This window comes from Hoplias malabaricus, chromosome 4 (genome assembly GCF_029633855.1).
Source record: "Hoplias malabaricus isolate fHopMal1 chromosome 4, fHopMal1.hap1, whole genome shotgun sequence".
NCBI classification, from domain to species: domain Eukaryota; kingdom Metazoa; phylum Chordata; class Actinopteri; order Characiformes; family Erythrinidae; genus Hoplias; species Hoplias malabaricus.
Window position 1 is genome coordinate 3,622,754 of NC_089803.1, and position 72,089 is coordinate 3,694,842.

The following is a 72,089-nucleotide window of genomic DNA, read 5'->3' on the forward strand; positions in this document are numbered from 1 at the left end:
TAAAGACAGAGGTTTTCCAAATTAAAGTCTGAATGAAGCCAGAGGGAGAAGCAGAGTGACCACTGCTGGAGCTGGTGAGTGTCGTCTTACATGTGAGAGAGACATGAGGGAGGTGGACTGTGTTTGAAAATGAAGCCCTTTGCTCTTCTCTCTGTGTGACTTAGGGGCTAAGATGGCTGGAAAATGGGAGTGGGGCTTTTTGGGTTAGTTTCTTTTCTTGTCTTTTCCCTGAAAAAAGAATTCTCGTTGTGAATGAACTTTTCTGGTTTCGGAACTTATTTTTGTTGTTTGTTTGGAATGCATCATGGAAGCAAAATTGTTTGTGTTATTACGTCACTTTTTATGAGCTAAAATGCATAAAGCCTACACTGTAAAAAGTGGGACTGGGTAAATTAATATTTAGTTAAAAACTAATAGTAACTTGAACTTAATAAAAAGACTTCATGTAGTTTGAAATAAAATTTAGCTAAATTCAACAAATTTGAACAAAGTATTAATTGCAATTTACACAATTTTGGCTGAATAAAATTAGCTGGGATATGTTGAATAGAATGTATTCTTATTTTATGAGTAACACCAAAGATCCAGAAAATGCAATTGATTTTACTCATTGGGAGGTCTTTAATTTTAATCACACACTTCCACCCAAAGCATTTTGAAACTCGTGGACACCAGCATTGTTGGGTTCTGAACGTCCCCGGACTTCCCAAAGTGAACAGCTTTTAAATTATTAACAGCAAAAGAACAATTTTTATCTAAATCTGTGTATTTTGTTTGAGGCGCTCTTAAATGTGGGGACACGCAGTTCTAAGCTCCGGATTTTTTAAGGTGGATCAGTGTGTTTGAGGGGGGGGACAGTTGTTTGTATGTGGATGAAGTTTAACTTGTGTGTAAGTTTTAAACTCAGTGATTGAATTACCAGAGACACTCATTTGTAACTGGAGGTGTTTAGTTTGTAGCACTGTCGCTAATGCAGTTAGCCGTCTCCGGAGTTTGGAGGCATTTCCACCTTAAGAGATCCGAAACCGCAAAACCATGGAGCCTGAGTAGAGTAAACCTCATTTCTGAGGTCTTCAACGTTTCATTTCGTTGTTTTCAACGTTTGGAGTTCTTTTCTCTGTCTAAAACAACACCAGACGCCTCTGCTATGTGCAGGGAGAGAGAGGCCTAGCGGGTAACTGAGGCGGTTTATTTACTAACACTGGTGCTTCGTAAAGACCGGTTTCGAGCACAGACTGGAGAATTAGCTGATGGAACAACGTTTGATTAAAAAAACAAAGTGTTTTTGTGATTACAATCCTGAATTACGGTTTTAAGAAGCTGATGTTGTGCTTTCTGTAGTTTGCATGTCGTTTCATGTGTCTGTGGACGGTGTAATGAAGCCATGACACAACGCTCAGTCTCTGTCAGAGTCTACTTTCAAACGGTCATTACAGCACTAGCGCACTCTCACTCACACACAGAGCTGCGTTTGAACAGAGTTCAGCAAATTACAGCACACCACGAAATCAGAGGCAATGATTCGTCTGTTTACAAAACATTTAACAGTTTACGTATTATGTTAGCATTCCATTCTCAATATATCAGAATGCATGTTTTCATAATATTGTGAAGGAACACCTATTGTTTTTATTTTTAATCTCTTTGTTTTTCTGTTAAGTTTTGTTTTTAATCAATTTCCCAATAGCATTCTTCGCGCCATATACCCGATGGTTTCTGTTAAAGTAGACCATTCAGATCACTCAGACACTTTTACTGCTGTGTCAGAAATGTGTGATATTCACTGTTAAATTGCACTAATTTTTGTTTCGGGTTTTTGTAGTGTTCGAAAAAAGGCTGTAGCCGAAAAACTTTTTTACTGTGAATCTGAATCGTAAAACTAAATTCGAGCGTGACTTGAGGGCACTACTATAAACAATATAATTAGTACTTATTAAAAGCAAGAAAAAATCCAATTCCAATCGTTTCTATACAATTTTATGACCTGTGTTTTCTCACTGTCTACAGTCTGGTTTAAATGATTTAACTAAAGCAAGGTTATGTCTGTTTATATTTTATGTACATAATGAATTTGAAATACAAGAGATCATATTTTGTTAACAATTATACCCAGTCAATCTTATTAGGACCCAGGATGCACCTGAAAATACATGAATAGAAAAGACCAACACTAAAACATTACACTTGCTTATGAAGTTAAAGCTAATATTCATCTACGTGCAGGTGCCTGCTGAATCCTAATTAAACTGATCTGGTATAAGATGAGTGCAGTCTCAAAACATTGTTGAGATTTAAGTGCACCAACAAGTTTTGACCTTGCATCACATTCCAAAATATATTCTGCCTGTGATCCTTGATGTAGTTCAGTTTCAATTTTTGTGTGAATAAATGTTTCAAGAGTTGAATAAATGTTTACCTGGTATTATTTTTATGCACATTGACCTGTTGACACGAACATGGCACAAAAAGGACAAATTAAGTGACACGTGATACTATTGAATAGATGTAAAGTTACTATAATTAGTAAATAGAAACAAGCTTTCTCCAGAAACCTAGTACAGGCTACTCAATTTTTGCCAGATATTTAGTAAATGTAAATTAATACTTGCAAGATATTTAGTAAATATTAATTAAGTTTTCTCAGATAAATAGTCCTTTCCTTGTGAAATTAAGTTGTATTTACTCAATATTTTTGAGCTATATTAATTCATATTTAGGCATGTTATTACTAAATCCAACACATTTTAACTGTGCATTTTATTGACATTTACATAATCTTTTTGCTTAAATTTAGTTAATTTATTCAATGAATGTTACTTAAAAGTTGGAAAATTAGAATCTACTCATTAATATTTTGTGTCACTTTGTTGCCATAATTTTTTTAAGTAACTAATGGGTCACATTTTTTACAGTGTAACGTAAAAGTGCCTTTTAAATGAATGCCTTGGTTTTAGTGATGTAGAACTTAATGTGTCTATAACTAAAACATTTCACCATGAGCCATCGTTACCTTGTCTGTTGCATGGCTGAATTTCTTTTAAATATCTATGAAGGTCCATTACTCATATGACTGAGAGTGTTAATGACTCATGATAATTTGGAAAAAGCTCTGGGGCATTGTGAGAAATGAAGATCCTGATGTGTGTTTGTGTAGTGTGACACATAGTTCCACTCAGTAATCCAGGGTAAAACAGACAGTTTATCACATTGACTTACCTGGGCATTGTGCTCTTCTAGACACAGTGTCTAATCAAACCACACCTGCAATCATTTACACCCTTAGTCTCTAAACAAATATCTGGAATATATTGCTGCACTTACAGCATTCCTAAGGTAATAAAAATGAATGTTGTTATAAAAATAACAATATCAGCAAATACAGATCTTCATCTGACGATTCAACCATTGTGGAAAAACAAATACGGACTATTGCTGAAGACCAAAAGACTGTGTGTCAGATTAAAACTGGATAAACTTTTGAAAGTTTAACATCTTCCACATGAGAGCCAAGGTAATTTACAGTGGTGTGAAAAAGTGTTTGCCCCTTTCATGATTTCTATTTTTTTTTTTTTTGCATGTTTTTCACTCTTAACTGTTTCAGATCATCAAACAAATTTAAACATTAGTCAAAGACAACACAAGTAAACACAAAACGCAGTTTTTAAAAGAAATCCAAACCCACATGGCCCTGGGTGAAAAAGTGTTTTCCTCTTGAACCTAATAACCGGTTGGGCCACCCTTAACAGCAACAATTGCAATCAAGTGTTTGTGGAAACTTACCATGAGTCTTTCACAGTGCTGTGGAGGATCTTTGGCCCACTCATTTTTTTGTGGTCATACCACAGCATCTCAATAGGATTGGATTTTTTTCTCACTTAATAGTAAATACCTTCATTTAAAAACTGCATTTTGTGTTCACTTCTGTTGTCTTTGTATGATATTTAAATTTGTTTGATGATCAGAAACAACTTTAACAAAATTAGTATTTTAACACACTTTGTTAATATATAGCATTAAACAGCTGTTTGACAATAGATTGACTAGCTCTCCTATGTGACCTCATGTGACATCATTAGCATGACACAAAATTAGCATAAATTGACTGTGTGTAAATGGTAAGCTAGATCTCATATGAATTACAGTCTATGCCTGAGGAAATGCTTTTTGTCCCACTCCAGGTGACTGTCTGTGAGGATTGTGGTGTGTTCTCCCTGTGTCCGCGTGGGTTTTCTCCCGGTGAATGTTCTTTTTGTTTATTGTCTTTTTCACGTTTATATTTACACACACTTTCCCAGCTCCCAGTGACGAAGTATGGGAGAGTTGCAGTAGGAAGGAGGCATGCATAGTTAAACATTCCCAATTTCCCCACACATTGCCTACATGTACCACACCAGTTGATTACAGTCATGGAAAACTGTGTTTATATTTCCACTCACTTACACACACAGCCCTTTTCCACAAAACGAACTCTGGTTCTTGAACTGGTTCCATTCAGGCTTACAAGAACCTTGGAAGCACAGAAAACATTGATCGATTTTTGGTGATGAGAAGACGTGAAAGACTACACTGTGCACTCTTTGTGGGTGTCACCATTGCTCCTTGCTCATGTAACTAGCCACGGCCAAATATGCTATCATGGTTTGTGTTGAAAAACATAATATTCCTCGACTATCTCTGTGAATGAACTTTTTGGGTTTCAGAAATTATACCGGTATGCCATTAATTTTCCTTTATGTGTCTGTTCTTGAAGAAATCAAAACAGAAACCGTTTAAATATATTCAATTTTTGAGCTTGTGTTATCAAAGCCCTTTTTATGAACTATGTTTATTAAAAAATGCCCCTTAAGGGCATTAAGGGCTTGATTTTAGTGAGGTATCATAGCTATGAGCCATCATTACCTTGTCTGTTGCATGGCCTTATTTATTTTAAATATTTATGAAGGTCCATTACTCTGTGAAACAAAAAATTAAACTGGCTCTGACTGAAAGTGTTAATGACCCATAATTTTGAAAAACCTCTGGGGCATTATGGGAAATGTAGTTTCTGTAGTGCATTTGTGTATTGTCCCTTCCTGGATCAGGGCCTTGTCGTGGCGGAAGGGCTTGCGTGGTTTCATGACCTCCAGGGCTATGTCGTTAGCTCCCAGTAGGGTCTCCCATGGAGAACAGGTCTGGAGTGAAGATTCAGACAAACATGATCCAAAAGCATCCCTATGAGTACACCCATTAAAATTCAGTGTACACTGCCTGGGAGAGGGTTACCGGGACCTACCACTGGAGCCAGGCCTGGGGGTAGTGTCCGACGGCGAGCGCCTGGTGGCCGGGCAGCCCCCGTAACCTGGCCGGGCTCAGCCCAAAATGGCAACGTGGGAGGATCATGTGGGCTCACCACCCGCAAGATCCAGAGTAGGGGTGCGGTGCAATGCCCATCGGGCACAGAGCGGGGGCGAAGCGTCCCCTGGCGTCATAGAACTTGTCAGCGGAAACAGGTTCTTGGTACGTGGAACATAACCTCACTGGGCGGTAAGAGCCAGAGCTGGTGCATGAGGTTGAGAGTTACCAGCTAGATATAGTTGGTAGAGGGATATATGGGATATATGGGAAGAGGGATGGTGAGATTGACCGTAGGATAGGTGCATCGTCTGCAGTAATGTGGTCACTGTACCGCACCGTTGTGGTGAAGAGAGAGCTGAGCCATAAAGCAAAGCTCTCAATTTACCGGTCAGTCTACGTCCCCACTCTCACCTATGGTCATGAGCTCTGAGTAATGACCGAAAGAACAAGACCGCGGATACAAGCGGACAAAATGAGCTTTCTCCGACGGGTCGCTGGGCGTACTCTCCGTGATCGGGTGAGGAGCTCAGTGACTAGGGAGGAGCTCGGAGTAGAGTCGCTGCTCCTTCGCATTGAGAGAAGTCAGTTGAGGTGGTTTGGGCATCTGATCAGGATGCCTCCTGGACGCTTCCCACTTTAGGTATACCAGGCACGTCCAACTGGAAGGAGGCCCCGGAGTAGACCCAGGACACGCTGGAGGGATTATATATCCCGGCTGGCCTGGGACCGCCTTGGGATCCCCCAGGAGGAATTGGTGGATGTTGCAAGGGACAGAGACGTCTGGGCTTCTTTGATTTGCCCTGTTGCCATCACGACCCTGAAATGGAAAAGCGGAAAAGAAGATGCATGTATGTATGTATGTATTTGTGTAGTGTGACATGAGGTTCCCCTAAGCAATCCAGGGTAAAACAGATAGTTTATCACCTTGACATTAGTGGGGTAGAGCAACAATTTACTGGGGTATGTGCTCTTTTAGACACTAATCGGACCACACCTGCAAACATTTATATATCTGAGTGGTACATAACTGCATGCCAGAATTTGCAGCAGTCCTGTGTGCATTCTTTCTTTTATTTATTTTGTAAATTAGATCGTAATAAATGGTATCAGTGTGGAGGTGAGACCATCCCTGCAAAGCCTGAAATATTCATATTAATTTTAAAAAGATGTTGCTAAAGTATGTAACAGTAAATCTTTCTAGATATATACTTCTTTATTTACTTATGTCACAACCATAGTCTCTGAAAGAAGATTCAGCTGGGGGAAGAGCTTTTTCTTATACAGCCCCCCACCTGGAATTATCTTGCAGAAAATGTTCGGGACTCAGACACAGTCGCAATCTTCAAATCTAGGCTAAAAACTCATTAGTTTAGTTTATTTTTGGTAGTTAATGCTCCCCCATAGATAAAGGCGGCAGATCCAGGGGGTCCATGGACAAAGGGAATTATAGTAAACTGAGACGCTGGTGTTGTCCCTCTGCTTCACGTGATCACTCAGGTTTGTTGGCGGTGTAGCGGAGGGATGCCAGTGTTTCAGGAAGCTCCCGTGTCTGTGTGTCCTTCTGGTTCTCTCCTTTTAGTTAAAGCTGTCATAATCAGATCTGCCGGAGTCATTAGCCACACTCTGGAAATGTTCACATTATCTGCTTTACATTCACCCAAACAGATCAAAACTAACACCATCCCTCTGCCTTTTCCAAATAAATGACAGCCCACCTGTTCGTCTGGACACTGATGGATGACTGTTGAGGTCCTGCTCCCCACTTCAGACCAGCGGCCAAGCTACCGCCACTTGCCTTAGACTAGCTGCCCAACCTATGTTGGAATTTCCATGGACTCCTAACTATTACTACTGTTACTGTGGCTTGGTGGTTAGGTGATAGAGTAAAACCTGTTTGTCCACAGAATGTCCACATGTGTAACAGTGTGTTTGGTAATGTTTCTTGACTGGTCAGATGTTTTCTTATTTGAGTGGGCGGTTTAAGGTAGTAAGCAGGATGATGGTGATGTTATTCCCCAATGAGGCTTTATTGGTTTAAATAATTAGCTTAATTTAGTCCCCACTCTGCTCTTTAGGAACCAGGTGTATGCATGTACTGAAAAAGAACACGGTTCCAGGTACCACATTTAAAACGTACCTAAATAAAATAAAAAAGCAAAGTAAAGTCGAGGAAGTAGGTACCTTACAGTGAAAAAGCCACATGTCTATCTATGTATCAGCTAGAATTGAAATGAAATGTGAAATAAATGTTCGTAGATAAGGAACACATTTCTCATGAAAATAAATTAAAATATGGGTGGTGGTTCCTATTTTCAAAAAAGGGGACCGGAGAATGTGTGCCAATTATCGTGGCATTACACTTCTCAGCCTCCCGGGGAAAGTCTATGCCAAGGTGCTGGAAAGGAGAATCCGTCTGATAGTCGAACCTAGGATTTTGGAGGAACAATACGGATTTCGTCCTGGCCGTGGAACTATGGACCAACTCTTTACTTTTTCACAGATGATTGAGGGGGCGTGGGAATTTGCTACCCCACTCTACACATGCTTTGTGGATTTGGAGAAGGCATATGACCGTGTTCCCCGAGAGATTCTGTGGGAGGTGCTCCGGGAGTATGGGGTGCCAGGGTTGCTCCGGCGAGCCGTACGGTCCTTGTACTCTCAGAGTTTGAGTTGTGTTCGCATACTTGGTAGTAAGTCAAGCTTGTTCAGTGTGGGCATTGGACTCCGTCAGGGCTGTGCCTTATCTCCACTCCTGTTCCTGATATGCATGGACAGGGTGGCGCGGCATAGCCTGGGGCAGGAGGGCTTCCGTCGTGGAGCTCAGGAGGTGGCATCTCTGCTTTTTGCGGACGATGTTATTCTTCTGGCTTCTTCGCACGGAGGCCTCCGGCGTTCACTTGAGCAGTTTGCAGCCGAGTGTGAAGCGGTCGGTATGCGGATCAGCACCTCCAAATCTGAGGCCATGGTTATCTCCCGGAAACAGATGGCATGCTCCCTTCAGGTAAGGTGTGAGAACCTGCCCCAAGTGAAGGAGTTCAAGTATATCGGGTTCTTGTTCACGAGTGATGGGAAGAGGGATGGTGAGATTGACCATAGGTTAGGAACACATTTCTCATGAAAATAAATTAAATTTTAAATATCTTATGGTCCATTTGGCAGAAAATGCCCTCTAAATGATAAATTCTCTATTGTAAACCTGAATGTATCACTGGCAGTGAAAGACCTGAACATTTACATTTCATTTACATTACAATAAAAGGAAGTAGTGCTGAGATATACAATGGGGTACAGGAGAACGTAGAGCAAACATAACAAATGTAGAAATAACCTTAAAGTAAAAAAAATTGTGGCATTTAAGGAAGCATGAAGCAAATAGATCTATGTTTTGGAAGATCTTAAATTCAGTAACCAGCCAGGAATCTTGCACCAGGAAAGATGATTTTGACAAACACATTCATACCAGTAGCACATAATAAAAAACAAATGTACACATGTTGTTATAAAGCAGCAAAGCTTCTGAAGGCCCTCTATTAAGAAGGGAATGTTATTCAAATCAAATCAAATTTATTTGTATAGCGCCTTTTACAACTGACGTTGTCACAAAGCAGCTTCACAGTTTCAAAACAGAACATTTAAATCAAAGCCCAATGCAAGCAAGCCGAAGGCTACAGTGGCAAGGAAAAACTCCCTCGAGGCTGGAGGAAGAAACCTTGGGAGGAACCAAGACTCACAAAGGGGACCCATCCTCCTCTGATCAAACTATAGATTGAATTTTAAATGATCACTAATGAAGTGTCATTATGCTAAATAATAATAATAATAATAATAAGGTGAGCAGCTGGTCTGGTCTGGTCTGGTCTGCTAACAATCTTCCATCAGTGGGCCACCATTCTCTAAGAAAACAGTAAAACAGTAAATGGAAGCAGTTAGTTTAGTTGAGTGCAGCAGAGAATAAGAGCATGTGAATATTTTCTTTAGTGTAGTGAGGGATCTGACTGTAACAGACTGGGAGTAGGGAAACCAGAAGGAGCTCAGGCAAAGACATCCTTTCATTCCAAGCAAGAGAAATTGTGAGCACATCCAGGTTTACCCTGATTCTCCATGTCCATGAGTTCCTGAAATGACAACCTTAAACTAGACAGAGGTTAGTTGCCAAAGGCTAAACTGAACAAGTGTGTTTTGAGCCTAGACTTAAACATAGTGACTGTGTCTGCGTCCCGAACACTAGCTGGAAGATTGTTCCAGAGCTGAGGGGCTTTGTAGGAGAAGGCTTCCCCTCCCGCTGAAGTCTTATGAATTCTGGGTACTAGTAAGAGGCCGGCGCCCTGAGATCTGAGTAATCTTGGTGGTTCATAGTGCGTGATGAGGACTCGCAAGTATTCAGGGGCGAGACCGTGTAGGGATTTATATGAGTAAAAGAATTTTGTAATCAATACGGAATTTAACTGGAAGCCAGTGAAGGGCCGATAAGACTGGACTGATATGATCAAATTTTCTAGTTTTAGTGAGGACCCTGACTGCAGCATTTTGAATTAACTGGAGTTTACTCAAGTTTCTGCTGGAGCATCCTGATAAAAGTGCATTGCAATAATCTAATCTTGATGTAATAAATGCGTGAACTAATTTTTCAGCATCTGGGAGGGATAAGGAATTTCTTAACTTAGCGAGGTTTCGAAGATGCAGGAAAGCTGTTTTTGTGATGTTACCTATATGCTGATCAAATGATAGATCTGAATCAATTATAACACCCAGATTTTTAGCTGATGAGCTAGGGAGAACGTTATTGGACTGTTCCTTCCCAATGCTGAGGTGCTGCAGGCACTTCAAAAATGTGATTACCCTGACCTTACAAGAAGAACAGAAGCTGAAACAGGAAGGAAGCAAAAACGGAGAAAAACTGTAGAATGATTGGCAGGTATTATTTTACTGCAGATTTTTTACTCTACAGTCATTCACTGAGGTGCACTTGTATGTCCATTATTAATCAAATAATACTAACCTATGTCAAAATACATGTTTTGAGATTGAACAATATTTTTACTGCAATTTCATGAACTTCCCCTTTTTTACATGTTTCACATTCTTCTTATAAGCTATCTTAAATTCCATTCTGCATATTTTTGGATTTTGGAGTGTGATAGGCTGCCAAAGCTATGCCCGTTTTGATGTCACTATTAAAAATAGGTCACAATAAGGCCCCAGAGTAGAGAGTCTGTTCAGGAGGTATTAGAATATTTTTTGACACATGTAACCTGTTAGATTTGTTCACTGGAGCATCATGCACCTTTCCAGAGTGCAGTTTACGATTCCACAGAATGAACATCACAGTCCATTACAGCAGGTAAATATTTATATGTATAACATAAAGAGGTCCTAAACTTGAATGAATATTTAATATAACAGCTGTGTTGCTTTCAGTTTGTTGTCTTTGTCACATTTGCACACACTTTCCCAGCTCCCTGTGAGGAAGTATGGAAGAGTCGCTGTAGGCAGGAGGCATGCATAGTTAAACATTCCCAATTTTCTCACACATTGCCTTTTCTTTATGCCCCAAAACAGTTGATTACAATCATGGAAAACATTGTGTATCACTGACACACACATAGCCCCTTTCCACCAAAAGATCTGTTTCTTGAACTGGTTCTGTTCTGGTTTACAAAAACCTTGGTGCTTTTCAGCGAACCAGTCACGTTTACACCTGTTTTAGTGGAAACTGAGGCTTTGTAACAGAATACGTAATCAACAGGGGGCACTGCACAGCGGCAGTAAACAGAAGTGAGAAGATGGCGGAGCTTGTAGACGATCTGTGAGCGTTTGTGCTGTTGTTACAGACATATGTTTTTCTCCAAAATGATAACAAAGTTCAACTTTTAGAAATTAGAATACATAGAAGACTACACTGCACTCTTCGTGGATGTCGCCATTGCTCCTTGCTCCTGTAACTAGATACACCCAGAGATGTTATCATGGTTCCTGTTGAAAAACACACTACTCTTTGGTTCTCATTGTGAATGAACTTTTCTGGTTTCGGAACATATTTTTGTTGTTTGTTTGGAATGCGTCATGGAAGCAAAATTGTTTGTGTTATCACATCACTTTTTATGAGCTAAAATGCATAAAGCCTAACGTAAAAGTGCCTTTTAAATGAATGCCTTGGTTTTAGTGATGTATAACTTAATATGTGTCTATAACTAAAACATTTCACCATGAGCCATCATTACCTTGTCTGTTGCATGGCTGAATTTCTTTTAAATATCTATGAAGGTCCATTAGTCATATGACTGAGAGTGTTAATGACTCATGATTTGGAAAAAGCTCTGGGGCATTGTGAGAAATGAAGTTCCTGTTGTGTATTTGTGTACACTTACAGCATTCCTAAGGTAATAAAAATGAATGCTGTTATAAAAATAACAATATCAGCAAATACAGATCTTCATCTGACGATTCAACCATTGTGGAAAAACAAATACGGACTATTGCTGAAGAACAAAAGACTGTGTGTCAGATTAAAACTGGATAGACTTTTGAAAGATTAACATCTTCCGCATGAGAGCCAAGGTAATTTACAGTGGTGTGAAAAAGTGTTTGCCTCTTTCATGATTTCTTTTTTTTTTGCATGTTTTTCACTTTTAAATGTTTCAGATCATCAAACAAATTTAAATATTAGTCAAAGACAACACAAGTAAACACAAAACGCAGTTTTTAAAAAAAATCCAAACCTACATGGCCCTGTGTGAAAAAGTGTTTTCCTCTTGAACCTAATAACCGGTTGGGCCACCCTTAACAGCAACAATTGCAATCAAGTGTTTGTGGAAACTTACCGTGAGTCTTTCACAGCGCAGTGGAGGAACTTTGGCCCACTCATTTTTTTGTGGTCATACCACAGCATCTCAATAGGATTTTATTCTCATTTAATAGTAAATACCTTCATTTAAAAACTGCATTTTGTGTTCACTTCTGTTGTCTTTGTATGATATTTAAATTTGTTTGATGATCAGAAACATCTTTAACAAAATTAGTATTTTAACACACTTTGTTTATATATATATAGCATTAAACAGCTGTTTGACAATAGATTGACTAGCTCTCCTATGTGACCTCATGTGACATCATCAGCATGACAGAAAATTAGCATAATGTGTGTGAATGGTAAGCTAGATCTCATGAATTACAGTCTATGCCTGAGGAAATGCTTTTTGTAGCCAATCCCAAGCATGCATAATCCCCTAGTGGAGTACCACAGAGGCAGAACACAATAAAACAAACAATGGAATGAACAGGAAATTGTTACGCTGTGCTGTGTATGTGTGTGTTTTCTCTCTCTCTCACTATCTCTGTAAATGTATAGGTTCTGCAATCTGTTCCAGTCTATGTTTGTTCACCCGTCTAGAGTTCATTCCATGTTCCAGTTCGTGTATTTGTTCATCGTCCTGAGTCCGGTCCGTCATCCAGTCCATGTGTTGTCTGTCAACGTTTCGTATACGTCATCCCGGCGGGAATCATAAATACGCGTCTGTGTACGATGTTAGGAAGCTTTGTTTTGTTGTGTATATTGAATTCTGTTTCCCTGGTTTTGACTTTGATCCATTCCTACTTCGACTACGAGTTTGTGTTTGCCCCTTTTTGAATACTGACGCTAGATCTATCTTTTGTAATTTATTGTAACACTGTATATATATTTCACCAGAGTAGGGTTGGCTGCCGTTTGTTTTGGGAGTGGGTTTTGTGTGTGTTTTTGTGGATAGACAGGGAGGAAGGTAAGGTGTTGTCTTTTGTTTACACTTAGGTAAGTTAGAGCTGTTTGTGGGTCAGTTAGGAGGGGTGTTTGTTTGTTGTTTTTGTCGGCTAAAGGCCATCCTGAAGTTCACTGGTGTTTGGTTTCATTGTAAATATCACATCTACAATATATATTCTATTCATTATACATTCTGTGTTTCCGTTTGTGTGATTTTTTGTTTCACCATTTACATCTCTGTTACAGTTATTCTCTTCACATATATTAATTCAACACACACCTCATTCTGTTACGGCTCAACCCTAGACAGTAACAAAAGCCAGGTGTAAATACACCCAAGACACACTTTGATTGGCATCAGATCACTCACACCACATTCACAATGTAATTTAAGGAATTTCAAAACCCTCATAGTTGCACACAACATGGTGCAGGCTTTACACTGAACACCCTTATTGACATGATTCTCCCATCCCACCAGAGCTTAGGACCCAGGAGCAAACCCTAGCAGCTGGGCAATGGACATTGGAAGCCACGTGGGGTACCATATCAACTGCCTAGTAAACACCTGGGATAAAAAACACAAAAACAAAACACCACCTAGCAATAGCTTAGCAATTCCCTTTGATAACTTCTTAGGAACCCCCTAAAGTAACCTAGCAACACTTTAGCAACCACCTGGGATAGAATAGCAATTGCCATAAAATATTGGCAACAACTTTAAGGTCATAGCAACATCTTAACACCACACCTTTGACAAGCCAACTTCAAAGTTCACAAACTTTTTACGGCTCTAGACACTGTTAGAGAAACAGTTCCTGCTCTTCCAGGAAGACTGTACTCTAGATCCTGGAGCATTGCTGTGAGGTTTTGATGGCAGTATGCCACGTAAATCTGTGTGAGGAATGCTGCTGGTGTTGGGTGATTGGTTCTAAATCACAATCACCAATCCAACTCATGAAGGTAATGAATGATGAAGCTATTTGAATAAACTCTAATTCAGTGTAAACAGGACCAAAGAAAATCAGCTGTGAGCCACATTCAGACTCTCACAGTGGACACAGAGGGAACAAAGGAAAAAGAAGCAGGAGTCTTAGACAAACCAAGTGCCTTTGAATGCTTTATTGGGATCCAGTGAGTTTAAAGATGAGTGTCACTGAGGAACACTTGATGGTGACGGTTAAACATGGATTATTTTAACAGTCAAGGTTTATGCCAATGACAAACATAATGCTTGAGCAGATAATCAAAGAGAGAAAAAGAAAAAAAATATAAGGCATGCAGATGAGTTACAGTCCTAATTACTAAAGATGTTATAATTATAAAAATGAGTTTTAAAGCGTGGTAATTCATAATTGTAATTCTAAATTCAATCATTCTCAGCTCTTTTCACATTTATGGCAACCTTGGTGTCATATTAAAAATATAAAAAAAATCAATTCATTATATTCAACAAATAATAACCTAAAATGTAAGTAGTATGAAAAAAGTGAGCGAAGAATGTATTGGTCGCAGCATTCGTATGGCTTAATGTTCCTAAAATATACAAACACAATGGAGTAAAATCTAGTTCTGTTTTCTAAGTCTCTTAAGAAGGACCCTTGATAGGACCACATCAGTATCTGTGTATTGCCTTTCTCTCTTTCTGAGACCCATAAATAAGTCTGGGTCTTGACCTGACTGTCTCCCTCTCTCTACTAGTCTCTATCTGCCATGTATTAATGAGGTTGGATTCATGTAGTGTTCTTATATTTGTCTTTTCCATTGTAATAACGACAGACTGAATGTGAGCAGCTCCATTGTATCATCCTCTGAACATTAAGGTGTAACTGCTGTTGAGCCCTAAACCAGCAGGACATTGAAGATCTGAAGACTTACCTCAGAGGCTATACGGATTGACTCCCCCTTAAGCTCAGGTTCATCAATGAGATGATCATTTACAAAGGTCTTGTCCTTGATGATATTCAAATAGCTCAGCACTTTTCCCAGAAATCTTTGAGAAAATTTTTTCTATTAATTATACATTCTGTGTTTCTGTTTGTGTCCTTTTTTGTTTCACCATTTACATCTGTTACAGTTATTCCCTTCACATACATTAATTCCAACACACACATCATTCTGTTACGGCTCAACCCTAGACTGGGTCGTACCAGAATTTGGGGGCTCGTCCTATTTTCATTTTCTGGTTGTTTTTTCTGGCTGGTGGTTTTCTTTTTTGTGGGGGGGTGAAGATGACTAGTTTTGATTTGTCCGCGTTTGCTCTTTGCCCCACTTTGGAGGTGTTTGATACGTGTCGTGTTGTCGATCTGCTTTTGATAGCGGATTTCTTTTCCGTAAGTGTCCCTCGCTCTGCTCCAAAACGTGAGATTAAGGAGGCCTTGGAGACCCAGTTAGTTCGCAGGGGAATTTTGCCTGAGAGGTGGGGTTCTCCGGGTGTTGCTTTGAGTCCAGCTCGGAGTACGGACGCGACGGAGGCCGTGGACGACTCTGAGTTTCTGCCGCGCATAGATCCCGGTGTTTCCCTCTCTCCTGGGTTAGATCCGCGCTTGGCCATTCGACTTAAAGAGCTAGAGCTGGAAATAAAGATTCAGGAGCGTGAGGCAGAGTTACTCCGGTTTAAGGCAGTGCAAGTTGAAGCTGAGAAGGAGCTTGCGTTAAAACGAATGAGTCTGGGGGATTATAAGCCTGTCCCTCTCCCTCGCAGTGCGGCCTCTCCCACGGCGCACTCTCCTGCTCCTGATAGCGTTCAGGCACCGGCCACGCCACCGGTTCCCAAGCCCCGCTCTCCAGCTCGCTCACCGGCCGTAAGTACAGCGCGGGATTTTGATGTGAGTCGGCAGATCGGTCTGGTTCCTGCTTTTAGGGAAAATGAGGTGGACGCTTATTTTCCCATTTTTGAGCGGATCGCTACCACTCTTAGTTGACCTAAAGGCTTGTGGTCTCTGCTGCTTCAGTGTGAGTTAGTGGGCAAGGCTCAGGAGGTTTGTTCCTCTCTGTCGCTGGAGCAGAGCCTGGATTATGACGTCGTGAAAAGTACAATTCTGCGGGCGTATGAGTTAGTTCCAGAAGCCTACAGGCAGAATTTTAGACGTCTTACAAAAACCCCCAGCCAGACGTATGTGGAATTTGCCAGAGAAAAGTCTCTGTTGTTTGATCGATGGTGTGCAGCTAGTAATGTCACGACATTCGAGCAGCTGAAGGAGTTGGTGCTCCTGGAGGATTTTAAACACAATCTTCCGGATAAAATAGTGGTGTACATCAATGAACAAAAAGTCACTAATCTGTCTGTTGCAGCTACTTTATCTGATGAATTCATTCTCACACATAAAACAAACTTTGTCCCGAGTTCTCAGCGTGACATGTCTCGCCGCATCATTTCAAAACCTGCTGTTAGCTCCTCTCAGTCTAATGTTTCTGTTTCTGAAAATAGAGAATGTTTCTATTGCCGTGCTGTTGGTCATTTAATTGCTGCTTGTCCCATTTTAAAATGTAAAGAAGCTCGCACTTTAGCCCCAAAGAAAGTTAACGCTGTTAGTTCGTTGCATTAGACCCCTGATACTGACTGCTCGTCTGATCAGCCCTCGGTAGAAGCACTGTTTAAACCGTTTACATTTTCTGGGTTTGTTTCTCTTGGTGATACTGGAGATAAACAGTCTATTCGGATTTTAAGAGACACTGGTGCTGCACAGTCTCTTATATTAGACAGCGTTTTACCTTTTTCTGACTCTAGTTATTGTGGTAGTGACGTTTTAATCCAAGGGATTGAGTTAGGAGTTGTCCGTGTGCCGCTCCACAGAGTTTATTTGGTAACGCCTGAGTTTTCAGGTGTCGTTAAAGTTGCAGTTCGTTCACAACTTCCAGTAAATGGAGTATCGTTTATATTAGGTAATGACCTGGCTGGTGATAAGTTGTTTACACTACCTGAGGTGGTTTCTGAACCCCTCTCTGCTGTGGAGAACTCATCTATTTTTCCATCTTGTGTTCTCACTCGGGCTCAAAAGAGAGAGTTTGAGGATGTAGTGGGGTTATCAGACTCCTTTTTAAGTAAAGATGACCCATTCTCTGATCCTTCTGTTACGACTAGTGGTGATAAAGGGACAGATATTTGTAACATTAATTACACCGATGCGAGAGTTACTCGTACGGAGCTTGCTGCTGCTCAGAAGTCAGATCCCACAATTAAACGCTGTTTAGATTCTGCACTTGATGTATGTCCTGATAAACCCTTTAGTCCCTATATTGTTGACAATGATGTCTTAATGAGAAAATGGTCTCCCCCTTCTTCGTTGGATGGTTGTGCTGATGTGTATCAAATAGTTGTTCCCCAGCCCTTTAGATCTCAAGTTTTGTCCCTAGCTCATGACCACCCCTGTTCTGGACATCTCGGCATTTGTAAAACGTATCAGCGTGTTCTTGGGTAATGTTGTTGCAGATGCTCTGTCTAGGTGTTAATGTTTTGTTCCTACTATGGGTTTGTATTTGTGGGAGGGGGTGTTACGCTGCGCTGTGTATGTGTGTGTTCTCTCTCTCTCTCACTATCTCTGTAAATTTATAGGTTCTGCACTCTGTTCCAGTCCATGTTTGTTCCCCTGTCTAGAGTTCATTCCATGTTCCAGTTCGTGTATTTGTTCGTCGTCCTGAGTCCGGTCCATCATCCAGTCCATGTGTTGTGTCTGTCACCATTTCCGTCTACGTCATCCCGGCGGGAATCATAAATACGTGTCTGTGTACGATGTTAGGAGGCTTTGTTTTGTGCTGTGATTTGTGTTGTGTATATTGAATTTTGTTTACCTGGTTTTGACTTTGATCCATTTCTACTTCGACTACGAGTTTGTTTTTGCCCCTTTTTGAATACTGACGCTAGATCTATCTTTTGTAAATTATTGTAAACACTGTGTATATATTTCACCAGAGTAGGGTTGGCTGCCGTTTGTTTTGGGAGTGGGTGTTGTGTGTGTTTTTGTGGATAGACAGGGAGGAAGGTAAGGTGTTGTCTTTTGTTTACACTTAGGTAAATTAGAGTTGTTTGTGGGTCAGTTAGGAGGGGTGTTTGTTTGTTGTTTTTGTCGGCTAAAGGCCATCCTGAAGTTCACTGGTGTTTGGTTTCATTGTAAATATCACATCTACAATATATATTCTATTAATTATCCATTCTGTGTTTCCGTTTGTGTCCTTTTTGTTTCACCATTTACATCTCTGTTACAGTTATTCCCTTCACATATATTAATTCAACACACACCTCATTCTGTTACGGCTCAACCCTAGACTGGGTCGTAACAAAATTTACAGTGGTCAAAGTGATCTGACATAACCTTACCAGTGGCGATTGCTCTAAGACTGCAAGGGAAGCTCAGCTTCCCCTAAAATGTAAAAAAATAAGTGATCAAATATATTCTGTTGTGTGTACATGTCATTGAATAAATATGCACTACAACGCGCTCAACTTTTGTTCAGAATCAGCTTCTTATCACTGGTAAAGACGCGGCTTTCCTCTCAATCATTCCTGCAGCTTCACAGTGCTTTAAACAGTGAGGACGCTGAGCGTCCACAGAGTTCAATAGCGAAGCAGCGAAGTACAGCGAAACGAGACGAGTCATTGGATAAATGCTGGGCTTTGTCCCGCCCATCGGATGCTCAGCGTCTCTGGGGGTCTATGGGGCAGTGGGCCGGCCTCGGCTGGCCCGGAGGCTCAGCTTCTGCATGATGATTGGATGATCTGTCTGAGGCTGAATCCCTTTTTGATTGACAGCGAAATGAGCGAATCAGCGACCCTTTGGTGTAAAGAGCCGAGGGAGCATTACTTTTTCATTCTGTTCTGCAGACTATCGTAATCCCCTAATCGTAATTCTTTGTTAAAAACGACTAGTGACAAATGGAGCTTCTGTTTCTGGTGGGTTTTTTGTAGCTGCTTGTGTTTGGAGACTGACTTCTATCACTCTTTCTGACTTCTATCACAGTTTCTATCCAGCGGGTGCTGCTGAGCCCCTCCACCGTCACAAAGCACTCACAGGCGGACACACTTCACCTGGGCCAAGGCCGTTTAAGCAGCCTAGCTCTGCTGGACATTGAGAGTACACTAGTCAAGTCCCTGGAAAAGACGCCTTGTTGGTACGACAGGGTACAGATCATTTTCTTGAAAAGGAACAGAGGGTAGAATTTACGTATAAATAAACCGACACATTTTATGATGTAGGCCGAAATTGAGCTTCCCCTCCTTGAAAGACCTGCATCCGCCACTGAACTTTACCCCTCAAACCTGCCCCACCAGGTGTTACCAAATTGTCAGTGTTTGTCATTGTCCCAGAGTGGTTTTAATCTTGTGGTTGATCTGTGTATGTTTCGTGTGTATCACTGCTGTCCTAATACAAATGGATTTTTTTTTTTTATTTCTAAGATTCCCTACACAATTACACCTGATTAAAACATCCTAAAATCCTAAATAAAACTTAAATCCTATAAAATATGATTAAACCCTCAGTAAATGTGGATAAACCTGAGTAATCTTGAATAAATCATATTAAACCTGATTAAAACCCGGTTAACATGTATTTCAACCCAATATTGTGTAATTATATCTTAATTAACCGGGTAAATAAATGACTGGTGGCGGCATGGTTGCGCAGCAGGTAGGTGTCGCAGTCACACAGCTACAGGGACTTGGAAGTTGTGGGTTCAAGTCCCGCTCCAGGTGACTGTCTGTGATGAATGAATAAATGACTGAAACCAAAGAAAAACCTAATTACAGCGTGGACTGAGATCCTTTGGCTAACAGATAATGTAAGAAATATTCTTAATCTTTCCATTAGAGTATTATCTGAGAACAAATGTGACAAAAAATTGTGCTAGAAAATGTGATGTTAAGAAAAGAAAAATGTTTGTGATTTAATCAGTTTATGATTGAACTGTAATTTTTATTTATTTTTAATAGGCTGTGAATTGCCCAAACAGCAACTGAGACACAAAATGTAAGTTATTCATATCAGAAAGTTTTAATACATATAAAATTCATTTTAAGATTCAGGTGGAATCTAAGAATAACTTATTTTTTATTCTTTTCACATTGTGACTTTGTCCACTGACACATTTGTTTTGTGGCACAGGGATTGGTTAAGTTCCAAAACCATCACAGAGTCTCATGTGAAAGTTCTTGAGGTACTACAAAACACATACATATGAATACATCGGACACTGCATGTGTATCATGGTATATATATTACTACTTTAACTTTCATTTACTTACAGAATGCGCAGAAAATTCTATGTCCAAGGATTGTTGGACATGAAGAATCACCTGAAAGCAGATGGCAATTCATACTCTGGGTTAGTAGTGAATTTTTGTAAAAAACATTAATTTTGCAGAATGACATACGTTAATTCACATCAGCTTTTTTAAGTTACACAAAAACTTGTAATATAAGTTGACACTGAACCATCAATGTGACAGCTGTATTTTTTTTATTGTTTGTGAACCATTTTTAATTGTGTTATCAAACAAAATTGCCCCAAAATATTATTGTACAATCCCTGTTTAATACATTTACTAATACCTATTCCAATTCATATACCATTCAATAACTTAATAGGTATTTGATATGCCAGCCAAGGAAATCAGAATTCATGATAACATGAAATAATTCAAAAGTCGGTCATGGACATTCTCAGGTATTCATTTCTCTCATTCTGATATTAAACTCTGCATAAACAAGCATTTTAATTGTATTACTGCACTTTGATTTTTTTTCCAGAGAAGCATCCAGAAAACGGGTTTGATGGCAGGACTATCTCAACTCCACAGCTGTGGACCAAAGACAATGGCCTCAACTGTGGTGTTTTCGTTTGTACTGTAAGTAGATTGCATTTTATCTGATTTTTTTTACATTTATATAATTACCTATAACTTACATTATTTCAAACTTACAGATGTCTGAGATGGAAGCCAAAAATACTCAAATGTATTCAGAAGTACTACAGACTGGGCAGCTTCTCCATCTTCGTATTTACCATGATTCACATACAAGCTGAGGTAAATTTCTGCACATGTCTGACTTTAAACTGAATACTAATTACTTTTCATTCATTCTACTATTTAAACCTGACAACTACTTCCCTCCAGAGGCTGAAATCCTGAGAGAAGAAAAAAACAAGTGCATGGCTCAGGAAATTAAAGCCTGCACCTTTCAAAAATTGGGGGAAATGTGGGTGAACATTCATACTTTTAATGATTTACAGATATTTTTATATAGCAAATCTGCTCAGGGATGTCTTACATTTTTCTGCAGAGCCATGCCTCCACAACTAATACACCTTCAGTGGATTCAGTGACTTTTGTAATAAATGGCTACACACTGAATGTGCTGGTATCGATCCTGCCACAGTAAGCAATGATACTCTACAGCACACTGTCAATCTTACAGAAGGGACTATTGAATACAGCATACTGGAGGATGAAGAAATCATGGTAGAATTAAATGTTACTGCCCAGCATAAATGTACTTTTTATATGTACGAAATGGATTTCCTTAGGAATCAGTTATACAATATTACACTTATTACAGCTGAGCTCATATGTCATGACATGAGTCAGAATACAAGAAAAAAAAAACTTATTCAGAAATCTCAATATTTAAACATACTGTAAGCATTGATAATACTACTTGAATTTAAGTTGAAAATTAATTGAATTCATTTGCAATTCTTGATCCTAATTAACAATATACATATGTTTTATGTTGTAGAAAATATATAGAGACATCACAACAGGCAAACCGAAGTCCTGCAGGATGTATCTACCTATGTACCCTACAATTTCCCATGTTTGAAAAGCCAATTAGCAGAGGGAATCTCGATTTTTGAAGAAAATCAGATAAATATGTTAAAGTTTAGCTAAGTTAAAATCTGGTCAGTGTATCATTTCATTAAATCATTACAATGTCATATAGTGTATTATTTGTGATGTAACAAGCAACATGTTTTTGAAAACAGGCCAAGGCAATAATAGAAAGAAGTCACACAGCTGGACAGAGTTGACCTTAACAGCACATCTTTATCCTCGAGGTTTTAACTCCTGAGGTAAGACATCCAGTGTAAAATTGTTTCACTACATATATACACTGAATAGCCACTAAGATAATAATGTTTGAATTCAATTACTAAAGTGAATTTAGCATTTTTTCTTATATCATGCAGATAACCATCTTGATTCTACAGAAGACAGAGGACTTCAACAAATTCCAGACAGAAATGGCCTTTATTACAAAGGGATATTTAGAATAATGTTTTCCGAACATTCACAACAGTGTAGTATAATAAGTCTCTTCCATTTACACTTGTATTTTTATCACTATTTTACACATACTTTATATTTGATTGGATGTTTTAGATCACTTTTAGAATAATTTTACACTTACTTTATTTACATTTATTTATTTTACATTATTTTGTATTTAATTGGAGGTTTTTAGAAGGAGCTTTCTGTCTCAAAACTGTATTTAAAATATAAATGTTCCCAAAACAGCAATTAATAATTTTATAAACAATCACAAACTCTTTTTTTCTTTATAATTTTACCACAATAAATATAATTAGTTAATTTAAATATATATTTTGTGTTGTTCAAACAATCCCAAAAAAACAAATATAGCAAAAGCACAGAGCATTCTTAGCAGAACTTTCTCATCACACCACGCATCTCTAACAGCTAACAAGGGTTTTCTGTGGACAGGGAGGAAACAAATATCATACACAGAAACATTTCAAAACAAATACAAAAATATTAAAATTAAAATTTAGCTTTGTATTTTTACATTTGAATGGATACAGTTGTCTGATCCAAACCTGCACATGTGTTCTGCAAACCGATACCTAACCCAATGATAATATAATTTTATTAAACAATGTTTTGGAATGTGGCACCAAGATGACTTTATTACCTCAAAATACAGCACCTGGCAACATCTGCAATTTATCTCCTCTCTAAAAGACTTGAAGCAGAACCCTTAATGATGAACACATTAATCTAGTTTTGCAAATTTAATGATCATTACTGTAAGCTCACATATCACTAACTGTCCAAGTTATGTATGAGACGATTGTGAACCAATACGTTTAGGAGAAGGACACTACAACATCCACCTCCCGCTGATGTGTGAGCTCACTCTAAAACTGTGAGGGGAGGAGCCTCCATCTCACCCTCACCCCACTGATGAATGAACTTTCTCTAAAACTTTCAGGAGGACCTCCAGTTCATAATATATAGCTAATACAATTGATTAATTAGCACTAGTTACACATAGCTTGTCCTTAATCAGTTTTCTCCCAGAAGAATAATAACAATGCTCGTGGTAAAGTTTATCTTGATTAATGATGCACTGAAGTTGTGATTAATTCAGAGTTCAGAACCCAGAGACTTATGTCTCAGAAAACCTATACTTTTATAATACAGTATGTATACATTAAACATATTTTATCATACTCAAAAAATAACAAAATAGAATTTAAAAATGTTCTATTGTCTTAACATAACATAAAAAAAAAACAAAAAAAAAAAAAACGCTGATGTGTGAGCTCACTCTAAAACTGTGAAGAGAGGGAGCTCCACAACGACCTACACAAGTTTTAAGTCCAGTTTTTCATAATCAAATAGTTTAAAATACATCCCTACATTATTAATGCCAAATCTGCCACATTCAAAATAGCGGCTGCTTAACTGGAGCCTCATACATACCCCACCGTGGCAATATCCTCACCCTACAGGGGACATCTTACCCACATAAGAAGCTCTGAAAATGGCTGTATTTCCATGTGACAGAAATTAATGTGTGTCCTGTTGGAAACAACACAGATTTTGGTTACAGATTTTAATGCCATTATTTCAAATCCAATGATTAAATTCCTGCTCTAATAACAGACAAACAGAAGGATAATAAATACCTGTACAACTGCACAAAACGTGTTTATCACATGTTTATTTGCTCAATTATAATATCATTAATATAATTATACGTTTTGGCAGACCTGTTAACAAAGTGACTATAAAAGGGCTAACTCTTGATCAAGTGCTGTTTTTCTGCATCAAATAACACAGTTACTATAGGAGAAAAAATGATTAAACTGGCATATGTTTGTGTCTAATCATATTATTTATTTTTATTATTTAACTCTCTCTAGTGGCTGGAATGGGCTTTACTAGCAGACAAAGCCAGGTGACCGGTCAAGAAGGGTGTGGCCAGAACAGGAATTGACAGTCTTTGACCCACGCTTACTCAAATCCAGGCTACCACAGCCACTGCACTATTTTTGTTAATCCTGCGTTATCTTTGCAATCTTTATTTCATTTTTGGCTTGAGTCTTTAAGTACTGTAGCTTGTTATCACACAATAAACAGAGTTACAACTCAGACAAACGTTTGATCTTGAATTATTCTGGAAGCAAAGGGTCAGACATTTTGCTCAGCCACCACAGGTGAAATGATAAGACACAGAATAAGCACTACAGTTACAATAATCCATTAGCTGTGGAAAAGTATTTTTGAGATACAAATTTCAGTGTGTGTATAGATAGATACATAGGTAGAGAGATGGATAAATACACAGATACTTGATTGATCCTGAAGCAAATTTAGCAAAGAGGTGCAAAACAGAAGATAATGAATAAATGCTAATGAATTAAGTGTCCGGATATGAAGTGTCTATATGTGTAACATGTGCAATAAAGTGTTCAGATGTGCAAACTTATTTATATTTGCATACAATATAAGACTTAGTCCTTCTCCATCTTCCAGCCCCATTTGGAAGTGGTAAAGATCCTAACTGCTTTGGAACAATGGGTTTCAAATGTGTCTAGAGCAGCTCTGTGAAAACAACCCACCATTGTTCTTACTCCTCCCTTTCATGATGATATGTGATAACCATCAATATCCATGATGGAGAGCAGTTTTTCCAGTTTGTCCAGTGTCTCAGCCACCTTGACAGCAGGTTCCACGAACAGACAACAGGTTCCATGAACAAAACACATTGTTCTTACTGGAGTCTGCCTACACTGTCTGTCCACCCCCTCAGCTCCACTGACTCCACAAGACACTCTGTAGTTCTACACTTTTTGCAGTATTTGCTCTGCATCTGTTGTAGTCCCCCTTTCACCCCACAGAGCAAAAATCAATACAACTTTAAAATCTACATTTATAATAGGTAATAATAAGGCATGATCATGTTCACCAATTAAAGGTACAGGATATGTTCCCTTGAGGTTTCCATATTGTCAGAGAAACTGTCACTCTGGTTTTACCTTTAACTAGGGATCATAACTGTACCATATTCTCTATTAAAGGTAGTTTTAAAATTGTGTTGATTTCATAATTCCCGTTTCATCTCCAGGACTTGTATTGTGTTCTTTTATTCTCCACAGTTGTATAATGAAAGATTACAGAGATGCCTCTCTCCTTCTGGAGAAGAGAATGTAATGAACCTTGAGGGAACACAACTGGACTCTAACACTACTGCTGTACCTTTAAAGATACACAACACTGTTTGTAACTTTAGTGACTGTACCTTTATTTCTGAGAGTGCACCACAGTGACAGTTTCTCTGAGTATGTTGACTGTTTAACAGGACTCTGTTCAATGTTTAATGTCCTGCCAATAATAAATACATACTTAACCAAATTTAATATATTTCTTCACAGTTGGACTTTGCTTATTAAACTTTTGTTTTGGACACATACCTGATTTTCATTCCCATCCAATTCAATGATGTCACTAAATCCAGATGTAACTGATGTCAAGCCAAATGTTTTATGCCAACCAAGTTTAATCTGTCCAATGTATTGATGTTCAATTGGTAATTTGTGACTTCGGGCATTAGCTAGTAGTAAAATATTCAGTGTCAGTAATTATAAAATAGTGGTCAGAAGTATTGTGCTCACGATCAAGATTTATCATTGTTTTTGTTTTGTTTTGTAAATGGTTAAATTTTTCCCTTTGTCATTTTTATTTATATTTATAAATATACTTTTTGTTTATAGATTTCACACATAAGGAAAAAATGTTTTGAAAAATATCTTAAATCTTTATTATTTTCCAGTATAAATTACTGATTTACCTCACAACTCTAAAACATAAATAGAAAATCCAAACCTGTCTATTTCCTTTATAGTAATGATAAATATCACACACAGCTTTTCTTCACATTCAGAGCAAATAATATTTGCTGCTCAAAAACACACATTAATAACATTTTGCATGTTCATTCATAACAGTATTTAGAAGAACCCCCCATTTATCAGGAAAATCTACACATTGCTGGCTTTATGCAAGGTTAGTAATAACAAAAAAAATATTCAACAGTTTTATCTGTGAAACTACAAAATAATGGGAATTACAGTGATTCTTAAGGCCATCAACAACAAATATTGATAGAATATTACAGAAAGACATGCTTTCCTCAAGTGGACAGTTTACAAGAAACTGTTCATTGACAAAACAAGAGTGGATCAGGTTCATTTGTTGTTCAGAGTCCAGATGTAAATGATCTTAGGGAAGCTCTGGACTGTGGTTAAATAAAAGTAGAATATACATCCTCTGATCAGATGAGATTTCAGCATTAACAGAAACCAAACAGACAAGCTCCACTTGGGTACTTTACCCATCTGTTTCATTCTTTGAAATTTACTCATCAAGAAAATAAATGTGTTTGCAGTGTTGGGTGTGTCCCATTATTTTATAAATTATTGCTTCAAAAATTACATCAGTGCAGTATTTAAATCACAGCATCTAATAACAGCTCAGGTTTTTTGATGGTAAAAAATTGCAGTATCATCCTACTAGTGCCAAATGTCTTGGGACAATACATTAAAAACTTTTAAATAGCAAACTTTTAAGCCAGTAAAAATATGTACATCTTCATTTTGCTAGTGCAGACAATGCCCCTAATATCTGAAACAGGGAAGTGGAATGAAATATTTTTGGGAAGGAATTCAGGGTGGCTAAGGAATGTGTATTACACTGAAACCCCGTTGAAGTGATGAATACAAGAAAAGGAAGGAGATGGGGTGGAGATGGGAACCTGTTGGTCCAAAATGGAATGAAGTGAGTTCGCATGGTGTATATAGGGCTGAGGGGAGGAGTTTAGATATGGTCCTACTACCAAAAACATGTTATTACACAACTTCAATTGTCAACATAACGACTGCAAAAACGTTTAACGTCAAGACATTTTTAGATATTTTTTCTTAACAATTCCACTGTCAATTCAAATGGTATGAAAAAAATAAAAGTATAGATATATGATATTTTGCTTTAATTTTTTAACATCAAGAAAAAACTGGGATCATCCAGTAGATTGGCCACACCTTGTCTAATAAAAAATCCTTTTCAAATACACATCCTGTAAACATCATGTAATGTAAAACATTAGATAATCAAAAGCGATTATTAAGGCTTGTGATCTGAATGTAGACTAGGTTGTTTGAAGAAAAATGTGGTCTAGCTAAAGTACCACTTATTAACATCCTTGACTATTGAGAAACTCCTGAATTTTCGTAAGTGATCACAAATGTAGCAGGCATGCTCTTGACCAAAAACAGAACTTTTTGCAACATAGTCCTTCCTCCAGGAGAAGAAGCGCTCATACATCTCCTGGTTCTGGTCCAGAGCTTTGAGGTGTTCTGCCAGTTCCTGAGGTGTTTGGAAGTCGTCTACATGGATAAAGGAGTCTTTGGGTATAATTTCCTCATAGTTCTCTCGGGGAGGACCGAGAACCACAGGAACAGTGCCAAGCCTCATGGGATTGAAGACCTTCTCTGTGATGTAATATTTGTGGATGGAGTTCTCGAAGGAGAGGTAGAACTTACAACTTGACATCACTTTGTTGTAGTCCTGTGGATCGATTAAACGATTAAAATGTCTTCCATAGCCCTCAACATTTATATGTTTGCTGAACTCATTGAAGAAACCCACTCGTCTGTGGTTGTCATTCCAGTGGCTGACAATCCAGCAGACCAGCTTGTCCTTCTGTGGCATTTGGAAGGGTTCGTCTTCATCTGAGATTTCTACAAGTCGTCCATAGGGAATCCAGATGTCAGAGTCTCTGCGGAAGTTTGACGTCAAGTTGAACAAGTCCTCAGCTCCGATTAGTTTAGGAGAATATGTTGGAGACTCCATATCCATCCACACCCATTTCTGCCTTGGAGGTCTTGACATTGCGAGCAGGCTTGGTAGATCACCGCCTATGTCCCGGATGTGGAACATAACAGCATGAGCTTGGTCGAATTGCCCTCGATCATCGGTCAAACGGCAACTTTTGATCCCATAGATGGATTCGCAGGAATTCAGGTCAAAATGCTCTCCAAATGGCCAGTACCAAATCAAGACCACAATTTCGGGTAGATGGTCTTTGCTAGGCTCCACAGTTGTTACAGCTTGCATCTTTTCCTGGGTGTTTTCTGTTTTGTTGGCAATAACATTGAGACAAGCCTCTGTACAGACATCGGGCTGAGGTTTGTCTGTACAAGGCATCCAGCTCATGCTGGGCTTGTAATAAATGTAGAAAATTGCAGTGAAGCAGGTCACCAGGACACCAGCAATGATAAGATGGCGGAAGTGTCCAGAAGGAGCTTTTGATGTCATTCTGAAACATTTAGGAACAGAGAGAATAATAAGGTACATCTAGATTTCAGCCTTGTCCATTCTATATATTTAGTATTGTGTAACGTGAGGTGTGTCTGTGAGTCAGTTGGTGAGTGTGTGAAGTTGTCCAAAGATGTGTGTGAGTGAACATCTGGGTGATTATGTGATTGTAACTTGTAAATAACAGGCTATTGAGTAACTCGCTATTCAAATAGATTTTACGCTGGATAATTTATTACTAGGGCAGCACAGTGATGCAGCAGGTAGTGTCGCAGTCGCACAGCTCCAGGGACCTAGAGGTTGTGGTTTCGAGCCCTGCTCTGGGTGACTGTCTGTGAGGAGTGTGGTGTGTTCTCCCTGTGTCCGCGTGGGTTTCCTCTGGGTGCTCTAGTTTCCTCCCACACCCCAAAATCACACATTGGTAGGTGGATGGAGGTGTGAATGTGTGAGTGTGTGTTGCCCTGTGAAGGACTGGTGCCCCCTCCAGGGTGTATTCCTGCCTTGCACCCAATGATTTCAGGTAGGCTCTGGACACACCATGACCCTGAACTGGATGAGGGTTACAGATAATAAATGAATGAATGAATTTGTTACTACTAATTGTACTGGTGTAATTATGGTACTCTTGAGTACAGTTAATGGTTACTCTACACCTCTAAAGGGAAATAGTAAAGGAAGAATGTCATGTGCTGTCAAACAAGTTAAAGTACTGCAGTGCGGTCTGAGGGATAGGAGGTCATTCAGTTGTGATTTTCCTGAAGTTTCTGATGATATATGTCTGCTGTTGTTTTTCTTACACCTTACATTCTTATCACCACACATAGCACTGAAACTGCTGGTCACTTCCCCGGGGCAGTTTTCATAACAATGTTTATCCTCATTCAGAAATGACCAGCAGTCTCCTAAACATGGCTTTAATGCACAGCCTCACCTACTATAGACGATTGTCGAGCAGGTCTCAATTTTGGTACAAATTGTCCTGAACTATTTTGAACATGTTTCTGAATTAATCCTGTGTTAATCCTTGATGGACAAAGCTGGAGGTGATGACATTTGAAAGTGTATGCTATTATTATTCTTTTAATTGTTTCTCTTTTTTCTCTTCCTCATTCATCCTCTTTTAAAACTAGTTCCCTATTGAATGGTGGAATGCTAGGTCTCACACTTCCCTCTTCCCCAAACATTTATGATCAGTAAACCTTATTCATTCTGACTAAAACCAATTCAACTGGAATACACCTGATTTAATAAGATTAAAGCCATGATTAAACATTATAAATCTTTGTTGCACAGAATTAGATGTGATAAAACCTAGTAAATTCTGACTTAAATCATATGAAATAGGATGTAATATAACCTTGTTTAGACTTGATAATATACAATATGATCAATTCAGGCAAAATCTAGTTTAAATGAATGAAACCTGGTGAAAACTGGTTAGTCCGACTTAATTCTGAATTAATCTTTTTACACCAGATGTTTATAAAAACATAATTAAACCTGCAGTAATCCTGGTGTACCTGATTGATTCTTGATATCACTGGATAAATAAGACTACAACCTGCTTAAACTGAAATAATTGGTTTCTCAGATAGGGTTTTAGCCTAGTCTTGGACTATACCACATTTTGAATTGTGATTTTCCATTGAAAGAAGGATAGAGTCCAGCACTAAATTTAATCTCTGTCTGGGAAACCAGCCCATAATTACACCTGATTAAAATTGGATCAAAACTTGAATAAAACAAGATGATAACATTTTATTTAGATACGTGTAAATATATAAAAACAGCTGTCTGTTTGTATTGGGTCATTTAAACATGTCCGGGTCCTAAAAACCTGAGCACTGGGAATTTTTTGCAGTTTCCGTGGAGCTGAGGAGGTTTCCTCCTTCTCCTGAAGAGCTCCTGGATGCTCTCTTTTGAACAAAGCTGATAAACATCCTCTAAAACAAACCATGCCTGCTTTATATTTGTTCTTAATCTTGGAATAAACAGACACACTCACCTGGATCTGGGATCTTCAGCACAAACGCACCCTTCAGGCTCTGTGTTTGAATCTTACAGATGTGAGCTCTGTCCAGAGCATCTACGGTTCCTCCCAGATACAGTGTGAGGACACACCTGAGTGAGACACACAGGTGGAAAGCAAATTCTAGATGTCAAAATAGTGACCTTTCTTACAGAAGTGAAACAGGTTGGACCGGCAAGGTTTAGTGTGGCATATAACTTTACTGGACCTCTCATGTGGCAGCAGAGCCTTGGACAGGGAGTGGCCTCCCTCCTTCTTTGTGGTTTGTCTTGATCGAAAAGAGTAGATATGCAAACTGACAACATTCTGCCCATAGGTCTCATCAAAGAAGCCTAAGTGTGACATTGTAATCTGAGTCCACTCTTGTTCAACTTGCCACATATTGTTTGTACTAAAAGAAATCACTGAAGATTTGTTTTGTAAGTGTGAACTTCTTTTTTGAAATTTGAAGTTTTTCTTAAAATATATGTGCCAGAAAACACCTTCACCTAAATCAGAAGCTTTAACATTGTCAAGTTAATAATGTGTCCCTTTTATATGTTCTCCTTACACTCTGCAAGGTGCTTGACCAGCAGGGACGACACGTTCAGCAGCTGTTGGAGAGACAGACTGAGCTCCGGTTGCAGAAAACAAGGCTAGAGGAAGCCCACAACACCTCCTAGGCGGTTGTCATTATCCTAGCTCTAACATTGTAGTGGATGGTCGTCTCTGATCACACACCGGAGCTGGGCTGGAAGTGTCCGCGAGTTTGGGGAAAGCCAAAGTCCACCCCACCACCGCCAAAGCCTGACGTCACCTTCTGCTCACTGGTTTGAAGTCCTCAGTTCACCTTTGTCTGCTCCAGCTCTTAAGACCACACCCCTCAGGACAGAGTTCTCATTATTGGTGAGGCTGTTCAATGGTCAAAGTACAATACGTTTATCGCCAAGTCAAAGCCAGACTGAGAATGTATTACAGTGCATCTCAAACACACACAAACACATCCACTTGTCATTCAAACATGGACGGCCCATGGATACATGCTGTGACCAAACCATGATATACCCCATAAGGTACTCTGAAGATTCTTACAGGAAGGAACCAGTTTAAACAAAAGCTGGATGAGTGTTAGGGATGTGAGTGAATTTTAGACGCCTTTTTCATTGTGTATAGGCAACAGATGGAAGCCAGTCACGCAGTGTGATGTACCATCTCTAGTAATCTCTCTCTCCTGAGCAGTTGTGTTACTGTACCACACACACTTAGGAGAAAGGTAAGTACACTTTCAACAGCAGTTCTGTAAGAGTATAGCATACACTTTCTAGATACTTCAAATTTCATCAGCTGCCTTACAAAGAAGAGCCTCTGACTGAGCTTTTCCCCACAAGACAGAGTACACTCTCAGAAAAAATATACGGTACAGGAACATTACTGTCACTAAAGCTACAATCAGTGTAGTGTATCTTTAAAGGTACAGCAGTGGTGTTAAAGTCCAGTTGTGTTCCCTAAAGGTTCATTAAATTCTCTTCTCCAGAATCTTTCGTTATACAACTGTGGAGAATAAAAGAACACAATAAAAGTCCTGGAGATGAAATCAACACATTTTTAAAATGTCCAATTTAACAAAATAAAATAAAATGATGTTCCTTAATTAGAGATACTGATTAACTTCCCCTGAGGGTACTATCACAGTGGCAGTTTTCTAAGTGTATTATCCCCCCACTTGCATGAGCCACTGACTGTTGTCCCCAGGAACTTAGTCAACCTTAACTACCTCCTTATAATCAATCTCTGGAGGTGGTGGTGCCTTCATGCTTTTCCTGACATCAACCCCTCTTCCTAAGCTTTGAATACAATTTTTTTATGCATTGGGGTTCTGTCTGTATGTTTCAGGACCCACTCACCAATGCATCTGCACCTTGCGTTTTAGTACTGACACTGGGCACTGGGACAGAGGATCTGTCCAACTTCTCACTACATGATTTCATCCCCATTCTACAAACTACAAACTACAGATTACAAACCTAATTTAACTGAAGCCAGATCACAGTATGTTTGGTCCACAAGAAAAAAGAATGCCAGGTTTGTTTTCTGCACTGCATTGCACTGTTAATAAACAAACAAACTCTATAATCCCTCTTGATTTTAACAGCAATTCATTTAAATATTTAACGATAAAATGAGGGCAGCACGGTGGCGCAGCAGGTAGTGTCGCAGTCACACAGCTCCAGGGTTGTGGGTTCGATTCCCGCTCTGGGTGACTGTCTGAGAGTTGGTGTGTTTCCTCCAGGTGACTGTCTGTGTGGTGTGTTCTCTCTGTGTCTGTGTGGGTTTCCTCCGGGTGACTGTCTGTGAGGAGCGTGGTGTGTTCTCCCTGTGTCTGTGTGGGTTTCCTCCGGGTGACTGTCTGTGAGCAGTATGGTGTGTTCTCCCTGTGTCTGCGTGGGTTTCCTCCGGGTGACTGTCTGTGAGGAGTTGGTGTGTTCTCCCTGTGTCTGCGTGGGTTTCCTTCCACAAATTCACATTGATGTATACTGGATCATGTACCAACACGGTTATTGAAACCAATCTTACCTTAAGTAATTGGACTATTGCCTGCTTTAGTCAACCCCTCCCTCACTAAATATGTGCCTAAATCCCAGAAATGAACAGTCATCAAACCAATTATTAATAAATAATAAGTCACATTTACATACAGTCTTTCTAATTCTAAAGGTCACTTTACACAAGGAAACCAAAAAAGAGAGAAAGAGAAGACATTTATATCTGCAGAGGAGTGCAGAAATACTGAGAGAAGAGGTAGGTCTTTAAAAAAATCCAATCCTGACCCTCTTCACCTACCTCCATTCATCTACCTCCAAAACAGTAGTATTCATAAGGTTTTTCAGTCTGGGTTTAGACCGAAATAATAGCCTTTAAATAGCTCTAACAATAGTAACAAACAACTTACTTCTGTCACTTGATAAAGGCTTGATCTTACCGCAGCATTCACTCCCATACACCATGGGATACTACCTGATAGACTGGAAAATCTGGCAGGTATTTAGGATCTGCCCCTTTTCCGGGTAAGATCCAATTTGAATGTCAGTAACAAACATGTTTACATGAATAACAATATTTCCTGCCTGCCATGTTTTAGTGAAATATGATTGTTCCATAAAGTTCAGTACTTGGTCATCTACAATTCACCCTCTATATACTGCCACTGAGTAGAGTAATCTGTAGTCTGTAACCCTTATTCCAATTCAGTGTCATGGTGCGTCCGGAGCGTACCCGGAATCACTGGGTGCAAGACACTCAGACACAGGGAGAATACACCACACTCCTCACAGACAGTCACCCGGAGGAAACCCACGCAGACACAGGGAGAACACACCATACTCCTCACAGACAGTCACCCGGAGGAAACCCACGCAGACACAGGGAGAACACACCATACTCCTCACAGACAGTCACCCGGAGGAAACCCATGCAGACACAGAGAGAACACACCACACTCCTCACAGACAGTCACCCGGAGAAAACCCACGCAGACACAGGGAGAACACACCACAATCCTCACAGACAGTCACCCGGAGGAAACCCACGCAGACACAGAGAGAACACACCACACTCCTCACAGACAGTCACCTGGAGGAAACTCACACAGACACAGGGAGAACACACCACACTTCTCACAGACAGTCACCCGGAGCAGGACTCGAACCCACAACCTCCAGGTCTCTGGAGCTGTGACAGAGAACTACCTACTGCTCCACAGTGACACTCTTCTGTATATATCAGCTAATCCTAATGATGCCATCTGTCTTAATTAATTAATTAATAATTAATACACTATTTTATACACCCTGAAATATAAAGGTGCTGCAAAAAGTTCTTTGAGTAATGCCTTAGAAGAACCACACAGTATCCAAAAAGAACCATTTTTGCTGATATGTTTCAATGGGTAAATAATCTTAAGATCAAGAGACTGATCTTCACAGATGCATTTCTTTAACAAAATTGGTCTTCTGTAGCATTGCTCAAAGAACCTTCTGTAGAACCTTTATTTTTAAGAGTGTAGATAATAAAGATTGGATGTCACACAGCTTTTTCCTACTAAATGCAGATAAAACAATTAATTAATAGTAGAACCTAATTCTGCCATAACCTAGATGATTTCTCAGTTGTACTCAGTACCATGCGTAGTTTTCCACCAAACATTTACATTTGAAAGGCAAATATCCAGTCAAAACCACCTTACTCAATGTTGGCAAACATAGCATAGCAATCCATAGCACAGTTTCCCTTTGCTTTGTATGAACAGGCCTGTCTTTTCTCTGTAAAGCTGCTTTTGACAACATTTATTATATGAGTAAAGCTGAATTATAATTGTTGAAATACACAGTGCAATTGCTTGGTCTTAAGAGTCGATCAAATAGACAATGAGTACAAGGGTGTTTATTGATGTTATGGCTAAGTAGTGTAAACACAGAGACAAAGGAAGGTGGAGAGTGAAACTGAGAGGGTGTGGGGGGGGCAGAGAGAGAGAAGAGAGAGAGAGTGAGTAACATGATCTTGATGCTTGTCATCTTTTAAACAAACAAAAGAAAAAAAGATACAAGCATTCTCAAACAATACTCCTCTGTTTAAGAGTGTATGCAGGAGGACTGGACACAATCCTGTAGAACCGGTCCAGTCCTAGACCAAAACTTTACTGTAGCTTACAGGATCTGTCCAACTTATAGATGGTAAAGATGCTAAAGAAGATAAAATATGGTGAATTTTGGCAATATTGCATAGGTGGAAGAAGGTGGTTTTGACTGTATTGGATATGTGGGTAGCAAATGTGAGTCGAATAAAATGCTACCAATAAAATGTTTCTGAGAAAATGTACCTAATCACAATACCTCCGTTTTATCAGAATTTAACATGAGAAATTTTTGCTTCATCCATTCTTTTATTTTAGTTAGACTTTCTGTTATTTTATATAGACAACATCATTAGGTTTGTCTGATATATACAGTTATATGTCATCAGTGTAACGGATTAGTCTACACAGTGGCAGCATGTAGAGTGTGAACAATAGAGGGCCAATCACTGACCCTTGTGGAACACCATATTTAACTAAAGTATGATTTGAAGGATTTATTATTCAGACAAACAAATCGATAACGGTCAGATAAATAGGATCTGAAGAGAGGGCAGATCCTTATATTCCTATCAGATGTAAGAGGTCTGCCTGGGTCTGGGGCGAGGCTGCCTGCTAAGCCACCCCCAGTCACTAGAGGGAGACATAGGCACTCTTAATTTGGGGCAATTGGTTCCACATAGGCTACTCCTGCATAAGGGAAGCCAACACACACCTCAGTGCTCAGTCTTGGGTTTCTCTAAGTCTGGCTGATAATTTGGTAAAGGCTTTTGAGTTTTCTCCTGGGTTACTCTATCTTCTTCTTCTTCTTCTCCACCAGAGCTTTCCCTCTGGTTTTTCTCTTAAGATTCAATATTTTCTTTTCTTTCCAATTTTTTTGGTATAAATAAATAATTAGAAATAAGTTGTGTTCTATCTTTAATTTATTTTGTCTCATCTTGTCCCTCACTTTTGTTTTGGGAAGCTCTCTTGCCTTTGTTTTATTTTGCTCAATTCTGAGCTGATCAGTTTTTCCCTGACATCTTAAGTTTTCCTCTCGTGTTTCATTTTGTCTCGGTGTTCCTAACTTCCAGAGTTAGGGTTGTTTGTGTGTCTCTGCACTTGAGGCCTATTTCTCTAGTGCTCTGTTGGTGGCTTTCCCTGTTTCAATCCACCCCTGGGCGAGCTGCCACATTATACCAGATTTTCCAGCCTATTAAGAGGTATTAAATGATCTATGGTATCAAGCACTGTGCTAAGGTCAAGCAGCACCAGAATAGAGATACAACCCTTATCATGTGAAAGGAGTAAGTAATTAGTTACTCTTGTTAGAGCTGTTTCTGTGGTGTGATTTGGTCTAAGTCCAGACTGAAAGACATTATGAATGCCATTTTGTATTGGCCTGTAGTTTGCGAGCTAAAGAGGGTCAGATTGGGTTTTTTAATAACTGGTTTGGGACACCATGGTGGCGCAGCAAGTAGTGTCACAGTCACACAGCTCCAGGGCCCTTTCTATAAGGAAAGAGAAATATTATGATTTGGCTTTAGATAAGGCATGTTTGTAGTTGGTGAGGCTGTGCTGCCATGCAATTCAAAAACATTCTAGTTTTTAGATAACAGAGAAACAGTGTCAGAAAAAGCATGACACGAGGCTAATTTCCTTGTATTTTATCATAGAGCTCAGTACAGTTTGTGAAGTAATATGAAGTTTGTGAATAAATATAACCTTGATTCATTTGCTTTAAATAATTACATACCAATTTCAAACTTCATTTTTAAGTTAGATAACTGAAACAATTTCTCCCAACATTATTTTCTAAAAAAGTAAATTTATCTCAGATAAGCATGATATTCTCAGTGGTGTACCACAAGGGTCTGTAATTGGTCCTCTTATGTTCTCATTACGTATGCTGCCAGTGGGTCAAATTCTAAATGATCATAATTATGCAGATAGCACATTCTATATTATTTTTCTTCATTATTTTAAAGCTTTATTAAGATAAGACAGGGGTATTATAATTGGTGAAGCAAAGGAGAGAAAGCTGTGTGAAAGACATGGAAACCTGCTTGAGAGGCTGGTTTGGACTGGGTCTATTTTGTAGTGAGGGGCAGGTTTAGACCGGTCATTCCTGTAAAGATGTCTGGTTCTGGATGAGCTGAAGGGGCTGGTTGGTCTGCAGAGGAACACCAGCTGTGCTGCCGGGTTATGGTTATGACCCGACTCATTCCAAGATCTCAGCATAGATTATTTTGATTAATTTTCAGTTTTATTAATAACTGATTATTATTGTTATTGATTATTCATTGCATTTTTATATTTTTATATCAATTGTTTATCATTTGCTTAAATAGGTCAAATTACTCAATTATTTGTTTTTCAAAATATATAAAAAATATATGTTCAGTTTAATGTTTATGTGCTTTGGCAACATTGTTACTGAAACAGTCATGCTAATAAAGCCAAGCTGAATTGAGAAATTGAATTGACTTGTAGAGTAAGCATTGATCACTTTAGTATTAAATAGCAAACCTAGGTAAATGTCTGCACATATGTTTAGGGGGTTTAAAATGGTGGTCTGTTTAATAGAGATGAAACAACTCAACTGTGAGACATGGGGCTGAGAGAGAGAGATAAATCATTCCTCCAAGTGAACATGAATCTCTACACCACACGGACCTCTGGGGGCCGAATTATCCCACAGTGTTTCAGAAAGGTTAGAAAGATGTAACCATATAATAGCAACATTGGCATTTTCATTATAGGATCTAATAAAGCTTTTAGCATCAAACTGTACTGCACCTCTCTGCTCTTCTGTCTGAATCTGAGTGATTCACATACAGATTATACACAATCTTCAGTAATTGTCTTATTTCACTCCTGTTGTAGTTTGTAAGAGACGTCAGGCACAAGCCCTGTATTCCTCTGTTTCAGTCTTTTCCCCCTGTTTACAGGTAAATAATCTGATCCCGCTGTCCCTGCGCTCTAAGAGTGAACAGATTCTTTTTTTTGTTTTCCTCTTGAATGAATATTTAATTACTATCTGGGTGCAGTGTTATCAGTATATTATCTGTGACATGCATTAGTAAGCATTAACATTGATAACGGTACTAGGAGAACAATCTTTAATGTAGGGTGGGCAGCTAGTCCAAGCCAGTCAGTCATCCATCAGTGTCCAGTCAGAATCTGAAATAAAATAAAGACATAAAATATAGTTATATATAAAAATAAAGTTATATATAAACACAAATGCAATATCTTAAAGCTATTATTGTCATTATCATCATTATTACTGTTATTGTTGTTACTGAAGGTTATTTACAAGGCCTACAAAACTATGTAATATTGTTACCTTAAAATTACATTTAGAAAATCATTGTGACACTCCACTGAGCTGTTACAGGAAAACCAGAGACTCTGTCGTTCCTGCTTTGGGTTCAGTATTGCAGAAATTTCAGTCTGTAATATTTGGAGGAGGGTAGGAAACCCACCCCCCTCTCTCCTCTCCAGTGATACCAGTGCAGTGCTGTAAAAATGAATTACATCAGAGGGAGCCCCAGGAGCAAAAAGAAATAATAATAATAATAATAATAATAATCTTACCAAGTGTTCCTTTAAGTTTAATAGGTTTTGGGAAACATTCAGCAGTTAAAGTGAATCTAAGGCTTTTAAGGGCTTTTATCAGTAATGGATTTTAAAAATGTTCTCCCTGTGTCTGCGTGGGTTTCCTCCGGGTGACTGTCTGTGAGGAGTGTGGTGTGTTCTCTCTGTGTCTGCGTGGGTTTCCTCCAGGTGACTGTCTGTGAGGAGTGTGGTGTGTTCTCCCTGTGTCTGTGTGGGTTTCCTCCAGGTGACCTAGGCCATTTGTGATGAAAGGACTGTTTGACCTGAAGGTGGAAGAGAGAGCAAACATCTCACCTGTAAAGAACAGACAGAGGGCTACACCTGGCATTCTGAATGGTAAAAGTGATCTTTTAAGTCAAAAGACAAAATCTACTTTATTGTCAATACTACAGTATATGCAGAACATTCAGATTACTGTAATTGAGTTAGTCTCACACCCATGGCCAGCAGTAAACATATAACAGTAAATAAGCACAAAAACAGATAACCACAAAAACAAAGATAGACCCATGCCTTCGCACTCCCCTCCTTTCTGATGGACTAAAGCCTCAGAGTCTATAGTACATTTGTAATTTTACAGTTTTGGGTAACACTCTAAATTAAAGCCCACTAATTATGGACTAAGTAAATGGTAGGATAATAGATGCTCTTGCATTGTACTTTACAAACATTTTACAATAAAGCATGTAAACAGTTAAGTAGAGAGCAGTATAAAATAAGTAAAGCGTAAGTAAAGTGTAGGATAATTGATTTATGATGTTCTTGCCAGGTACCTTACAAGCAAGAAACATTTATTACAAATATTACTTATAGCACGAGCATTATAGGATTGCAATATAGGATCATCAACCCCTTAGAATGACTTACAATGCATATTTTCATTACAGGCACTAGCAGATGCTGTGCACATATGGATATTTAAAAATATTCAGGAGATATGAACGACCATTTTAATAATCTATTGTATCCTTATCTAAAATTCTAATCTGCCCCCTTGGGTACAACAGGGAACATACATCAGATTTCCTTCCTCTTTTTCCTTGTTCCTCAGCTCATCAGCCTTAACTTGATCATCCTTATCAAGATACACCATTCCATTTTACTTATTTAAGAGGATTTCACCAACTCAGAAAATGTGTGCTTTATAGACACTAATCTCCAGCTGAGAACATCACACCAGTGTGTTCATAAAGGTTACAAATGACCATGTTTTATGTTTGAAATGTAGCTTAGTGTTAATTATGGTGTAGGTAACCTGTAGGTTACCTCTCAAGTACCTTGCAATATAGGCAGTATGGACTGTGATTTAAGTGTAGTTTTGTACCCTGTACTCTCCTGTAAGTAACTACTAAGTATTATGTAACTATAGCTTAGTATCCTGTATAATGTAAAATTAGCTGTTTGGGCAGTAAACTGAAGTGGCAACAATCTGAAATGAATTCAGCATATTCTCTGTAAATACAAGCTAAAATATTCTAAGCATGAAGTACATATTAACTACGTAATATAAGTACAAAGCCTACTTTGACTTGAAAGTAAGGCTAAAAACACAAAGCATTTTTAAAAATTAATGATAAACAAAAAACAAAAAAAAATACATTTTCAACCAGCGAAGTCAAAACATGATAATTTGCAAAACTTAAAATGCTTTTAACAAAATTAATGGTCAACAAAAGACTCTGCATCCAGCCCACCAGAACACACAAACACAATTTATGTATGTAAATTCCAACCAAATTATTTTCTGCTTCTTTTCTTTAATTAGCCCACCAGAAAAACTCACACATGCCATACATATAAACTCAAAATTTATAATCTGCTTATTTTTCTTCCCTCTGGTTTTTTCATCTTCTCTTTGTGGGACAGGTCAGATGAGGCATACTCTAAAACAAATGTAACTGTTGCCATCACAGATACCCAAGGCTCATAGATATTATTAAAATAGGAAGAGTGGGCATTGGCTTATCAGAACAAACATGTCCAGTTCACACACATCTATTATACACACCAGTGACTAGTAGCTTTGTCCTTAACACCACTTCTGAGAATCTCATTTTTAAGGCAATGTGTGATAGCTTTCAATTACTCTCTGACCTGTAAAAAAAAAAAAAAAAAATAAGACTTTCAAATATCTACTTGTGTACTTACCTGTAGCCTATTTTAGACATGATAAAAACTAAAACATACCATTGAAGCAAACATTCAAAACCTGGATAAAATCGTAAAACAGGCCTAGCATTACCTACAACCTGCCTGCAGGGCCCAGCTAATATTTCTCCTGGTTTAACTGTAATAAGCCAATCTATTTTGAATTTACCAAGCTAGAAATATAAGGGTAACATATCACAAATATATCACATGCATGTTAACTAGCATATTTTATCACTAAAAAATACATCTCTTTAGCCTAGCATTAGTTGTTGGTTGTAGATAAGGTTACATATGAATTATGTGATAACAACAAATGATAGTAAGGAACTTCAGTAGGTTAAAGTTACATATTTTAATGAAATATGTCTCACCAGTGGCAGATTCTACCTTCAACAGGAGCAGAAACAGCACCAGATAGAGAATAACAAGGTCTCAATGAGTGAATCATGACCACACCAGATTGACTCCTGAACAACTGATTAATTCAGGAGTCATCTACAGCTCTTTGGTTCTGAGTCTCCCCTTCACAGGTACACAGCCAATTACTGAGTGGCAAAGACATTAACTTAGACATTGTTTTAGGGTTTCATAATTATTACATTTTCAAGTGTGTGATTTTAAATGAAAAAGAATCATTTTCCGTGTATTGTTGTTTATTGTGTCTAACAATAAATCAAAATTAAAAATTTGAATAGCTGATAGTATGTTGGTTGAAGAAATATTTGATTTTAAATTAATTATATTTTTAACTACTGATAAGATAAAATAAGTAATTTAAAATGTTGCTCAGTTTCTTTATTATATGGCTGTAAATAAAATCAGAACCATCTTATGACAGGATCAGTTTACATGAATTTTGCTTGATTTTTCTACGATCTCAGAATGAATATTAAAAATATCTCTTGTGATAATTGCTTTTTCATTGAAAAATTCTAGATTTGCAATTAAACCACAGAATTTGGGTACATATTCTGAACAGTGAAATTGAACACATGTTTGTAAGAGAATTGGTTGTATCAATGAAACTTTCAAAAGAAGTAAAATGCAACTCTTTCATTGATTAATTTTTTTAATTGCATTAATGAATTTCTGTTGATAACCTTGGGCTGTGTACATGATTATAATCTAAAGCAGGGGTGGGCAGTCTTATCTGCAAAGGGCCGGGGTGGCTACGGGTTTTTGTTCCAACCAACCCGGAGATCTAAAGGAATGGCTTCATTTCATATGAAACATTCGCTGAGTCTAATTCAAGTCTCGAACACATAACATCAATGTTCTGATATTTCATTAAATTGACACCTTTAGAGTTAAGTGATCTTTAAGCAGAGCAATTTTAGATAAGTAGATTTAGATCTGTTTGTGGGAGAAACAAATTGGGGTTTCCAAGTGGGTTTCCTCCCCTTGTCCGCGTGGGTTTCCTCCGGGTGCTCCGGTTTCCTCCCACAGTCCATAAACACATGTTGCAGGTGGATTGGTGACTCAAAAGTGAGTAAATGTGTGTGTGTGTGTCTGTGTTGCCCTGTGAAGGACTGGCGCTCCCTCCAGGGTGTATCCCCGCCTTGTGCCCAATGATTCCAGGTAGGCTCTGGACCCCCCGCGACCCTGAATTGGATAAGGGTTACAGATAGTGAATGAATGAATGAAAAGTGACTGGGTGTACGTGTTAGTAACCTCTCTCCAGTAGCCTCCACTGCCCATTGACATATAATCATAAACAAACCAGAAGATCATTAACACACATTCACATAACTATATATTTCATGTGATTTACTCATGCTCACATTGGTTACCATATTATTATGGGGTTATGTCTGCTCTAGATCAGATTACAGATTTATCACATGGAGTGGAATTTTCAGCCAATAGCACTGCCATGGGTTTTAGTAAAGTCACAGAAGTGACAGCTGTTAGGATGGTTTCTTTGCAAAATAGAATGGCTCTAGATTAATGGCTATTCTCTCAGCCCAGGGGGGGACATGCTATAGTGGGTACTGAGTGCTGTTTCTTACATTCCAGACAATAGTGGGGACCTGAAATAGGTCGTTTCCAAATTGAAAATATTTCACAGGTAGTACCCAGGGTGGATGCTTTGACTGGTTAGCTGAAATGCTTGAGGGAATGGGCAGATTAATTGTAGAATATATTCTTTTGGGTCTTCTGGGGTTACTCATCCTAGTTCTGGTAATTGTACTAGTACAGTACATAAAGTTGTAATGGTTGGATCTGGCACTGGGCCGTCTCTGACCACCAGAGGGCGATACCACTCCAACCCCAGAGCAAATTGGGCTCAACGACCCATACCTGGGCAGAGGGTTTTATAAGCCTTAAAACACCAAAAGACAAGGAGCTTTAAGACTTGTTCTATATTTTTTATGTAATTTATATAAAAATAGTTATAAAAAAGCTACAAAAATATTATGAAATATCTGCTAATGATTTGGCTACATTTCCAATCTGTTATACACAAGTAAAAATGAACACAATAGTTTTACTCAATAATGGAAGACTCAATAGAAAACAGCCTTACACAAAGAATAATAACTATAGGCTTTATTAACGTAAAAGACAGGAATTTTGGTTGGTTTGGTCTTTTGGTTACTATATAGGAGTGTTGGCTAATCATTTTCTGAGGTGCCCTACCCACTTTTGAATGACGTGGATGTGTGTGTTGGTGTGTTTGACCTGCACTGCAATAAATTTTCAGTCTGACAATAAACTTCTTGTATGTTGACCCTTGAATGCTGAACAGACTCACCATTATTGAGAAACACCATCCTGAGGGGTGTGGACTTTGGTTTTCCTCAAACTCACGGACACTTCCAGCCCTCTGATCCACATCGATAGAGCTGGGAAAGAGGTGGCCAACTAGGAGGTGTTGTGGGCTTCCTCCAGTCTTGTCTTCCAAATTGCAGCTCAGTCTGTCTCTCCAACAGTTGTTGAAACTGTCACCCTTCTGGTCAAGCTTTTTGCAGATTGTAAGGAGAACATTAAATATGGAGCAATTGCTGGCTTTCCAACCTCAATCAAAGTGTTTTCTGGTGTGCAGAATGAAAATCAAGTGAAAGAAGTTTGCACTTTTAAAGCACAGTTGCAATCTTTGGCGAGCTCACAAGGAGTAGAATACAAGCCTAAAGCTCAATTTATACTTCTGCGTCAACCCTACGCCGCAGCCTGATGACTGTGATTGGTTAGTAGTCGGAGGGACATTATTGAAGTTGAACTTAAGAAATGCAGGAACATGAACTCCTCTCCTCCACACACAGAGACACACAGACAGCAGCACATTCACAGCCAGAGATTTTCTCAGACACGGTGTGGGCTTCAGGGAGTAATATAAATACTGAACAAAGGAAAAGTACAAAGGTCTCCAGGAAAAAAATAAATAAAACAACTGATAGCACATGGGAACAATATACAGCTTTGTATTAATTACTTTCCTGGCACCTCATGTAAACCCTGCTCTGTCCCAATTAAAGACCTACTCCCTAAATAATGCACTTTATAGATTTATAAAAGTAATACTACTACACCACTGCACTGTGTACTACAGAGTTTGAGATTCAGCCCCTAGTGGTGTGGAGGTGTAACAGCAGAGTGACACAGCAATGCAGATGAATAAACACTCACAGCGGTGTAGGGTTTTTGCGTAGCCTACAGCATAGGCTTTGTGTCGAGTCAGCGCAGAATTATAAACTGGCCTTAAGGGCTAAACATTGTCAACATTTTAACATACACTTTGTGAGCTTGCCAAGTGTTGTTAAAGTCACAGAAGACGTTCTTTTGATTGTGTTTAACAAGTGACTAGGAACAAAACTACAAGATACAGTGACTTAGACGAACAGTAAAATGAGCTGACCAAGATACAACAAGGCAAAAAAAAAAGGAACTAAAGTTTATACAGAAGCAATTAAAGAGCATAGAAACAGGGAAGAACTCAACCAGCCAGGCAGAAGTGGAAACTTGGAAACCGCTCCTCTGCATGTTAAATGCAATGAAAACTAATTTATTTGTATAGCGCGTTTTACAACTGATGTCTCAAAGCAGTGAAATCCAGTAAAGACAGAAGTTTTAACATAAAATATAAAACCCCCAGGTGAGCAAGCCAGAGACAGCCTTGACAAGTAGAAACTTTTGAAGGAACCCCTTTGACACATCTGTGGTAGTGAGCACACAAACACACACTAGGGGCAGTGAACACACACAACCAGAGCATACGGCCGCCCGGGGAACAGTGGCCTGGGGGTTAGGTGCCCTGCTCAGTGCCCTTTTCTCTTGCAGGTCCCAGGTCCCAAGAATTGAACCGGAAACCCTCCAAACTCAAGTTTGCTTCTTTAACCACAAGACCACGGCTGAGGTGTATAGAGATGAGCCCAAATATGTCTATTTTTCAAACACCAACAGGAGCTTCAGGTGAGCTTACACTTTCAGGTCCACCCTGTTTTCACTTCTGTAGGAAATGTTATGTACTGTACCATTTCCAACTCTCTCTCTGGTTCAGGTGTGTCCTTATTGTCTCAGGGGAGGAGCAGCAGATGTTCTTGACAGAGTTCATGTCCTGAGATTCATACAGAGAACCTGGTTGTGCTGAAGGTCCAGGATCCAGGTGAGTGCGTACTAAATTGAAAACAAATATAAAAGCAGGTATATGTTTTTTTAGAGATCTCTGTCCGAGAGACAGCATCCTGGACTGGAGCTCTTCATGAGAAAGACAAAACCTTCTCAGCTTTATGTGGAGCAGAAGAGAACCTGCAGAGTGTTACCACTACGCCATGTTTAGGACCATGGCAGGTTTAAATAAAGTAATACAAACAGTGCAATGTTCTTATATAGATATTTACACAGACCTAAATAAAACCATTACCAGTTTTAATCTGGTTTTAATTAAGTTTAAATCCAAATTTAATCAGGTTTATTATGGGCTGTTTTTCCAGACAAGGATTAAATTTAGTCCTTCACTAAATCCTTCTTTTAATGGATATATATATATATAAAACTCCAGGACTAGGCTTAATCCTTCTTGGGTATTTGATTTTGATATTTGTTTTAGTTTTTTTTTTTTTATTAGTCCATTGCTGTTAGTGAGTTGTATGTGATGTCTGTAAGCTACTGAGACCTTGAATTTCCTCTAGGGATCAATAAAGTATCTATCTATCTACCTAATAGCTATCTAATAGCTATCTAACACCAGCTTTGTCTAGTTGAAATATTTAAGGTGGGTTTGGACAGTAAAGGCTTCTACGTAAATGCAGGGAAATGGCAGCCTGTCAATTTTTATGTGTAGGTAGATGTTTTAGTGAAATGATGAACACGTTTCTGTGTAAATATGTTGATTATGGCACATTCTTCTTAGTGATTACGGCCCAAGTTCTTAAACTCGTCTCTTGCTTGTTAGTTCAGTTTTCCTCAAACTGGCAACCTGGGCGAGCTTCAAGTCTGGAGAGGAGGGGGAGGAGGCAGACAGCTCCCTCCACTTATCGATTTTCCCTTCCACCATACATGTTGTTTAGGAGGTAGATCTTATCCACAATTTTCATAGTCAAACATTTTGTTCCACCTTACGTGTCCATTTACGTGTCCTTGGTTCTTGAATTCTCTGTTCAACCTTAAGAGCTGAAACTAGCGCTACAGATTTTGAAACTTTTTGAAGCAACTGTTATTCCATTAAAAACACAGAAACCCATTGGATTATTCAACCAATTATTCGTATTCAAGCATTTAGTCTCACTTTAAATGGGTCAGTTTAAGTCTTATTTGCATCATTTCCCATTTTATTCATTTAAAACACACCATCACGCATCATTTCACTAAAACATCTACCAACTAGAGAAATGCTTATATTTACTGTGTACTGCCAAGCTTGATGTCTCCATTACACCTTAAATAGGTGAATATGCAAGGCTTTTCAAACACAATTATTACACCTTAATTTGTTTAAAACACACACACCACGGAGAAACACACGATTATGCCTCAATTTGTTTAAAACGAACAAAGATATTTGAACTTTCCAATCATGTTTTTATTCACCTTCTTCATATATAACTTTCAAAACTGAGACCTAACACCTTTCAAACATTGCTATGCCTCACTTTCTTTATATAAAACACACATCCTATATGTTTGTGTTTACTCTTTTTAATCTATTTATAGGCATCTGTACTTCTAAATTTTTTCAGAAATTATTTGCTGTTACCTGTTCAGGAGAAAATTATCCAGCACTGTCTCTGTTCTGTAGTGTTGCTGCTTCTAAACCATCTCCAATTTTCAAACACAAGGCCAATATATGTCATCTGATTTTACTCCATCTCTGGTCATGGAGATTTGCAGAAGGGCAATGGGATTATGTTCACTTGGTCATTCCATGGCTGTGAGACACTGTTTGTAGACCTGGTCACACAGTGGACTGTAAAATAACTGGACAGAGTGCGGGGCACAGGCAGGACCTCAGAGAGCGGGGTCATAGGGGCTTCACTCTGGACTGGGCACTTCTCAAAGAGAATATACTGCTTCAGCAATGCTGTGAGAGGCAGCAGTGTTTTAGCTTTGACTGCTTCCTTAATCTATGATCACACCCTGGATATTTAATGACTAAGTACAGTAAATATACTGCAGATTGCTCCTTTAAGTCATGCTTAAATAGGTTTTAATATGTCTAAGTTTGCTGTTTAGGTGTTATGTCCAGCATAACAAGGTTTTATAATGTTTGAACAGATTAATCAGGCGAATCTTCAACATATATGGATGTGAAATTCAAATTAACTATGAACTAATTTGCCTTTTTCAAACAACTGAGAGGCATGTGTCAGAATTAACCCTTATCAATCCCTTATAATCTTCCGTCTTTCAAATCAATAGGGAACTAATTTAAACTAGAAATAATTTGAAATATGTAAAACTGAAAAGTGTGAGTGTGTTATTGCTATTTATTGATGAATGAGGGAAAAATAATGAAGTGAATAATAAGGAAAAGTGAATAATGAGTAAGAGTAAATAAAACAAAACCTTAAACTGGAGTGAACTTAACACACACCTTTAGATTTAATCACTTATGAGTTTGTCCAGAAAATAGTGAAAACTCACAGAATCCATTGAGAAAAATATTCACAGTATCGTCTTCAGCAGGTAATGTAGGGGCAGGTGATGTAGTGAGGGCTGGAAATTAAAGTCATGAATATAAGGTCTTAGACAACCTGCCCAACCCGACAAACACCCGCCCAAAATATGTCTCAGTTTGCTTCTCCATTTCAGTCTTCACAAGCGTAATCTGTACTATCAAAATGCATTTAATGGACAAGGTGTGTGTGTGTGTGTGTGTGTGTGTATATATATATATATATAGATATAGATATATATAATGGCTCCATAACTTGATGTAATTTTTTTTTTTCTTTCCTTGTTCCTGAATGTTTCAGAATGAGGTCAACAACTCTGTCTGGACACTTCCGTCACCTGGTCATTACTGGTATCCTGGTGATCTGCTTTACTGCAATTTTCTACACTTATTATAATCTCACCATGAGTTGGATGCCTTGCACAGAGGAGCTTCGACCTGATGTCTGCACAAAGGCTTGTCTCAAGGTTCTTAATGTGGAGAACAACACCCAGATCTTCACCCATGGCGCTGAAAACACCAAGAGGACCACTCAAGCCATCAAAACTGTGGAGGCTGGAAAGGACCACATATCTGAAATCGTGGTCTTGATTTGGTACTGGCCGTTTGGAGAGCATTTTGACCTGAATTCTTGCGAATCCATCTATGGGATCAAAGGTTGCCGTTTAACCGATGATCGAGGGCAATTAGACAAAGCCCATGCTGTGATGTTCCACATCCGAGACATAAGAGGTGACCTACCAAGCCTGCTCAAAATATCAAGACCTCCAAGGCAGAAATGGGTGTGGATGGATATGGAGTCTCCAACATATTCTCCTAAACTAATCGGTGCTGAGGACTTGTTCAACTTGACGTCAAACTACCGCAGAGACTCTGACATCTGGGTTCCCTACGGACGACTCATAGAAATCTCGGATGAAGACGAACCATTCCAAATGCCACAGAAGGACAAGCTGGTCTGCTGGATTGTCAGCCACTGGAATGTCAACCACAAACGAACGGGTTTCTTCAATGAGTTCAGCAAACATATCAATGTTGAGGGCTACGGAAAACATTTTAATCGTTTAATCGATCCACAGGACTACAACAAAGTGATGTCAAACTGTAAGTTCTACCTCTCCTTCGAGAACTCCATCCACAAATATTACATCACAGAGAAGGTCTTCAATCCCATGAAGCTTGGCACTGTTCCTGTGGTTCTAGGTCCTCCCCGAGAGAACTATGAGGAACTTATACCCAAAGACTCCTTTATTCATGTAGACGACTTCAAAACACCCCAGGAACTGGCAGAACACCTCAAAGCTCTGGACCAGAACCAGGAGATGTATGAGCGCTTTTTCTCCTGGAGGAAGGACTATGTTGCAAAAAGTTCTGTTTTTGGTCAAGAGCACGCCTGCTACATTTGTGATCACTTACGAAAACACAAGAGTTTCTCAATAGTCAAGGATGTTAATAAGTGGTACTTTAGCTAGACCACATTTTTCTTCAAACAACCTAGTCTACATTCAGATCACAAGCCTTAATAATCGTTTATGATTAACTTGCAGCATGTTTTACTTTACCAGATATTTCGTGGCAATTTCAAGTTGGTGTAATTGAAAAGTTTGGATTCCGCTTTATTGTAATTGTGCAAAGTACGGGTACAGAGCCAATGAAATGCATTTCATATCTATCCAGAATTTCAATTTCCAGATTGAAAACATTAAATATAGCTATTGCCATTGAGTAATGGGCTTAGCATAGGCTTGGTTAATAGGCTTGGCAAATATGATTAAAATACATTGTACAGTACAGTACAGAAGGAGCAAAGATGCAATTAAGTGGCAGTACAATGTTATCGTTAAACAAGGTGAAAATGTGGCCAAACTACTGATGATCCTGATTTTACTTTTATTTATTTATTTTATATATTATTATTATTATTATTATTATTATTATTATTATTTTATTATTATTATTATTTTTTTGACAAATGAAGGTATACCTATTGTTCTGGCTTGAATGTTTGCTATTCACAAGATTCTTAATGTACTTGTCCCAGAATATTTGTCAAACTTGAACAGCGCCTCTCTTCACCCGAGTGTCCAGAACATATGGCCGCAGGTCAGATGATACGACTATAAAATCGATCATCGAAATGCGGCCTAGGGTGTCCTGATGCCAGGTGTACTTGTGGACACCCTTATGTTCGAACATGGTGTTCGTAATGGACAAACTGTGACATGCACAGAAATCCAATAACTGAACACCGAACATTATTATTATTATTTTATTTATTTATTTATTTTTTTGACAAATGAAGGTATACTTATTGTTCTGGTTTGAACGTTTGCTATTTACAAGATTCTTAATGTACTTATCCCAGAACATTTGGCAAACTTGAATGACACTGCGAATGTTGACCATAGAGAACTTGAGCTGTAATTAGATGCAGTGATCTAATCACTGTTCTAATGTAGTCTGTGACAAAATACGTTGAGATTTAATAGGCCTCTTACAAAACTGCAACACACTAATTTTTTCTTCATGGGTAAATGCTGAAGAATGAAGCCAATAGGTAAAGCATCAGAGTAAAGCCTGTCTGGTTTCTGTAAGTTGTGAAATATGATCTGAACTTCACAATTCCACCACTCTTTCCAAATTAAACATTATATTCCCATTTATTTAACCACAATCCAGATTCTATGTAGAGAATTTACATCTTGACTCTAAGAAGAACATGAACCTGATCTTCAAACTATTCTTGCACTCTTGCTTTTAGTCTGCAAGCAGTTTCTTGTAAATTAGTATCTGCTCATTCCTTTTCAGACAATCAATTGTCCAGCTGAGAGAATCGGGTGTTTCTTGAATATTATATCAATACATCTTTTTGGAACCATTAATAAATGAATACATCCTGGAGTTTTTGTTTTGGCAGAAACAAGTTCCATTATTTTGTAGTTTTAGAAGAAACATAACCATGTCATAAAGAATATTTTCTGTTTTTACTAGCCTAACATAACACAAAAAAAGAAAGTAAAAGACTCTCCAGCAGTGGAAGACAGCAATTGTGCAACAGAAAATTAAAGCAAACTTTCTCAAAAGTTAAGCGTTTTTCAGTTTTATTTCTCTTATTTGGATATTTGGCTGAAAAAATTGTAAAAATATTGGTGCATGATTGGTGAATGCAGGGCACACACTCACACATTCCCTCATATACTCACACCTATGGACACTTTTTTTTTCTTTTGAGTCCACCTACCAATGTGTGTTTTTGGACTGTGAAAGGAAACCCATGCAGACACAGGGAGAACACATGAAACTCAAACATCCATAGACAGTCACCTGCTGGCCACATTTGTTGATCAGGCCGCTTTTTGTATTGGGATTGGTTGAAATACGATAGGAGAGTCTCAAAATCCAAAAACCTGCGAGAGGTAATAAACAAATGCACGTCATGAAAAACATGAGTGACTTGATCCACAAACCCAGATTCAGCACTTTGCAAATGTAACCGGTGGCTGTTTCTTCTTTTCTCTGCGTTGTGTTGGTTAATAATGGCCGAACCACTGACGGGTTTTGGAGTGCATCTCCATTCATTGGCTGACAGTGATCAAAATGTCACACTCCGGTTAGCGATCACTCACTCTAAGCCCCGCTCCCGCCAAATGCCACAGAGAAAAGGGGCACGTGGGCAGGGCACACACAGAAATGTACTGAATACAACAACCGATTATATAAAACATTCCTGACAAAACAGTGATCAAAATATCACACTCCGGCTAGCGATCACTGACTCTAAGCCCCTACACAAACCAAACAAAGACATTATTGTTTATTATAGATGGTTTAAGATTACTAAACTTCCCAAACTTTCACTCACCGCTCCCACCAAATGCCACAGAGAAAGCGTGGGCGCGAAACTACTCCTTATAAAGGAGCTGTCCCCGAAAACCAAACGTAGGGGTACAAAAGAGAAGACTAACAAAAGAAAGGTTCCACACACCAACCAGAGTTACACAGATACATCAGGTAAGTTAAATGTGGAATTCTACATAAATAAACATGAAAATAACAGATAAAGACACACTATAACTGAACACTATTAACAAGGAATTGGCATTGTTACACAAATACATTTTAAATTCGAGACTTCGACTTTACAAAAATATACAATGTAAATTTAAACAAATGTATTTATTTTTGCATAAAGTTGTGATATCTATTAAAACCAGATACATGTATTTATGAATGTAACTGTATTTTTACAAACTGCAGACTGTGAGACACAGATTGGGATGTTTTCATTTGTGAACAGTGAAACATATTTCTGACTTGTGTTTAATTTGTGGATTAACATTTATGCATTTGTGAAGTATTTTGAGACTAATCTCTCTCCAAACTGTTGCCTCTATATAATGAAAAAAGCATCTAAAATTCACTCACATCTCTCACACTCACCCAGCTTTTGTTTAAATTGGTTCCTTCCTGTAAGAATCTTCAGAGTACCTTATGGAGTATATCATGGTTTGGTAAAAGCATGAATCCATGGGCTAAAAGAACATTAAACTCTTTCCTATTATCATTGTAATGCCGTACATGACTACATGTTTGAATGACATGTGGTTGTGTGTGTTTGAGCTGCACTATTGTAGTGGATATGATGAATGTGTATTAATTTCTAATAAGAAATTGTGACTTTCTGGAGATGTGATTCGATATACCCAAACTTTAGCTCACTTCAGAGACACACCAAGCAAGATCGGAATTTGAGATTAGCATCCAGAGCAGGCTCATAAAACCTCACTCCAGGACGTTTACGACCCAAGATCCCAGGGTCAAGAGGAGAATCTCTGCAAAATGCAGAGAGACACACAGACTCAAACTTGATTAAAACTGTTCTCACACATTTTGAAAGATTGTTAAACAAAACAATCAAAAACCTTAATTCCCACAATTTGAAGTTACATATGTGCACAACTGATTGAAATTATTCCTGTTTTGACAATCAAAATAGGTGGAACTAATTTACATGTGTTTAAAGTCATTTTTGTTTTATATGAATTTATGTAGAACCAAGGTAGCCACATACTATGTGTTTAGTTGGTTAATAATTATATATAACATGGTTGTTTTTTTTCTTAATGATATTACTTTGTGTAACATATAATCTTTTATATTGAAAAGTATGAATCAGAATCCTGGGATATTCGCTCACCAGGGATGGTCAAGTCTTTGTCTTGTCAAGTGTCATAAATTCTATGTGATGCCACTCCCAAGGTACAGGAAACAGCCAATAAGGAGCAAGAAAAGCTCCAATTCTCCCTCATTGAGGATGAATCAGGTATTCGGGGAGGGTTTTCTAAACTCTGGTTAAAAACCTGTGGTGCCAAATGACACGGGCTTTTGGGCTTCTTCCCCTTTTTCTCGACTTTTCGACTCTTCACTTCAAGGCTCCAGATACTTGGGGCGTTATCTCTTTTAGCCTTTTTCAAGGCTAATGAGTAAAATGACCCGGGGTTTTTGAAATTACTCTGACTCATGACTTTCTTAAACAGTCTTGGGCCTTTAAAGCGTGGTCCAGATAGAAACTACAGATTAAGAAAAGCTATAGTTTAACCTTAGCGAAATTTCAATGCCACACCCAGAGCCTGAAAGGAACCTTAGACCTCTGACCCTCCAAACGACGACAACGCCACGAAGAGGACGGCCGCACGGACCCTCAGAATGACCTTCTGAGATGAGGAGAGACCTGCCCAGGAGAGAGCTGCATGGACATGTCTCTCTCTCACAAGGCAGCAGATCAGCGATGACGAAGAATCCCCACAGAGACCTTCAGAACAGTACCAGCTCCGACGGCTGCGTCTGAAATCCTCGGGAGAAAATGAATGCCCGTGGTTGCAACCTACAAGGCCCGCGTCTGCAATTCTCCAGGAAGTCGTGTCGGAAGGCACCGTCAGCGACATATTCCCTGTCCGGATCCGTAAGGTCACATGGTCTCATTTCTCTCATGGCTCATGGGTTGGTACTGAAAGTTTGCTGGGATAAACAATAGCCTTTCCTAGAACTTAAGGTAATAATTATCATAGAGAATTTCCCTCATATATTAATCTCCCTGTTCCCTCATCTATCTCTGTAATCCATTTCATTATCTAAAATGTCTAACTCATATTTATTATTTGATATTACAATTAATAAACCAGTCATGTGATAAAACCAATCCTTGGTTATTTGTTTGTGTGTGCACCTTGCTTGTATGGAATTATTCCTTCTAGTTCAGATTCCATTTCAGAGTCAAGAAACCACGGCGGGTCAATGAGCATAATTCATTAATAATAGTTCATTCTAGCTAATTCTGCTGTATAATATGTGAAGTTGGCTTTCTTGTCTGAGCTGAAATTAAGACAGGTAAAGACACTACATATTAGTTAATGGCTCCCAAACATGGAGCTTAGCAAAATGAATTAAATAATTAATCATTAATAAAATAATAATTAATTATCATTGACTCTGCTATGTAGTGCTAATGCCACCGCAACCCGTGCATACTATTTCCACTACACTATTATAAATTCTCAGTCTGGTTTTGATTTGGCAATAAACTTGTTGTACTTTGACTCTTGAATGTTGAACAGGGACTTACCTATTCTCTAACAGCCTCACCAATAATGAGGCTAATCATTCTGAGGGGTGTGGTCTTCAGAGCTGGAGCAGACAACGGTGAACTGAGGACTTCAAACCAGTGAGCAGAAGGTGACGGTTCGGGAGGACTTTGGCTTTTCCCAAACTCGCAGACACCTCCAGCCCAGCTCCGGTGTGTGATCAGAGAGGACCATCCACTACAACCTTAGAGCTGGAATAAAGACGACCGACTAGGAGGTGTTGTGGGCTTCCTCCAGCATTGTCGTCTACAACCAGAGCTCAGTCTGTCTCTCCAACAGCTGCTGAACCCTGAAGCACCTTGCAGAGTGTAAGGAGAACATAAAAAAGGGACACATTATTAACTTGACAATGTTAAAGCCTCTGATTTATATCAAAGTGTTTTCTGGTGTGCTGAATTCAAAAATCAAAATCTACTAAAGGCTTTAACTTCTTAAAATCTACTAAGTTTGCAGTTTTAAAGCATACTTTTTATGATTACATTACAAATTTAATCCTCGACTATATCCTCCTTAAAATGGAAAAAATCACAATAAAAAAAGATGTATACCCCAGGACTAAGCACTTTGAATTACCAATGTGTACAAAAGGTGCTCTATAAACTTGCCTAGCCTTGCGTAGTCTTAATGTGTTTTTGGGAAACTAGGATTTCAGTTTAAGCAGGTTTTAGTCATGTTTAATGTCCATAATCATTCAGGTTACATCAGGATATTGCAGTTTTAATTGTGTTTTATAGGATAAGTGTCTGATGAAATTTGATTAATTAATAATTAACTAATTTGTTAATCTGGTTTTAATCAGATTAGATAATACACTGCAAAGTTTAAGTGACGTTTAAGCAGATTTCAATGTTTAATGAGCATTATTCAGAACTGATTTTGTTTAATTTGGTCTCTAATCATGTTGGATTTGATTGAATTCTGGTTTAATTTGGTTTTAATCAGATGTAATTATTTTGTGGAGAATAATTGAAGTGTAAAACAAAAAGCTTAAAACAGAAAAACATTTGTTTTGGAAAGCAGTGATACACCTGAATCATATATGGATCAGTCACAAGATTAAAACCACTGCCAGGTGAAATCAGTTACTGATGATCTGATTAAAGTGCCCTTGTCAAGTGAGGATGGGGGTGGGGCATATCAACCAGTAAGGGAGCGGTCAGGCCTAGTTTAACTAGATTTCGCCAGATGTTATACTATAGTATGTGATTTAAGTCTGTTTAAACTAGGTTTTAACACCCCTTATCTTATTCTATACGGCTTAAAGGAACAATCTGTAAAATTGACACCAAGCATTTCAAATCAGATCTATAATACACCAGCTTTGTCTAGTTGAAATTTTTGAAGTTGGTTTAGACAGTAAAGGCTTGTACATATATGCAGAGGAATGGCAGTCACATGTTAATTTTTATGTGTAGGTAGATGTTTTAGTGAAATTTTGAACACGTTTCTGTGTAAATATGTTGATTATGGCACATTCTTCTTAGTGATTATGGCCCAAGTTCTTAAACCAGTCTCTTGCTTGTTTGTTTAGTTTTCCTCAAACTGGCACCTGCTCAAGCTTCATGTCTGGAGAGGAGGGAGGGAGCTCTCTCCACTGTTTCCATTTTATATGATTGATATCAATGTTACAGATTGCTCCTTTAACACACACCTTTAGATTTCATCACCTATGGGTTTGCCCAGCACTGAATTTTTTTGCACTGAAATTATGCATTTGAATTTTTTTTTTTTGCACTGAAATGATGCATCTGAATTTTGCTGCTTTTGAATTTAAGTCTTTGGACTTACACCTCTGAAGTTCACTCATAAAGTAAACAACATGAAGTGAACTCATATTATCTGAATTTCATCTTTCATTTTAGCAGGGAAGCCATTAACTATAATCAAGTATGAGGTACATTACATTAAAGTGAACATGTATGACTTTTGAAACAAGTTAGAATAGATCTATGGGCGATACAAATGTTATTTGCACAAAATCACTCTCACATACAGAGTTCTCACCAGCTCAATCCCAGTTTCAATCCCTTTCTGAATGAGCTGTTTAAGGGCTCTGTCACTTTCATGAAAATAAGCTGCCCCACCCATTGAAAGAGTAATATAATATTTACTCAAGTTCAAGAAACAGTAATAAAATTACATAGTGAAAAAAATAGAATACTGATTCACTACATAATTTGTTACTTACTAATCAGAACATTTAAAATCATACATATATCCAACGTGGGGGTTTGGCTTTACACACATTTCATACCAAGTCACCCTGAACACCCACCCAAAATCTGAATTTACTTCTCCATTTCAGTCTTCACAAGGCATGGTCTGTACTATCAAAATGTGTTTAATGGACAAGGCATTTATAAATATGTGGCTGCATCTCTTGATGTAATTTATTTTTCTCTTTCCTTGTTCCTGAATGTTTCAGAATGAGGTCAACAACTCTGTCTGGACACTTCCGTCACCTGGTCATTACTGGTATCCTGGTGATCTGCTTTACTGCAATTTTCTACACTTATTATAAGCTCACCATGGGCTGGATGCCTTGCACAGAGGAGCTTCGACCTGATGTCTGCACAAAGGCTTGTCTCAAGGTTCTTAATGTGGAGAACAACACCCAGATCTTCACCCATGGCACTGAAAACACCAAGAAGGCCACTCAAGCCATCAAAACTGTGGAGGCTGGAAAGGACCACGTATCTGAAATCGTGGTCTTGATCTGGTACTGGCCGTTTGGAGAGCATTTTGACCTGAATTCCTGCGAATCCATCTATGGGATCAAAGGTTGCCGTTTAACCGATGATCAAGGGCAATTAGACAAAGCCCATGCTGTGATGTTCCACATCCGAGACATAAGAGGTGACCTACCAAGCCTGCTCAAAATATCAAGACCTCCAAGGCAGAAATGGGTGTGGATGGATATGGAGTCTCCAACATATTCTCCTCACCTAATCAGAGCCGCAGACTTGTTCAACTTGACGTCAAACTACCGCAGAGACTCTGATATCTGGGTTCCTTATGGACGACTCATAGAAATCTCAGATAAAGATGAACCTTTCCAAATGCCACAGAAGGACAAGCTGGTGTGCTGGATTGTCAGCCACTGGAATGTCAACCACAAACGAACAGGTTTCTTTAATGAGTTCAGAAAACATATTAATGTTGAGGGCTACGGAAAACATTTTAATCGTTTAATCGATCCACAGGACTACAACAAAGTGATGTCAAGTTGTAAGTTCTACCTCTCCTTCGAGAACTCCATCCACAAATATTACATCACAGAGAAGGTCTTCAATCCCATGAAGCTTGGCACTGTTCCTGTGGTTCTAGGTCCTCCCCGAGAGAACTATGAGGAACTTATACCCAAAGACTCCTTTATTCATGTAGACGATTTCAAAACACCTCAGAAACTGGCAGAACACCTTAAAGCTCTGGACCAGAACCAGGAGATGTACGAACGCTTCTTCTCCTGGAGGAAGGACTATGTTGCAAAAAGTTCTGTTTTTGGTCAAGAGCACGCCTGCTACATTTGTGATCACTTACGAAAACACAAGAGTTTCTCAATAGTCAAGGATGTTAATAAGTGGTACTTTAGCTAGACCACATTTTTCTTCAAAAAACCCAGGCTATATTCAGATCACAAGCCTTAATAATCGTTTATGATTATCTTACAGCATGTTTTACTTTACCAGATATTTCGTGGCAATTTCAAGTTGTTGTAATTGAAAAGTTTGGATTCTGCTTTATTGTAATTGTGCAAAGTACGGGTACAGAGCCAATGAAATGCATTTCATATCTATCCAGAATTTCAGAATTTCAATTTCCAGATTGAAAACAAACAATATAGCTATTGCCATTGAGTAATGGGCTTAGCATAGGCTTGGTTAATAGGCTTGGCAAATATGATTAAAATACATTGTACAGTACAGTACAGAAGGAGCAAAGATGCAGTTAAGTGGCAGTACAATGTTATCGTTAAACAAGATGAAAATGTGTGGCCAAACTACTGATGATCCTGATTTTACTTTTATTTATTTATTTTGTATATTATTATTATTTTATTTATTTATTTATTTATTTTGACAAATGAAGGTATACCTATTGTTCTGGTTTGAACATTTGCTATTTACAAGATTCTTAATGTACTTGTCCCAGAACATTTGGCAAACTTGAATGACACTGCGAATGCTGACCATAGAGAACTTGAGCTGTAATTAGATGCAGTGATCTAATCACTGTACTGGTGTAGTCTGTGATAAAATACGTTGAGAAATACGGCCTCTTACAAAACTGCAAAACACAAATTTTTTCCTCATGGCTAAATGCTGAAGAATAAAGCCAATAGGTAAAGCATCAGAGTAAAGCCTGTCTGGTTTCTGTAAGTTGTGAAATATGATCTGAACTGATTCAGAATTCCACCACTCTTTCCAAATTAAACATTATATTCCCATTTATTTAACCACAATCCAGATTCTATGTAGAGAATTTACATCTTGACTCTAAGCAGAACATGAACCTGATATTCAAACTGTTCTTGCACTCTTGCCTTTATAAATTAGCATCTGCTCATTCCTTTTCAGACAATCAACCGTCCAGCTGAGAGAATCGGATGTTTCTTGAATACTATATCAATAAACTTTGTTGAAAACATTAATAAATTTAAATGCACATGGCTCCTTTTTGTTTTTGTCCTGGTTTTCCCCTCAGCTCCGCCATAGCCCTGCCTTGTAACCAGTGTCTTCACTTGTGTTTCCTTTGTTGCCCTGCCCTCTCGTTATTCTTCCCAGGTGTTTCTTGTCTGTGTGGTTGTATATAAGCCCACTGTTTCTATGCTGTCTTTAGTAGTTATTACTTCTATGTATCATCTCATCCCATCTCTCCCCTTCCCTCCCTCCTCTCCTCTTTGTTCATGTTCTTCTGTTTAGTCCATGTGTTCCAAATTCTTAGTAGTCTCGGCATATATTCTGTTATTGTTGATTCTGTCCCAGTTTCCATGTTTATGTATATGTTCTTTTGGTTTTGCATTTGTGTTTAGCCACTCTGCTCAGTGTTTAACCTTTGTTTATTGTCTAGCCTCTGGCCTGTACATTAGTCCAAGCTTAGTCTCTAGTCCTGTGTCTGTTTGTTAACATTAGTTCAGTCTTGTTTGTACAGTCCCTTGTTTGTCTCTGTTTCAGGTTTTTGTCTTATCTAGTTCATCTTAGCTCTGTTTGGCTTTCTTGTCTTGAATAAATCTGTTATTGCAGAAGTGGTATAGTGCAATGGAGTTCTCCAGGAGTAGCACTCAGATTGCCACTGGTTGTTTCATCCAACTTTACTGCAAGTGGTTCGGTCAGCACCCCAGCCTCTGCCCCTTCTGCAGAGGAAGCCAAGGCTAGCCAGCCAGCTAAAGAGGCCCAGGGACAGACAGGCACTTCTAGAGTTCCCGAAAGAGCAGGCATGCTTCTCGACAGGTCCCTCTCATTAAGTCCTGCATTGTCATCATCTTGGCTTGAACTATCGTCCTCCTCCTCCTCCAGAATATCACCTGCTTCCACACATATATTGTGGAGGATACAGCAGGCAAAAAAAATACTGTGAACAAAGCCTGATCTCCAGGGCCCTCAAGAAGATGGAGTGCCAACGTGTTTTCACGATTTCACAGCTGTGTTCAATGATGTTTTGCCCTCTTACATGGCACTTGTTGTACTGGGCTTTAACTTGGCCTGTTAATCAAAATTCCTGTAGAATATGTATTTTGTAAGTCAAAGCAACAGTTAATTTGGCTGTGTGTTAAATGAGAGTTTCCTTACTTGCTACAGGCTGTTTGGATGGTGTCATGATAGCAACAGGATGCTGCAGGCATGGGGATCCTCCATCTCCTAAAAGAAAGTACACATCTGGTGGATAAAGGGCCTGATGGTACATGGAAGATCTACACAGCACAAATGCATCATGCACAGATCCTGACTTGCCAATGTAAGCATCCAGAAATGCATTCTTGGCAATGGCACTGGGGGGGGGGGGATATTTTTTTTTCTCTTTCCCTGTGGATGTAACAGATTTTGTGTGGTTCTGCAGGAGGAAGATTCCTAACATGACACCCATCAATGGCATGAATGACAGATCCCACCTCCTCCATCTCCTCTGGTTTGGGGAAATGAATGACTTTGTGGAGGATGGTCATTTGCTCTACAACACTGTGGACAATCCTACAAACTGTTGGTAAATCAAGAGTCAAGCCAAGAGAGTTTTATTGTCAATTCTGCATATGTACAGGAGATACAAAAGATTGAAATTATGTTACTCTCCTCTCCAAGATGCAGTAACATTTAACAAAAATAGACTAAATTAAACTAAGCTAAGTATATAAATATATGAAAGTGAACAAGCAGAAGACAAGTGCAGGACATACGATACCAGCAGCTCAGATAGACATAAATGAGACATAAATGCATGGATGTCTGCAGGTACTCTGTAGGAGACTCCACAGGAAAGCCAGTAGATTGTAGCCAACACCTCAATTTCATGGCTCCATCCATGGACTTTTTGCTGGGGCAGCATCTGAACAAGAAAGTCCATGCTGTTCCTGGATAACCCTAAGGCTGGTCTCTAGTCAGCTTCAGAAAAGAAAAGGGTGAGGATAGGTACATGGTCATTAATTTGTGCATATCTTTGCAAGGGATTTTGCTTTTGTACAAAAAGAAAAAATAAAATAAATAATAATAATAATAAATAAAATCACTGTTTCAGAAATCCAAATTTTATCAATAATTATTTACAACTCTTTCATTTATTACATACACTGAATGATCACTTGATTAGAAACAATCTTTTATCACCTATAATTGATTATTTTTATTTATTTATTTATTTATTTTTGTGTGCTCCACTGGCCATACAGGAGCATTTTGTAGTTATACATTTACCCATTGTAGTCCCTCTGTTTCTCAGCATACCTTCTTATTCCCAATTCACCCCACTTTTTAAATTGGTCATGACCCCCATAGAGCAGGTGTGTTCTCAGTCCAGTGGTGATACTTAGAGCTTTAAGAACAACACAACTTATTATTAATAATAATAATAAATCTCCTCCGTAAGGGTTGGCCTCTCTCCTACTCAGGAGTTGTACAAGGTGAGAGGCACTGGACGGGTGTGGGGATACTCACAAGTCCCCGGCTGGTGACTGTACAGCTGGAGTTGGTCCCAGTAAACAAGAGGGTTGCCTTAATGTGGCTCTGGCTTGCAGAGAGGAAAACTGTGACTTGTGTGTGCGTATGCATCGAACAGCAACTCAGAGTATTCTGTCTTCTTGGAGGTAGTGAGTGGAGTTCTAGAGAGGATTCCATGCACTGATTCTATTGTTTTGCTGGGGGACTTCAATGCTTACGTTGGCAATGACTGGGAAACTTGTAGAGGAGTGATTGGGAGAAACAGCCTCCTGATCTGAACCAAAGTGGTGTGATGTTTTTGGACTTCTGTGCTTGTCATGGTTTGTCCATAACAAACACCATGTTCGAAAATAAGGTTGCTCATAAGTGTACTTGGTACCAGAGCACCCTGGGCCAAAGGTCAATGGTCGACCTAAGGCCATATGTTTTGGACACTTGGGTAAAGAGAGGGGCTGATCTGTCAACTGATCACCATCTGGTGGTGAATTGCATCCATTGGCAAGGAAAGCTGCCAGACAGACCTAGTAAACACAAAAGTATAGTGAGGGTGTGCTGGGAAAAGATGGCAGATGACTCTGTCCAGGTGGATTTCAACTCTCACCTCCAAGAGAACTTCTCACATGTTCCGGAGGAGGAAGAGGGAATGGCGTCTGAATGGACCCTGTTCCAGACTTCCATTATGGAAGCAGCTGCATATAGCTGTGGTCAAAATCTTGTCAGTGCCTGTTATGGTGGCAACCCAATAACCCGTTGGTGGACACCAGGGGTGAGGGAAGCTGTCAAGTGGAAGGAAGCGGCTTTTCAGGCTTGGCTGGCTTGGGAAACTCCTGATTCTGGGGATGGGTACTGGCAGGCGAAAAAGGCTGCAGCTGTGGCAGTTGCTGAAGCAAAAACCAGAGCATGGGAGGAGTTTGGAGAAGCCATGGAGAATGACTTCCGGGCTGCCTCAAAGAGGTTCTGGAAAACACTCTGACAACTCGGGAGGGAGAACACTGTCCAAGCTGTGCTCAGAAAGGATGGTGAAACTCTGAACTCCACTGAGCGTATTGTTGGGCATTGGAAGGATCACTTCCAACATGGAGCTTGCTACTCCACTCTACACATGCTTTGTAGATTTGGAGAAGGCATATGACTGTGTTCCCCAAGAGATTCTATGGGAGGTGCTTTGTGAGTATGGGGTGCCAGGGTCATTTTGGCGAGCAGTACGGTCCATCCTCTGCAGTAAGTCAAGCTTGTTCAGTGTGGGCATTGGACTCTGTCAGGGCTGTGCCTTGTCTCGATGCCTGTTTCGGATATTCATGGTCTGGGTGGCGAGGCATAGCCTGGGACAGGAAGGCTTCCATCAAGGAACTCAGGAGGTGGCATCTCTGCTTTTTGCAGACAATGTTGTTCTTCTGGCTTCTTCGCACGGAAGCCTCCAGCTTTCACTTGAGCAGTTTGCAGCCGAGTGTGAAGCAGTGTATGCAGATCAGTACCTCCAAGTCTGAGGCCATGGTTACCTCCCGGAAACAGAGAGATAGGATCTACGTATCCACTCTCACCTATGGTCATGAGCTCTGGGTAATCACCGAAAGAACAAGATCACAGATACAAGCAGCCAAAATGAGCTTTCTCCAAAAGGTTGCTGGGTGGACTCTCCATGATCGGGTGAGGAGTTCAGTAATTAGGGAGTGACTGCTCCTTCGTGTTGAGAGGAGTCAATTGAGGTGGTTCGGGCATCTGATGAGGATGCCTCCTGGACACCTCCCACTGGAGGTATACCAGGCACGTCCAACTGGAAGGAGGCCCCAGGACCCACTGGAGGGATTATATATCCCGGCTACCCTGGGAACATCTGGGGATCCCCAAGGAGGAGCTTGTGGATGTTGTGGGGGACAGAGACGTCTGGGCTTCTTTGCTCACCCTGTTGCCACCGTGACCCTGAAATGGATAAGATAATGATGATGTCGATATTATTATTATATAGGGGGTCTAAAATGACTGTCTGCCTAGAGAAGCCAGGAATGTTAATAGAGGCAAGGCAATTCAAGTTCATTGTTATTTTTCGTACACAGTTGCATTTCAAAGTGCTTTACAAAACAGTAAAGAAAATTTACTGTAGAAGGATGAAATAAATGAAAAGATTATAAAACCATTTAAAAAGAACAAATTGATTTTAAATGCAACTTGACTCAAAGTCACAAGAGAACAGGAAGGTCTTCAGTCTACATTTGAAAATTGCAATATTTGGGGCAAATCAGACACCTTTGGGGAATCGGTTCCAAGAGGAGGTAGCATAGTAACTGAGAGCTGCCTCCTGCCGAGAGATGAAAGATGAATTTTGGGGCAGAGAGCTAAATCAGTGTGGTAAGTATTTGATTCTGAATTTTTTATCTACCGCACCCTTCATAGTTATTGGCACCCCTCGTTAAGAAGTGTTTTTTGCTTCTAATAAATTCTTTTTTTTTATATATATATTATAGGACAACAATGCAAAAAAAGAAAAATCTAAGCTTTAATTCAAGTGCCTTTATTTGGTGGGGAAAAAAATCACACATTAAGAAATAAATCTTTTGGATGAAGTCATGTGTGCCACAATTATTGGCACCACTGATGTTAGTACTTTGTACAACCTCCTTTTGCCAACAAGACAGCACTTAATCTTCTCCTATAACTCTTCACAAGATGGGAGAATACAAAAAGAGGGATCTTCGACCATTCCTCTTTGCACTACCTCTCTAAAACCTCCAGAGTCCTGGGTCTTCTCCTATGCACTCTCCTCTTCAGCTCACCCCACAGGTTTTCTACTGAGTTGAGGTCTGGGGACAGAGATGGCCATGAGAGGAGCTTGATTTTGTGCCTTTTGAACCATTTTTGAGTAGATTTGGCCACATGTTTAGGGTCATTGTCTTGCTGAAAGAGCCACTGATGACCCATCTTCAGCTTTTGGGCAGAGGCCACCAGATTTTGATTCAAAATGTCCTGATATTTCAAAGAGTTATTTCACGTGGTCCCATGTATCCTTACAAGGTTCCCATGTCCTTTGGAGGAGAAACAGGCCCACAGCATCACAGATCCTCCCCCAAACTTAACAGTGGGCATGAGGTGTTTTTCTGGGTACTCATCCTTTGTGTTACGCCAGAGTGTTTGTTGCCAAAAAGCTCTATCTTGGTCTCTTCTGACCAAAGCACACGGTCCCAGTTAAAATCTCAGTATCGCTTGGCAGACTCCACCCATTTACACTTATGAATATAACTCAGAAAAGGCTTTCTCCACATGCCTCCCAAACAGCTTATTGGCATGTAGATAGCGCCTGATGGTTGTTTGGGAGACCCCATAACCCCAAGATGCTACAATTTGATTCAATCCTCTTACAGTGAGCTTTGGAGAACATTTTGCTTCTCTTACCATCCTTCTCACTGTGTGTGGTGGCAAGATACACTTGTCCTCTTCCAGGCTTTGTCACAGTTTGTCACAGTTCCAGATGTTTTAAACTTTGTTGATGGTTGCTCTGACTGTAGATAAGGGCATCTGCAGGTGAGTGGCTATTTTCTTGTAGCCATTGCCTGATTTATGAATGTCGAAACACATCTGCCTTACTTGAATAGTGTGCTCTCTTGTCTTTCCCGTGAATAAGAGAAATAGATCTCTGTGTAACGTCATATTTATACCCAAGGGAAACAGGAAGTGATGAATTACTAATTAAAGGTTCCTAGATACTTCGATCCACTTTATACACTACAGTAGAAATGACATAAATAGTTTAAATACATTTATTTCCAAGAAATTGTTAAGGGTGCCAATAATTGTGGAACAGGTCATTTTATGGGAAATAATTGGTTCTTAGTCAGGGTTTTTTCTTTATTTTTAATCTTTTTTCACTTGAGTTGAAGGTTGTTTTTTTTTCTCATTTTATTTTAGAGTGAGATTATGCTTTTGCAATAAAAGAATAATTTATTTTAAGGTTTTTAACACATTTTATCTAGGGGTGCCAATAATTATGGAGGGTACTGTATTTTATTTTATTTTGTCTGAAAGTATATTTCAATTATTTTGTATGGCCTTTGATAAACTTGAAATTTTGAGATGGTGAAACAAGACCTTTTTAGAAATGTAAACACTTCTACACACATGCCCTGTTTATTCAGTAATGTTCAAGTACATTATTCTGATTCATTAAATGCAAAGGTGCTTGTGTTTAATGATACAGCACTATTAATATTTAATAGAGTTTTCTTGTGTAAAGGGATTGAGTGCTGTTCAGCAGTGTCTTCAGTTTTGTAGATTGTTTTGAACTGTCCTGAACTGCATGACATTTATATCACTACAGAAAGTAAAACAGATGGTTGTCCCTCTGCTTAATTATTAATATGAGGAATAAAAGAGAAGCTGAGTTATGGTTAAGTTAAAGTTGAAACGCTTCTCCGTTCTCGCACACTCTTGGTTTGTTTACATAAAACCATAAAAACACCATGTGGGTTTCCTCCGGGTGCTCCGGTTTCCTCCCACAGTCCACAAACACACGTTGGTAGGTGGATTGGCGACTCAAAAGTGTCTGTTGGTGTGAGTGTGTGAGTGAATGTGTGTGTGTCTGTGTTGCCCTGTGAAGGACTGGCGCACCCTCCAGGGTGTATTCCCACCTTGCACCCAATGATTCCAGGTAGGCTCTGGACACACCGCGACCCTGAATTGGATAAGCGGTTACAGATAATGAATGAATGAATAATCTTAATATTTGTATCTAACTTTCCGTTTAAAAGCGTAGTTCATAATTGTAATCAAAAGTTCACTTTGTAGTTAAACAATTCAGAGGTCCATTTGCTGCTCTCCAGTCGGTTTGCACTGGAAACCGGTCTAAAGTGATTATGAAACCCCAGAGTCTTTAAATGAATGGAAAAATTGTCCCTGAGTGTTCTCTCTCTCTCTCTCTGCTTATGGTGGAGGCATCTGGAGTTATTTTAGAAAACACAGAAACCCCAAAATTTGAAAAGCACGAAACTGAAATGAGGATGTTGTTCTATTCCTGCTCCATACTGGGGGTGACATTGACTTATTTCAGCTGTTTCAAATTACTTAAGATGGAACTGTCTCCAATCTCAGGAGACTACATTAGCGACAGTGCTACAGAACTAAACAGCTTGAGTTACGCAAGAGTTTCTGTGGTAAGTGAAACAGGGAATAAACACTTACAGGTGGGTTACACTTCAGACACATACAAACTACAGTTGTTTTACTTCAAAATACCATTCCACCTTAAATAATAAGTTGCTTAGACCTGCATTTCCACAGAATCTTAGACATTGCCTTTAAGGTGGAATAGATGGTTAGTGAGAGTAGCCACATCTACATGTAATTTTACTTTTGATATGACAACCACTGCACGTTTAAGTGAACACCATTGATGATCTGGTTACAGCACCCCCCTGTCGAGGTGAGTTTAAGTCAGACTGCAAGTTAAAGTTCAGTTCTTAAAGTTGATTTGATGGTTGTAATGTTTTGGTGAGTCTCCATATCTCAGGTCTGTGGGGTATTCCCGGTGTGCAGTGGGCGAACCAACCCAAAGTGTACAGAGGAAGAATGATTGGAGACCATCCTTCCGCGCAACATCATAGGTGTCGACTCGGCTCCAGATTCCGCAGATTCCTAGTCCAGAGTCTCTGGGAGGAGCTAGACAAATCTAGAGCCACACAGAGAAGTATCTGCTGCATAATTTAAGGTCGAATGGCTACACTGAAAAAGAAGACAATGTCAGCTTTGAGGAGCTATGGAGAGCTCAGTGGGTCAAAATACAGCAATAGGAAACAGGACTATCTGATACCAATGTGTGTGTGTGTTACTCTGTTTTGTGTCATTGTGTATTTGACTACATGCATGTGTGTTTGTATCTGTTTCTCTCTTTCTGTGTGTGTGTGTGTGTGTGTGTGTGTGTGTGTGTGTGAAATAGGAGCAGTGTCCTAACACTAAGGCACACCCAGTCGTTAGCACAAAGCCTGTGAGGTGTGTGTTACAGGTGTGTGTTACTGTTATGAAACTTGCTCAGACATTCTTTTCAAAGATTTCAAAAGTTTGGATTAAGAAAAACTACCTCGTTTCTACACACACTGTCCACTCTCTCAGCTCCCATGACCATGCAGGAAAACTCTGTAGTTATAAAACTAAAGACTGTAGTTCATCTGTTGCTTTGCACAATTTATTAGCCCCTTTTCCTCCTGTTCGTCAGTGCTCAGGACCCCCACAGAGCAGGTGTGATGTGGTGGTGGATCATTCTCAGCGCTGCAGTGACACTGACGTGGTGGTGGTGTGTTAGTGTGTGTTGTGCTGGTGTAGAGTGGATCAGACACAGCAGTGCTGCTGGAGTTTTTAAACCCTGTGTCCACTCTCTGTCCACTCTGTGAGACACTCCTCCCTCGTTGGTCCACCTTGTAGATGTAAAGTCAGAGACAGTAGCTCATCTGTCGCTGCACAGTGTGTGTCGGTCGTCCTCTAGTCCTTCATCAGTCACTAGAGATGCCACATCTGAGTAGTGGAAAACCAAGACACCCGGGGAGTAACCAAATATTCAGAGCAACAGATGCACTAAAATCTGTAAATGTAGAACTACAGATTGACTGGTGTGGGGTCAGTGGCACTGATAAAATGCACAATGAGAGTGACACAAAATACGGGTTCCTCATCCAGTGATGTTTCAATATAATATCATCGGCCTTTATGTTTTGTCTACTTCATATCTTATTATTCAGTAACATTTAGTTATATGGAAGAATCATTTTGGTTCAGCAAACTTCATGTGAGCAATGTCTTCCAGAAACCAGGTCATGTTACTGTTGTTACAAAAACAATATTAGTTTGTTTTTGTTGTGATACTAGCAGCAACTCAGTTATCAGTTAATCCATTCATTCATTCATTCATTATCTGTCACCGCTTATCCAGTTCAGGGTCACCTAAAAACACGTTCACCATGACAAAGCATAATTTTTTTAAATTTAATTTATTATAATCATACACAAGATGTAAAATAACTTATTCCAATACATTAGAGTTTCTAAGCCAGTTTTACAGTCATTCCATTCCCTTAACCATCACTAAACGTAAATCCACACTGGCCTCCCTGGTGACTAAGGCTGTACCTAGCCCCACTGGCACTGTTAATGCATGCTCAGTGCCACCAATTCCATGTGAACTTTACATGCTACATCACCAACAATCACAATAGCACCTCAATAGCAGTGCATTTCCCAAAAGTAATCTGTGCTCTCCTTATCCACAACCACTGACTAGACCTTTCAGGTGTTTCTAATAACTCCTTCACAACTGCCTTTAGTTTCCGGCCCCTGATGCTAAACTGCACAAGCAGGGACGTGGCCAATTTGGCTACAAATCCTCTAACACTGGTCTAACACTCTAAAACATCCCCACCGGTCTCACATGTGCCTGCCACCTGCGTTCCCTTACTTCAGCCAACAAGTCTGCACACTTCAGCTTCTTCCTTTCAAATGCTTCATCTACTACATTCTCAAATGGAACTATCTGTTTGCTTTCAGAGTAGAGCACCATGTCTGGCCTCAGTGTAGTTAACACAATGCACTCTGGAACCTGCAGTTTTTTTTCCCACTGGCAATTTCCAATCTCGTGCTTCACCCCATCTATCAACATTTGTAGCCTGCACACTTTCTCGAAAATATTCCCCCTCATGCACAAAGCTAACTATGTTACCACTACAGTTACTCGTCAACATATTAACCTCTAGCCATTTGCTGTCTAACAAACATGCTAAAACCCTTAGTACCTGATTATGTCTCCATGTATGCCGACCCTGTAACTAACTAATATGCTTCAGCGTGCCAACCTCTGTACATAATCTACAAATAGGGTCTTCACCTACCAGCTTGCGGTGTTGGAAGGATGTCATAAGTTGCTCCCAGGAAAAACTTAATACGACTGGCCTAAATTGCCCACAGCTCTTGCCAGGAAATCTTCTGCTTCTCTACCTGGCTTTGCTTGTGATGCTGCTGTTGCACATTGTGCTTCCTCCTGCTCGTGAATAACACTAGTCATCATTTTCATTCTCTCATGATGTGGCTTTACTAAAACCTTCCCACGAATCACCTAACCCATGGCCTGCTCTTCCATACTGTGCCCAAAACATAATAAACTGTCAATGGCCACCTAATATGAGGCAATAAGCCAAAATACAGACACCACAGTTTCATCTTCCCTGGCAAACACAATCTATCAATGCTATTAACAGCCTTCACCAGTTCAGCTTTTAATCCCACAACTTGTTCTGTATCGTTTAATGCTGCACTATACCATCTACCTAAACTCTTCACTGGTTTTTCCAGTACTGTAGGGATCTTTTATCCTTCCATCAAAAACTTTTCTTGCACAAGATTTCCTTTGACAATTAACAGACTTCTAGACTTGCTTGATTTAACTCTCAGCCTAGCCAATCTTAGATTATCATTTAACTTCTCCACCAACTGCCGTGTGCAAGGCACAGTAGTCGTTAGCGTCATCATATCATCCATGTTGGGGGGAGCCGAGTACTGTCATGCAACCTTTCCCCGCCTACAACCCACTTAGAGGTCCTAATTACTACCTCCTTTGCCATTGTAAATGCTAATGGTGAAATCATACATCCAGCCATTATACCTATCTCTAATCGCTGCCATGATGTAACAAATCCCCCTCTACTAAAGCAAAACTGAATATCCTCAAAGTATGCTTTAACCAGCCTAGTATCCTTATCTGGCACCTGGAAGAATTTAAAAGCTTTCCACATAAGTTTATGTGGCACTGAGTTCAATGCATTTGCTAAATCTAGAAAAACAACATTTAAAACTCTACCCCATTTTTGCTGTATTGTGATCCAAACATCCTTCAAAGCCAGGATATCTGTAGCTGGTGTGTGTCAGTATTTCGTTGTTGTAACCGTATGTAAGAGTAAACAACTGTAGCTGGTGTGTGTCAGAATTTTGGTTCTGTAACTGTATTTAGGAGTAAATGGCTGTATCTGGCGTGTGTCAGTATTTCAGTGCTGCAACATGTAATTGGTGTGTGTAAGTATTTCTGGGCTGCAATGTGTAACTGGTGTGCATTAGCATTTGGTAATGTAACTGTATGCAGGAGTAAACAGCTGATGCTTGTCAGTATTTAATTGCTGTATTAACTAAAAAATAATTGTGTCTGAATATCTGAACAACTGAAACATGTAACATCTCAAGGAGGGCATTCTGAATGAAGACTTATAAATCCACTCAAATGAAACTCACTGTGTTGCTCTTCTGTCAGGAACTTGAAGGCCTTTATTTAAATATTAAACGTTTAACCTTGGCACCAAGCACCAGGAAACACAATAACTTGGATTAAGCACCTTCAACTACTGGGTGTGATGCCAGAACAGAACAAGGCCCTTTTTTTGTAAGCAGTTCCTGATAAGAATATTTAATATATTTCACAAATCTAAATATAGGTGGAAAGATAAATAGGAACAGGAACAGACGGATGATACGTGTTGAACACACACTCATGTTTCACTAAAAACTTTCATAATTCTGTTGTCTGAATGTGGGTCTATAGCAGAGACAGCTGTTATTTTAAATTGTCTATAAATGACAATTATTTTAAATGGTTTATTCCTCTGCTTTAAAACATAAAATTGAGGTTTGTTTCTTGAAAGTTTCAGTGGGTGGTTTGAGATGTAGATTAAACACAGTCTCTGTCTGATAATTTAATCTGAACTACTTCCTCATATTACATTTACATTTACATTACATTTATGCATTTGGCAGACGCTTTTATCCAAAGCGACTTACAAAAGAGGATCTAACATTCGAACTATAGCACAAATTATACAAAATACCTTACATTAAGTGCAATATGCCAGGAAGTAATAAGTGCATTAAAGAAAGACATTCAGTGCAAAAGATACTCTCTGAAGAGCTGGGTTTTCAAGGATTTCTTGAATGCGGAGAGGGTTTCTGTTGCTCTGATAGTGCTTGGAAGCTCGTTCCACCAGCGTGGTACCAGAGATGAGAATAGCCTCGACTGACCTGTACGGGGGGTTGGCCGTGTTAGTTGGCGCTCCTTTGAGGAACGGAGAGGGCGGGCGCTAACATATGGTTTTAAGAGT

At 39.1% G+C, this 72,089-nt stretch overlaps 3 protein-coding genes and 2 long non-coding RNA genes across 5 annotated transcripts; 3 read left to right on the plus strand and 2 right to left on the minus strand.

The window, feature by feature from the left end:
- The first annotated feature begins 20,171 nt into the window (after positions 1-20,171).
- On the plus strand, positions 20,172-21,693 carry LOC136695694 (uncharacterized). Its single transcript, XR_010802334.1, has 5 exons — positions 20,172-20,221; positions 20,312-20,389; positions 20,815-20,912; positions 20,990-21,092; positions 21,183-21,693. It is a non-coding gene; the product is annotated as an uncharacterized lncRNA (long non-coding RNA).
- A 4,404-nt stretch (positions 21,694-26,097) lies between these two features.
- LOC136694629 (4-galactosyl-N-acetylglucosaminide 3-alpha-L-fucosyltransferase 9-like) lies at positions 26,098-31,390 on the minus strand. The gene is made up of 3 exons (XM_066668344.1): positions 31,268-31,390; positions 30,694-30,809; positions 26,098-28,689 (listed from the first exon to the last, which is right to left on the minus strand). Exon 3 carries the CDS (start codon positions 28,686-28,688, stop codon positions 27,546-27,548), a length of 1,143 nt encoding a protein of 380 aa, XP_066524441.1. The 5' UTR covers position 28,689; positions 30,694-30,809; positions 31,268-31,390; the 3' UTR covers positions 26,098-27,545.
- A 7,270-nt stretch (positions 31,391-38,660) lies between these two features.
- LOC136694630 (uncharacterized) lies at positions 38,661-41,134 on the minus strand. The gene is made up of 3 exons (XR_010802227.1): positions 40,935-41,134; positions 38,906-39,189; positions 38,661-38,828 (listed from the first exon to the last, which is right to left on the minus strand). It is a non-coding gene; the product is annotated as an uncharacterized lncRNA (long non-coding RNA).
- A 4,457-nt stretch (positions 41,135-45,591) lies between these two features.
- LOC136695374 (4-galactosyl-N-acetylglucosaminide 3-alpha-L-fucosyltransferase 9-like) lies at positions 45,592-50,012 on the plus strand. Its single transcript, XM_066669421.1, has 2 exons — positions 45,592-45,680; positions 48,490-50,012. The coding sequence occupies exon 2, from the start codon at positions 48,491-48,493 to the stop codon at positions 49,658-49,660; it is 1,170 nt and encodes a 389-aa protein (XP_066525518.1). The 5' UTR covers positions 45,592-45,680; position 48,490; the 3' UTR covers positions 49,661-50,012.
- A 7,243-nt stretch (positions 50,013-57,255) lies between these two features.
- Positions 57,256-58,425, plus strand: LOC136694099 (4-galactosyl-N-acetylglucosaminide 3-alpha-L-fucosyltransferase 9-like). The gene has a single exon (XM_066667472.1). It carries the CDS (start codon positions 57,256-57,258, stop codon positions 58,423-58,425), a length of 1,170 nt encoding a protein of 389 aa, XP_066523569.1.
- Positions 58,426-72,089: the final 13,664 nt, after the last annotated feature.

What these genes read in the sequence shown, in the direction of transcription:
- LOC136695374 (XM_066669421.1), top strand. Translation starts at nt 48,491, where the DNA reads ATGAGGTCAACAACTCTGTCTGGACACTTCCGTCACCTGGTCATTACT.
- LOC136694099 (XM_066667472.1), top strand. Translation starts at nt 57,256, where the DNA reads ATGAGGTCAACAACTCTGTCTGGACACTTCCGTCACCTGGTCATTACT.
- LOC136694629 (XM_066668344.1), bottom strand. Translation starts at nt 28,688, where the DNA reads ATGACATCAAAAGCTCCTTCTGGACACTTCCGCCATCTTATCATTGCT.